The 72,089-nt window shown below is 43.2% G+C and overlaps 1 protein-coding gene across 1 annotated transcript; it reads left to right on the plus strand.

The window, feature by feature from the left end:
* Positions 1 to 31,039: 31,039 nt before the first annotated feature.
* ankrd50 (ankyrin repeat domain 50) lies at positions 31,040 to 59,567 on the plus strand. The gene is made up of 5 exons (XM_084455990.1): positions 31,040 to 31,227; positions 32,152 to 33,227; positions 39,582 to 39,814; positions 53,930 to 57,474; positions 57,892 to 59,567. Exons 2-4 carry the CDS (start codon positions 32,728 to 32,730, stop codon positions 57,469 to 57,471), a joined length of 4,275 nt encoding a protein of 1,424 aa, XP_084312116.1. The 5' UTR covers positions 31,040 to 31,227; positions 32,152 to 32,727; the 3' UTR covers positions 57,472 to 57,474; positions 57,892 to 59,567.
* Positions 59,568 to 72,089: the final 12,522 nt, after the last annotated feature.

Consider the following 72,089-nt stretch of genomic DNA (forward strand, 5'->3'; position numbering starts at 1 on the left):
AACACACAATATAGATAAAACAAAAAGATTGGTTGGTTCTTTGGCCGATAGTCGAACCTCAGATCGAAGAGGAACAATGCGGATTTCGTCCTGGTCGTGGAACTACCGACCAGCTCTTCACTCTCGCAAGGATCTTGGAGGGGGCTTGGGAGTTTGCCCAACCTGTCTACATGTGTTTTGTGGACTTGGAGAAGGCTTACGACCGGGTCCCTCGAGAGGTCTTGTGGAGGGTTATGCGGGAGTATGGGGTAAGGGCGTCCCTACTTAGGGCCATCCAATCCCTGTACACCCAGAGCGAGAGCTGTGTCCGGGTCCTCGGCAGTAAGTCGTCTTCCTTTCTGGTGGGGGTTGGCCTCCGCCAGGGCTGTGCTTTGTCACCAATCCTGTTTGTGATTTTCATGGACAGGATATCGAGGCGTAGCCGTGGGGAGGTGGGTTTGCAGTTCGGTGAGCTGGGGATCACGTCGCTGCTTTTTGCAGATGATGTGGTCCTGATGGCATCATCTGCCTGCGACCTCCAGCACTCTCTGGATAGGTTCGCAACTGAGTGGGAAGCGGCTGGGATGAGAGTAAGCACTTCTAAATCTAAGGCCATGGTTCTCAGCAGGAAACCGGTGGCCTGTCCGCTCCGAGTAGGAAATGAGTCCTTACCCCAAGTGAAGGAGTTCAAGTATCTGGGGGTCTTGTTCACGAGTGAGGGAACCATGGAGAGGGAGTTTGGCCGGAGAATCGGAGCAGCTTGTGCGGTTCTGCAGTCGCTTTACCGCACTGTTGTGACGAAAAGAGAGCTGAGCCAAAAGGCAAAGCTCTCGATCTACCGGTCTATCTTCGTCCCCACCCTCACCTATGGTCATGAAGGATGGGTCATGACCGAAAGAACGAGATCACGGATACAAGCAGCCGAAATGAGTTTTCTCCGGAGGGTGGCTGGGGTCTCCCTGAGAGATCGGGTGAGAAGTTCAGTCATCCGGGAGAGACTCGGAGTAGAGCCGCTGCTCCTTTGCGTCGAAAGGAGCCAGTTGAGGTGGTTCGGGCATCTAGTGAGGATGCCTCCTGGGCGCCTCCCTAGGGAGGTGTTCCAGGCGTGTCCGGCTGGGAGGAGGCCGCGGGGTAGACCCAGGACTAGGTGGCGGGACTACATCTCCGCACTGGCCTGTGAGCGGCTATAGATTCCCCAGGCAGAGCTGGTTGATGCTGCTAGGGAAAGGGATGTCTGGGGCCCCCTGCTGGAGCTGCTGCCTCCGCGACCCGACCCCAGATAAGCGGATGAAGATGGATGGATGGATGGTTCTTTGGGTATTGATATGAAGTGGGTGGGTCGCTTTGATCTAGATCGGGTGGGAGGGGGGGGCAGAGGGGCTGGGAAAGGTTGCCAGACACAATAAAATTTGTGGATGGAGCCACGCAAAGTATGCCTCATTTTCTCTAATTTCATGAATTTAAGGACGTCTGCTAGCCAACTCGTATGTGTAGGGGGGGGAGGCATTCTTCCAGTTAAATAGAATAAGTCTCCTGGCAAGTAGTGTAAGAAAAGCAAAAAAAATCACGTTGGTGGACCGATATTGCTGTGTTTTTGACCTCCAGCACCTTAGCCAAACCCTACATGAATGTACAACAGATACCTCTACTGAATGACTTGTGTTGACAATCAAGTAATCCAGAGGTTTCATTCACTCAGCACCCTGTGTTATTCAGAAGAACAGACGTAGTATTCAGTAATTTCTCCATTAGAGCACTCAGTTCATAATTGTGTATAGTGGTTAGTGGGCATATTCGGGCCAAGAGCCAACATATTCATTTTGGCTCTACAAAATGAGTCACAATTAGGTCTATGAAGCCAACTGTCAGCAAAGCAAATCAGGCTTCCTTACTTATTAAAAGAGAGGCTTTCTCAGTGTTTACACACAACATGATCAAGCGTTACGGAATAGAGACCTCTTTATAGTGGGAAAGCGTTATCCCAGCCCCCCTGAGGGTACTATGGGGGTCCTCAGACTGGAGAATGTGTCAGAGCTTTGATGGATGACTTACGGAGACAAGTCACCTGCATGGGTTGTGTTGATGAGGGGGTTGTGTTGAGAGATGGGATTTAAGTCGAGTTGCGCTGACTCAATGTTCCTGACCTGCAGTCAGTCTAGCGCATGTGTGTCACAGAGTATGCATGACTGCATGGCATATGCATTAACACACATCAGTATATGCATGCCAGTGTACTGCATACTGTATGTCAGTGTGCATATGCAAGGTAGTATACATGATGACTCACACTGAGTGAGTGAGTGAGTGAGTGAGTGAGTGAGTGAGTGAGTGAGTGAGTGAGTGAGTGAGTGAGTGAGCGAGCGTGTGTGTGTGTGTGTGTGTGTGTGTGTGTGTGTGTGCATGTGTGCATTCCCCCTCTATGACCAAGGGAGCCCCCAGGTCAGCAGACTGGCCAGGTGAGCAGTCTGTGGAGAGAGCAGAGGGGGAGGGGGGGGGACAGCTGCCTGGGTAGATAGATAGCTGTGGGCTTACCTTACTGCTCTCTGAGGCTGTCTTTGTGCGGACGACTGACTGAGACCTGGTGTACCTGTGAGTCACAGGCCACACCTGTCAATCAAACCCTGTCTGGTTGAGAGAGGAATGCAGTAAACAAGACTGTGTGGTCTGAGGGAGCCGGAGAGAAGAGCATATCTGTGGTCAATCAAACAATGTGACACTTCTGTATTTGTGCCCGGGCAGCTACCCTGGGGCAGGGAGGGGTAAAGCTCTCCCATTCCTTTTAAGTAAAGCGATCGTATGCCAGGTTATTACGGTGTATGGCCTGTGGCTGTGTGAAGAGAGGTTCCTCTTCAGATATCGAACATGGCACTTATTATCCGTCTCGTGTTCTAGCGCTTCGTTTCGTCTCCGGGCACTTTCAAATCATTTCAGGGAGAAGGCGTTGCGTGAGGAATATCATGAGCAAATGGTTCATTTCAATGCTTGCAAGTCTTCTTAAAATGCTGTCTCCAGTATGAGTAACTTCCATCCAAATATATCCCATATATGTTTTGTGTGAGTGATGCCGTTTTCAATAACAGAGCAAATGCGAGACTCTAATATGTCTGTCTCTTGATGTCAACAGTCTAAATGTAGGCCTAAGCCTAATGCTTTGCAAGGTCAGAATGCATTAAGAGAGTGTGTATGTGTGTGTGTTTGTGTGTGTGTGTGTGTGTGTCTGTCTGCTCTTTCTCTCTTTTACTCTGTTCTCAACGCAACACTTTTTTGTCAGTTTATACATGCATACATGCCTCTTAATGGCTGTCTATATAGAAAGATGCACAATTTTTTTATTGACGACAGGATAGAGGATAGCTCCTCCTGTTCACTGCAGGTACCTTAGGCAATACATTTGCTCAATAGTTTCCCTTCTTACTTCAGACATTAATGGCGTCCCATTCTTCATTCTCTGTCCTCTCACAAGACTGGTGTTTCACGCCTGTTAGTCCAGACATGTAAACAGCTTGGAGCTTCTTCTTTTTTTTATCAGGACACTTGTATGCTTCAAACCTGACAAATGTTGTGAAGCTATCGTTTACATATGGTAATTCACAATGGCTGTGAATGCTCTGGTTTGAGCCTTTCTCAGTTCAGATTGTAGATCTATCAGTTTCAAGAGGTTAGTCATCAAACTTACTTGATTTGTAAATAAAAGTAAATCTGCAGTTCCATTCATGCTATTTATATTAAGCCTCTCTCTACAATAAAATTGTGAATATACTCATGCTGTATTTCAAAACATCTACCATAACAAAATTGCCTACCATAAAAGCATTTTTCCCATATTTGAATTAAATCTGAACTCATGGACTACCTACAAAGAGAGAGCAGAGAACAGAGAACATTTCAATGGTGACAGCCTACTGCATGTGTGTGTGTGTGTGTGTGTGTGTGTGTTCATGTGTTGGAGTGTCAAGTCGTACGATGTTTAAAGCCTTCTTCTTCAGAGCTTTCTTAGTTCTCTCATAAAGGACGGATCTGCTGAAGCAGCTGCTGAGAGTGCCATTACATTTCATGTACTGGATTAGCACCATCTTGGAAATGTTGACAAATGCTGCTTTGTGTTCATTTCTCCCATCAAGCACCAAGTCTCATACTTGTGCATTACCTGTATGTGAAAACTATTAACTAATTGAAACTGATATGGACATTTGTTACACATACTGTATGCTGCTGATACATTTTTCAAAGCAACAGCTGTCTCAAGTTCTTTTCCGTGATATTTGAACTCATGTTTTGGCAGTTCAGTTGATATTATTGACACCGCAAATAAACACTGCACAAATCATTGCAAAAAGGATATGAATTACTTTTACAGACAGTGTTCCATAATTGATGTGTATCAAATATGGAAAAACCTGATAATATCCTTTACTGTATGATGCTTTAGAAATACATGTATAAATACATGTATTCATAAATGCACTAACTATAAACAACAGGTTCCTTATCAGTTACAAATAATTCATACATATACAACCAGGGGCGGACTGGCCATCGGGAGCACCGGGAGTCTACCCGGTGGCCTGGCGCACCAACTGGCCTGGCCCATGGTGAATGGCCTGCCTCCCCGTGCATGAAATATTCACCCAGTCCGGCCCTGTATACAACCCCTGTATTAGTGATGTTAGAGCAATGGCGCCGGGCTGAGCAGTCTCTTCAGCAGGTGCTGCCTGTTACCGTCAGACCAGCTGACCCCAATCAGCACCTGGGCAACACTGATCTACTTAAGGCCGCTGAAGACAGACGCTCGGGGCTTAAATGTTGACTACTGTCGGTCAGTCTATAGTCGGCTGAAAGTCCTAAATTACTATTGATCTACCAACTTGTAATTCAGCGTGCCTGTTGTCTAATTGTGTCGGCCCAACGTCCATCTCCTCTGCTGACCCTAGGCTACTGACTCCAGTATCTCTCCGCTCCTACTAGTAGGGGGGATTATCCCCGAAAAAATGACCTAATCATTACACGGCGGATAGAAGCACTACATTTGGTATACACCCTCTTTAACATGTATCTAACAATTCCAGATGGGGTGCCCACACATTTGATCCACTAAAGGCTGTTTTTAGTGGAAAATCCCAAATGGCCACCAGAAAAGACATAGGATTGCTAAAAGGTTATATAATCCTGACAGTTTGAATGATTGTGCTGATTATAACTTCCACGTATAGTAAATAGACTAATATTAACATATTCACCCAAAGTAACCCATGAAACATACCCATTAAATACATTTCTAACTGTGATATCTGGAGCCTATTCAGTCTATACAGTACCATCTCCTGAAAAATAGGGATGGACCAAAGAAGGTGATTCCTGGACACCTTTATGGACACTCTTTCCAGACGCTGCTCAAGTTTTTAGGGAACTCTTGAAATGTGGCTCCAAAGCTGAGTTCCTTCTATTCTTGAAAGTGCAAATGTCGCGATGCTGGGTTACCATGCACAGCATTATGCCAATGTGGTGGGACATGTGAATAAGCACAAGGAAGTCACCACTAAACAGTAAGAAAACAAGACTCTAAATGTAAATAGGATGCAGTGCAACATAAACAGATACAGAGCACAAAATAAACACAAGAGTGCAAAACAAACCAGGTTAAGAGTAAATAACATAAGCAAGAAGCAGAAAAATAGGAAGATACAGAGTACACGTATAAACAAGAATACAATGTGAAAATGGAAAGTGCAAAATGAACAAGACAGTGTACAACATGAATATATTGATGCAGAGTAGCCTACAAGTGTAAACAAGACGACAGTGTAGATGTAAAGACACAGTGCAAAATAAAAAAGATAGGCGCCAAGTGTGCAAAATAAACCAAGCACAATATAGACCTACATGTGATTATGTAGCAACATAAAAAGATACATAGTGCAAGCATTAACAAGACAGTGTAAATATAAAGAAAAAAGAGTGCAATATTAAAAGATGACATAAATAAGTTGATGCAGACAGCAATATGAAGGCACAGGCAGGCTATAAAAAAAGAAAACGGTGTAGATGTAAAGAAGACAAAGCACATGAAATAAACAAGACGAGTAGCCTACAATATAAATGAGCTGATGCAGACAGGAACAGAGTAGCCTATACAAGTGTAAACAAGAAGAAAAAGTGCAGATGTAAAGAACACAGTGCAATGAACAAGACAGAGCACAACATAAATAAGATGAGACAAGACAGCAATATAAAGGTACAGAGTACAGTATAAAAAAAAGAAAACTGTAAATGTAAAGAAGACTCAGATAGAGTCTTAGAGAAGACAAAATAGAGTGCAAAATAAACAAGATAAATTACAATATAGCCTAAATAAGAGGATGCAGACATCACCCAAGTGTACATGAAAAGACAAAGAGTTCAAAATAAGTAAGATCATGTGTGGAAAAAAAACAAAAACAAAAAAACAACAACAAAAACAGAAGATGCAGAGTGAAAAATAAGTAGGTTTGCAAACGTAACCTTTTTAAAGACAAACCATAGACCTACTTCAATAAACTGGATGATTAAAAAGGGGGGGGGGGGCAGGCTCAAAAAGCATAGTAGGCCACAATTGGCATCTATTTAGACAGTCATTTGGGATTCCCTCAACAGACCACTTCTTTCTTTACGTTTCTTTCAACAGTTAAATCATGGTGAAAATGTTTAAAATGACACCAACAAATAATATGATGAGTGAAAAATAGATGCGTGCAAAGTTAAACAAGAAGACAGAAACCACTTGCCTACTCAAATTCAGATTTGATGGTTTAAAAATAAAGTTGTCCTCCGCAGAGGGGGGGGGGGGCGGGTCCCAAAAAGCATATTAGGCTACAATTGGCAACTGTTTCGACAGTCATTTGGGATTTCTTCAACAGCCCACAGGCGTATTTTAGGTCAAATACAAACAGTTCGGCGGCCATTTGGAATATTGTCAATAACTCTTTCCTGTTTAAGATTTGTTTCTGCAACCCTTTTAGAGCGTCTTAGCATCACCTAAAGGACATGCATGTCAAATTCTATGCTTTTATTTGATTCTTTAGGTGTGTTTTGGTTGCCTGTCAACAGTTAAGGCATCCATTTTGAATATTGTCAATAACTCACTTCCTGTTTGAGATTTGTTTGGGCACCCCATCTAGGATGTTTAAGGATAACCTAAGGGACACGTGTCCAATTTTATGCTTTTATGAGATTCATTAGGTGAAGGTGTCTATTGCCAACAGTTTAGGTTGCCATTTTGAATACTTCAATAACTCACTTCCTGTTAAAGGTATCTTTGGTAACCCCTTCTAGGATGTCTTAGGTTCAGCCAAGGGACATGTGTATCAAATTGTATACGTATATGAGATTATTTAGGCGTCTTTTGAGTAAACTGACAACAGTTTGGGCGGCCATTTTGAATTTTGTTAATAATTCACTTCCCATTTGAGATTCTTTTGGGCACCCCATCTAGGATGTCTTAGGGACATCTGTACCAAATTTCCTGCTTTTATCCGTCACGTAACGATTTTTCACATAATCCCCGTTGTACCGAGCACAATAAAATATCACAGTGGAGCAGCAGCTGTGTGCGGACATTCCTTCCTTTTTTCGAGGTTGGCTTACTCGATTTTTTTGGTCCGGCACCAGCGCCTTTGGATGTGCATAACTTTACCTCCTGAACTACTATACACCCAGACACGCCACTTAGAATAGGATCAGTTGGGTCCCTTTTATTTAATAAACCTTTTAAACCTTGTCTTGGTTGTCTGTGCTTTCGGGTCTCCAGAACATTTGGCTGCCTAGGTTTGGTCGGCATCACACAGACACTGAATAGAGAACTGTGAAAAAGACAGCTGTCGTGGGGTTTATTCCAATCAACTAATCCACTGCCTGAATAAACAAGGAACATAATCTGTTATCGCAAGATGGATTCCTTTTTCTTTTTCTGGAAATTATGCAGAATTGTCAGTAGGCCCTAAATAACTGAAATATTAACTCATGTTTTATGTTAACAGGGAGATTCCAATTCAACCCATCTTCAGATTATCTAAATTAAAGCATACACAGACACATGCAAATGACTGACGTATGCTACTCTGGTGAATGGGAAAAGCAACCATGAATTGGAGGGAGTGTGGCTGGTTATGGGTGTGGTGTCACGCTATTCCTGACAGGGCATCCCATCTGTTAAAGGGACTAGGCCTTCTCATTCCCTCAGAGAAGAGTACCCACAAGGCTGTGCGATAGTCAGACGGGACATCCCCAGAACACACAGTGAGATTATGCGTGGAGCCAACTGGTGCTAAAATAAGATCAAGGGGCCTGTTTCAATTGGCATTCCCATAGCAGAAACTGAGGCCCGCAGAAAAAAATCATGGACTTCAGTTGAACTTTGAAAGTGTTTGAACATGGTGAACAGCTACTTTAGTGCTTAGTATGGCCAAGGCATAGGATGATCTGGAAGGTCAGATAAGAGGAGGCGGATATTTCGGATGTATCCTCATGCTGCCATTTGGGACATTTGTGACAGTTTCCGTCCGGCACTAATATGGGTGGGGAGGGGGGGTCATGAATGAGAGGGGTGATGCTGCCAGGAGTGAGTGATGAAGAAACGAGGAAATGACACCATCCCTCAACCTGTCACAGCACACTGACTAATTAGCTCCTAGAACTCAAGAGCTGGTCTTACATGTTGATAGTGGATCTCATCCACTAGTGGCCATCAAGCGAACTCCCTCCAAAAACACAAAAGCGCCCCTCCACCCCCGGTATTCACTTCCCCTCTACATGTGTATGTGATGAAAGGGAACTACAGTATGAGAGGTTCATACAGAACATTTCCAGGCCAAACAGTGTTCCCCTTCCAAATGACCAACATGGAGACTAACAGATGAATAAATTGATGGAAGCAGTGCCCTGTTCTCTCGTGCCTCCATCTGTGCTGTCAGCAACAGCCTTGAGCCGAGAACTAATGGGCCCCTAGAGGAGGGGTGGTTATCACTGTTGGCAGCCCTCCCTGTTAAACCCCAGGGTCGTCCTCCATAGTCATCAAGGTGATGATGTGCTGACCCCTGCCTGCCATCCATTCTCAGATGATGTGTCGTAAGCAGGCCCATGGTGGTGGTGTGTGTTTAAGCAAACCGGAGACCCTGCCAATGCAGGCTCTGAGGTGAGAGAGAGGGTGGCAATGCGCTGGGATCACAGCCAGATCAACCCTTGCTTGTTTGGACAGCCTACTACATTAAGACACCCGGCACAGGAACAATAAACAACTGGACGATTCGGTCAGGGAGAGCCAGACTGCTGTGGAAAGATTACTCTGCGTCAAATTAACCATCCAATATTTTATTCAGTCATTAAGCGAGTCTACTTTAGATAACAAAGATCTATTTTGTTTTTAGAAGAACTCTCTGTTTGTTTAAAACCTGCATATTTCAATTACTTCTTCAAATGAAAATGCTAATTCCACCGGCCGCCCGATCTATGAGGAGATCAGCCTATCTAATTAATCCATAGCTGAGATACTCTGATCTCTATGTCTGGGTTAAAGTCAATCTCCCCCATTTACAGCCTTTGACACAAAGTGCCAGGATTAAATTGCCATTTTGTGGATACTAAACAACTCAATTAAAACTGCCGGAGCCTATCAGGGAGGGGTAAGTAGAATTCAATCGACTGAGGCACAGCGGCGGCTCTTAGTGTGATAACGCTGTGAGTAAGATGTGCGTTCGACACTGTGTGCCCTGTGCCAAAGCATCTAGTTCAATCAGCATCAGTGGACTCGATTACAGCTCAGCAGAGAGCAACACAAGTCTACCCTCTAGACCAAAAAGCTGTTACCTCAGTATTTTGAAGATGGTAGATGTGGTAGACTTGCGGGCTAATTTAAAAGGAGAATATGCGATTCGTTCATACAGTAGCTGGAGAGACTGTATTTGCATAATCTGGATGTTTGCGTGTGAATAAGAATGTTAGATTGTTGATGGGAACAATGGAATTCTCCTTTAACAAAATGTCGTAGGGGTTCTAAGGAGGAATGTGTCTTTTGAAGGTAGGAGACGAGCTACTTTATGCACAAGGTACTGAGCTACTATAACAGTATAGGAATGGAGAAAGTTTAGTGAAGAATTTGAGCAAGATGTCTTTCCTTCCCAAGTAACGTATTTTATATGTCTAGACATTTTCTAGACAACCTTTTGATTTTAGTACTGTATTTTGTTTACCCAAGCTGAAGTAATGATTATATGGAGAACCTTGCTTCCTGCTTTGGAAGTCAGCTATTGCAGTTGGAATTGCTCCTCAAAGATAAGACAAATCCAGGCTAGTAATACTATGAATCTGAGAAAAACATTAACAAAAAACACCCCATTACACATATAATTGCACAATGTTTTCAACATGGATAGAATCAATATTCCCTATGAGACATGACTGAGACCGGACCAAGAGTGGCGTTTACAAATCTCCAATATTGGCACACTTGGAACAATAGAAATGCTACAGGAGCAAGGTACTGGAACAGAGCACTGCTGGTTTCACCATCTGGAAAACATTAAGACACAGTTGCTGCTCTTGTAGTGAGTAATTTGGGGGAAAGGGGGAATCTTATTGATTTGTAATTCTGTGAAGAATAGTCCTGATAAAAGAATGGGTTGAACAATAGATGCCTCTACCTCCAGCCAATCAAATGTAGTTTTCAGGTTTTTGAGTTGAGACTTGGGAATTGGGTTATAAATTATAATTTCAAGAGCAAAATGATTATAATTGAAGTATACTCATGAGTATGGTTGGGGAGGTTCAGGAGCTTTAGCGCAGGAGTAAGTGGCACCAGACTTTCTCTTGAGGTTGCAGATGCGGAAAGAGTTGTGTCTCCCTGCAGAGACTATCTGATCCTCCCTAGTCCAAACAAACCAAAACACAAACTCCAAGGTTGAATGGCAAAACTGTTCTTACAGAGGCCAAAGAACTGTGCAGCAGTCTCCTCTGAGATTGAATCATAACAAAACAATAATCCAGTGTTGTAATGCTTGATAATAGAAAACCCCATATGAACATACGTCATGATCATGACTTTCTCTTTCTTTCATGGCCCTTTGTAATCAACATTTTGTGTTTCCTAATGTTATATCATGTGCTTAATCATAAAGTCACGGCAAAAATGCCATAAATACATTTAGTTTGTCTGCTATACTGTTAGCAAGCAGTGCCACACGGTTAGGGTGGGTGGTAAGCAGGGTGAACCAGGGGTCTGGGGCAGGGGCGAGGGTCCAGGGGTCTAGGGCAGGGGCGAGGGTCCAGGGGTCTGGGGCAGGGGCGAGGGTCCAGGGGTCTGGGGCAGGGGCGAGGGTCCAGGGGTCTGGGGCAGGGGCGAGGGTCCAGGGGTCTGGGGCAGGGTGAACCAGGGGTCTGGGGCAGGGGCGAGGGTCCAGGGGTCTGGGGCAGGGGCGAGGGTCCAGGGGTCTGGGGCAGGGACGAGGGTCCAGGGGTCTGGGGCAGGGGCGAGGGTCCAGGGGTCTGGGGCAGGGGCGAGGGTCCAGACTGGGAGCAGGGTGAACCAGGGGTCTGGGGCAGGGGCGAGGGTCCAGGGGTCTGGGGCAGGGGTCCAGGGGTCTGGGGCAGGGTGAACCAGGGGTCTGGGGCAGGGGCGAGGGTCCAGGGGTCTGGGGCAGGGGCGAGGGTCCAGACTGGGAGCAGGGTGAACCAGGGGTCTGGGGCAGGGGCGAGGGTCCAGGGGTCTAGGGCAGGGGTCCAGACTGGGGGCAGGGTGAACCAGGGGTCTGGGGCAGGGGCAGGGGTCCAGACTGGGGGCAGGGTGAACCAGGGGTCTGGGGCAGGGGCGAGGGTCCAGACTGGGGGCAGGGTGAACCAGGGGTCTGGGGCAGGGGCGAGAGTCCATACTGTAATTAATGGTGCTTAATAACAGAGTCCCATCAAAGCCATCAGAATTGTTTTTTTTGTGTTTTTTTTTAAATATAAAGACAACTTTATCCTATTCGCCATGTAGGTGTCCTGCAACATGACCTCGCAACACAGAAAACAAAACTGTATTATGTGTTTATTGAATAGAAATGCTGTTCCATGGGCATACTGTCTATTGGTTAGACAGTCTGATTTAGGTCCAAGCCAAGTTACACTGGTTCATTTCTGTTTCTATTGGAGGAGACCTGTGTTTTGTATTGCAGACACAACACTATTATTTGTTGAACGTAAGCTGTGTGTCAGGATGTTCTCCATTCAGTTAGGAGGTCCAAATAGCCTCTTCTTGTCCTGGGGCCATGGGAGGCCTCTCTAATAGAAACAGCAGCCGGCAATTATACAGTCTTTAGGCACGGGGATCACACGGTTAAACAGAGACCAGCCTGAAAGCATTGGCAGTGTTGACTCACACAATACAGTACTGTAGTGTATTGTATGTAATTGTTTGTTTCCATCTTCATGTAAAGTAACATATATGAGCAGACTATACGGGTAACATGTACATCATGCTATCTATGGTGCTTCTTTAACATCTGCTTGTGGTTAATGACTTCTGCGGAGTATCTGCAGTAACTGCAGCAGTAATGTAGCGTATATAGTTCTGTGTGATACAGTAGCTTTACTCACTCTTACAGTACATAATATGCACAGTCTATGTGGAAATCAGTCCAGTATATGACAGTATATTAGCTTTGTGCTGAGCATTGTTTTCTACTCCTTTCAAGCCAGCACAAACACAGCAGATCCAAGTAATCAAGCGGCCGATAATGAAGCCCAGATCTGGGGTACGGAGCAGGAGCCTGGAGGGCCTACTGGAGCTGTTTGGGCCAGGGTCCCCAGGACTGGGAATGAGTACAACCTCTCTGACCTAGCTCTGAATGAGAAGGCAGCTGTTGGTATTTCTCATGTGCTTATCAGTCTATCTGCATTAGTTAACCCCCCCCCCCCCCTCATTTGCCGCCAAGTCCTTTTCACAGAGAATGTGGACTAGCAGACCGTTCTCACTCTCCGATTCACAGCACCAGTCTTATCAGACTCAGCAAGTTCCAGCTCATACCGCCCAAACCAGTCGCCAGCCCTTGAGTAATGTGTGCTGAAAGTCTTCCACTTCACAGTTGTTCTTTTGGACACACAGATCCATCCCTTGTGGTCATATGAGAGGAACATTCATTCAGAAGACAGCTGAGATTTTAACATGCACGCTAATTTACTTTTAAGCAGTAGAAAAAAAAAACAGCAGAATGATCCCAAGGCCCCAAAACAAAATAATTATTGAGTGAAATATGCACAGGAAGCAGTTGCCACGTCATTGAATAACATAGCCCAGCAGATGTGATTATGAACTTTTCAACTTTTCGAATTGAGTAGGGTTGCTTGTATCCGGTAGGAGGAAAGCAGATCCAGGGAGACTTTGTATGGGTGTTGGAGGAAGATAAGTGCCTAGATGACTTTCCTCTCACTTCTTGGTAGAAAAATACCATGACTCTGGCTTACATCCATGGCCTAGAAAATGCTCTACAAGATGCATCATTTCACATTTTTTGGACCGAGCCACAAACATTAATTTTCCTTGGCAAGCGTGTGTATTCCAGATTGTCCTTTGAAAAATGTTTTGCTTCCTGTTGCCCTACTTCTGTGGACAGTCCTAGAAAGCGAAAGGGTGAAACACACATTCAGTACCTTAGCTATTGCACCGTCCTCAATGACTGTGAATTTAAGATCTCCTAACAATGTTGTAGGTTTCCTCTTTAACCCTCATTTGACTCATATAAAGGTTGGTTGCGTCCTTATGATTAAGACTGTACCTTCTGTAATCGTTTTAGAGGCATGGGTTGTGTGTGCACAAACAAATGTATGTAGGCTACGTTATGCAAACACAGGTGCATTTCTCACACATGTGCATGCGCACACACACGCACGTACACACACAGGCGCACACACACACACACACACACACACACACACACACAGGTGCATACTGTCCTCCTTCCATCCCAGTATAGTGGAGGGGGGTGGAATTAGGGCTGGAGACTGGAGCATGCCATGACCAGCTTGAGTGGAAACCTAATTACTACAGTCGGTGGGAGATGGAGGCATGTGGCTGATTCTCCGAGCCTCGGCTGAAACAAAGACGCGCTGGGTGGCACTGCTGCAAGGCACGCTGGGAAGGCTACACCTGTCAGAGAGGCGAACACTGACAGTCTGCCATGCTCTTGTTGTACACTCCAGTGTGATGATCCCTTCTGTTAGTTGGCCAATCACACGCTTCCCTGCTGCCTGGAGGGGAAAGGATACGCTTCTCTCCCTGTCACCTGACAGCTGAAGAAACCTAGGGAAGACACATTGAACTACTGTAACGTTACATCCATTTGAATGTGCTATTAAACACTTTAATTTACAGCATTTCAAGTTTTGCACCCCCTCCCCGCCCCAAGCCTAACTGAAAATATCAGTGGCTTCCAGTAGCTGTTGTGCTATCATACAGTATCTGGCTTTTGGGCAATGTTACGGTTCTGCCTCCTCCTGTCCACATGTCGAAGTGTCCTTGGGCAAGACACTGAACCCCAAATTGCTTCCAATGAGCAGGTTAGCACCTTGCATGGCAGCTGCTGCCATTGGTGTGTGAATGTGTGTGTGAATGGGTGAATGAGAGGCCATTGTAAAGCGTTTTGGATAAAAGCGCTATATAAGTGCAGTCCATTTACCATTTACCATTTACTTTAACCTTGGAGAATCCCTTCTCCACAGGGATGGCAATGTTTCACAGTGAATGGGTGCTCTGGACAAGCTTTGCAGCACAGGCGACTCGGGTGCAGCTCTGACCCTGTGGTACGACCAGCAGGTGACTGTGTTTACACAAAGACAGCTGACTTCAGTAACGCCTCCGAGACCCCACGGGTCACTAGCTCTGCTCAGGGTCATTTGCTCTGTTTGTTGTGACACCAGCAGCCTTGTGCGTGCGTGTGAGCGTGTCCTGCATTAACCTACAGTATGTGTGAGCGTGTCTACTGATGTTCAGCTGGGTGTGGATGTTTGTGCGTGTGTGTGTGTGTACTGTATGCACAGTTTGTGAATGCATCTGTATTTTGTTTAATCCTGGGTGGGTTGTCTGAGTTGTCAAGCACTTTTTCCCTTAAACCCGATGTGGAGACCGGCCTCTCACTGGTCAATGTAACATTTCTCAGTTTCCTACCTGTCAATCACTCTACCGTCCCACCGAAATGCCTCACATTCTCAGACAAACACACCCCTACTAGTGAGCAAATGGCCTCGTACCACATCATGGATAGACTGATTAATGGCGACTCATGGCAAATATACATCAATATGTCATTGTCAACGTTGAAAATGAGACATTTTTTCCAACACATGGTCTGGAACAGAGAAAGTTCCAGAGTGATGGTGGTCTTTATAGATTCTTGGACTTTCACATGGGGGACATCCTAGATTCTTGGACACTTATCACGGAAAAAGATTCATCTATTGCCTTTATCATTGTTCATATGAAAATGGAGTGAAGCGACAAAAGAACAGAACACAGCTTGCCGGTACAGTAACCCTATCAGACCACTACATAAATAAATCAGAGACGAGACACACTCAACATTAGAAAACAACTGTCTTTTTTGAGTCTACAAGAGCCTACCCCACAAAAAATGCACAGAGCCATGATGTCCACGTGTCACATGGACTGTAGTTAAACAATACACACTTGTGAGCTCGACGTCCACTCACAGAGGCTTACTTCGTCATGCATACTTCACATGCCTCCAAGATGTGACGCATAGCTGGCAAAAACCTGGCTCCATTTGTGTTGTCAGTATTCAGGACTGTGGCACTCCTGCAGTGGAGAATGCTCTGCATTCACAATTGATTGATTGATTGATTGATTGATTGATTGACTGATTGATTGGTTGATTCACAACACAATGTTGCTAACGAGTAAGGACACGTGGACAGCAGAAACTCAAGCAGAGATCGTCCAAGATCTCCAGTCATTTGTGTAAATACTGGAAACAGTATCAACTTTGTAAATGAAATCTTGATTTTAAGTCAATTTCCACTTGTCCATTTCACAAGATTATTATTCTCCATGCTCCTTTGGGCAAGCTGTATTAGATGCTGTGCAATGGAAAGTAAAAAAAAAAGAAAAAAAAGTGTGTGGTTATAAGCTACATAATTACAAAGAATCCTTCATCAACCTCTTTTCTCCTTCTTCTCCTCTTTTATCTTGTTGCCGTTGTGTTGAATAGTAAATCACAGCACTCGGTCACCCACATGTTCCGTTGATTAGTGAGGTTCACAGACCATATGTTTGCACTTCTCCACCGATGCACACACACACACACACACACACACACGCTTGCACACACACCCACACACGCAGTGTTCCGTGTAGTATGACGCCAGATGGTCTTAAACACAAGATGGATCTCACTTCCTCTACTGATACCAGGACCGCCTTCCATTTAATCAAACCCTGGAGGGCTGCACACCTTCATGCCTCTTCCTGCTCAAATCATTGCAAAGCCTTCGGAGTATAATAACATAACTAGAATTGCTTATAAATCAAAGTAGACATTATAATAGGAAGTGAAAGTGAGAGGGCAATGCTGTGCAAGCAATCACTGAAAATACTGTTGATTTGATACATTGCATGGCTTTAAATAAAAGCTTTGTCATGTTTTGACTCTCTTACCCTGGAAACCCTTGCGCCCAGTTTGACTGAATAGCGCCTTCGAATAGCGCTTTGTCCACCCTTCTGTTCTCCCTCACCAATGATGAACATTCACTTGCACAATACTAGTCCTCCGGCTCCCCCTTCCCTGAGGTAATCTCTGATCTGGCTGCGTCAGTGTAGAGAGGAACAGGCTTTCACTCATCCAGTCCTGTGAGACCACATGACTTCAGGAAATGAAGAAAACAGGAGATGTATTTTTCAGTGGTCAAACAGACACATTATCCACCCAACACATGAAGTGAACCTTGCTCCAGCCAGCAGGCCTTCGCTGGTGACTGCTCGCCCAGGGGAGCGATGGAGGAACTCCAGTGGAACTCAACAGACCATTGTTGACTCTACTGTACAGAGAAAAGGGGTATTGTACCACGGCCAGATGGGTAGTATGTAAATGAGCTTACAACTGCTGCAGCAATAGCAAATAGATTTATGGTGATGTGTGGATTGAATGGCCTATTCTGGCCTGTGCCACAGTTAAAGCTAGTGGGATTTTCCTAAACATGTGTCCTCAACTCGGAAAACTTGGACCTGTCACACTTTAGAACTTGGCTCTGGAATTGTTCTTGGCTGGGTCGTGGACAGAAAAAAACCGCACCAGCCCTGACTACAGTATACCAATGTGATCTCCACAGGGAATGTGCAATAATGGTCCTTTTTTCCAAATCACTACAGTCCATTCCAAAGCTGACAGTGACCATAAAATGCTCCAGAACACAAGAGAGACAGGTTAATGTGGGGTATTCTCAAATTATTCCTTTTCCTTGTGAAAGAGCGATGGTATGGCTGCAGAGCTGTGTTGGGGTAAATTGCATAATGAGAAAGAAAAAGGAAGTGCCACCTTGTGAGAGACTCTGAGAGTGTAATCTTCTCTGAAATAAAAGGTGCGCCGAAACATTTGTGTTTTCCTGGGTGAATCTTTTCTGATTTCCTTTTCGGTAGCCTTACTATTTTAATGTTACTAGTAGTTTCGTCATTTTAGGTGTTGATGCCCACGTGTCCCATTTAATTTATTATGATTGACAGAAGCATGTATGACATCATCAATATGAGACTCTTGTTTAGGGTGGGGATACAGGTTATAATAGGGTTCTCAAATACAGTCCAACATTGAATTAGGTGTGTTAGTGCAGAGATGAAGCAAAATCTATCACAACCTAAAGCTGTACATGATTTCATAGGAGGACCCTGGTCACTCGTCATCTCTGGAAATGAGGGAAACCTAATTTTTCGAGTCTTAATAAAGGTTTAAATAAAAATAAATAAATACAATATTAGATTGTGCAGTTTTATTGTCAAAATGTTGAGATTGAATCTGACTAATTTCCATTACAGTGTCCATAGAATGTGTTTTATTGCACATACACTAATGACTACATTTGGTGTGCTGAAGTGACCTAGCAGAGTACAAGGCAATGGTTGTTAAACCATCAAATTAGTAGAAGGTTCTGGAAAACATATTAAGATCCTATTCTAGAGGTGTGGTGACCTTTGAACCCTTGGCCTGTCCACGCCTGAGTGAGTGTTTGGGTGAATCTGTTTGACAGCACGGGGTCAATCGGAGAATGCATGACGTCCGGTTCTGGCTTGGTCTCAAGTAATTGGCCCATTTGTGGAGACGGACCCTGAGATACATATAACTCTATTAGCCTGTCCTCACTGGGTTTGGACTGAAGACTGAGTCTAACTCAACTCAGAGAAGTGGGACATCAACACATGCAAGAGGCATTAAAACTAATGTTGCCTATCGTCCGACCTGACTTACCTTTATCCATTTTCTCCCATTAAAATCAAGGCCCTGTTTGAGGTCTTTTTAAAAGCCACCAAATTAATTCTGTCCCAGTAAAACTATTAAAGGGGCAGGCATTGACTTTATGGCCTGTGCAAATTTAACGTTTCTCAAAATGTAATCACATTATTGCTTGTCAATAAGTATGTCTATCCTGTATGAAGTTGCATCATACATTTAAATGCACCATAGTAATTGTGGTTTGGTTTATGGGCTAAAAATACTGTAGTTGTACCAGATTTGGATCAGTGGCATGACCCTCCAACAAGCAGTCTTTTGGCCTACATTCATATTCGGCTGCACTGCATGTTCTCCCCATCTCCACCAAAGAACCCCAATATAAAAACATGCAGAAACAGACCAGACGACTGACCGGTCCTGTCCATGACCAGCACACTGCTCCTGGCTGCCCTGGGAGGACAGCTTGGATGGGACAAAATGCGGAGGACAAATTTCATCGGCAACCGCTGCCGCATGCGAGTGTGTGTATATATATGTGTGTGTCCTGTGTGGTGCCGCCCATTGCATGCGTGTTGTGTCAATTGCTGTGTGAAGATAAACGACTTTTAGCTTTCGTATTCTCACTAGTAGCCTAGTTCAACGACTTTCGTTACTTTGTACAGTGGGGCAGAGTAGACAGGTGTGGCTCACCATGCAAACAGTAGTATCATGGTGTGGTTGAACACATCATTCGCAGCTGGCGGGGGGCGGTTCGGGGCACTCCGGGCTCTCCCCCCACACACCCCAGTCCAAAGCCCATGTCTCTAGCGCCCCCACACAGGGAGCAGGCTTTGCTCAAAGTTTTGTTTTAATTTGTAGATCCGCCCCATCATTTGGATCTGCTCCATAATTGAATGGGTTCTAATCGGCCCTTGCTACTCCCCTCCACCGAATTTCATGAAAATTGGTCAGGTAGTTTTTATGTAATCCTACTAACAAAACAACCTTCGGTCAGGGAAAAGTTACTGCACACACATGGCGAACACGGAGAGACTCCGGCACCTGGATGACCTACCATAGCTAGTGTGTACAGTATCACCATATCTAGTGCACACATTTACCACACATGTAAATGCGAATGTAGACGACAACATATCTCACACCCCCCCCGATTTTCACATCTTAACTATAGTGTGTACAAAATACATCCATGCCCCTCCCACCACACCCACACACACCAGCACCTTATATTTAGCTTCACTTGAGACCTGGCAACAAACACCTCACAGAGACCTGGCAACAAAGCTAGGACTACGCCTTTGAATGAACTTTGCCCACTGGACTGCTCCTACTCCTGTGCCCCCAGGAGCAGGGGTCAGGGAGGAGGTCTAGCTGTGGTGCACAGAAACTGTTTCACAATTCGGACAGTGAGCCCTGGTACTTTCTCCACGTTTGAACTCTTAATGACTAAAGTTGGGCCCTCACACCCATTTATTTGTATTTTAATGTATCGCCCGCCTGGTGTAAACGGCTCCTTTCTGTCTGAATTCAGTGAGTTCCTAGCCTCCATTAATCATTGAGAGAAGTCTAGTGCTTGAGGATTTTAAGGTGCATGTAAATGACACTGACAGTTTTGCTGTTAACTTCCTAATTGTCACTGAATCTTTAAATTTTCCCCAGCATGTCAAAGGCCCTACGCACATTAAGGGTAACACTCTGGACCTTGTTTTTACACTTGGTTTAGACATAGACAGTGTTGTCTTTGAGGACTTGTTCATGACAGACCATAGCTGTATACAGTACTTTTTAATTTGTATTTTAACACTGATTGTTTAATGAGTAAGTGGGTGAAGAACTTGTTGAACAGTCTTTCTTTAGAGGAAGTCTCCTCTGCTTTTGACAGCAGTGTGGTGCAGCCTCCTCAGAACGTTGTTGATGTTCATTGTTTAGTCCACTCTTTCAACTCACACTGCTCTAGCATGTTAGATAAAGTTGTTCCTCTAAAATTCTGTACTGTCACCACTGCAAATTCATCACCTTGGCTAAATTACATGTGTTGCTTTAGACACAACTGTTGGAGAGTGGAGCGCTGTGGAAGTCCGCAAATCTCCAGGTTCATCAAATTGACTTTAAGGAGCTTATAACCGAATTCAACACTACTGTATGGTCAAGGTGGCGAGGGTTTCCTATTTCGCAAATCTTATCTCCTTGAGTAGGCGAAATCCCAAAGTCAATTTTGACACCATAATGAATATTGGACCTCATTCCTGAACATTTTCTTAAGTGTCTTCCTAAATGTCGTCTTACGAAGTTCGTAAGACCAACCCTAAGAAAGATCCCCGCCGGATTCATGAACGTGTGGAAATGTGTTCTTAAACTGCCAAAGTGTTCTCAGCTGTGCTCCCCCAAATGAGGAATGCCACTGCTTCTTAAGTTGAATGTGCATTCTCGTACACCTGAGTTTGCACACATAAACGCCCCAGGTGTGAGGTTCCCAATTGACTTTATTGATGTTCAAGTTAACGTGCAAATTCAACGTTTTATTTGTCACATGCAACATACCAGTAAAATGAGCAGTGAGATGTTTCTCTGAATGTGCACACTAAGCACACTAAGCAAGGTGGAAAAAAAAACAATACAAAATAACGATAGTAAACAAGAAGGTATATGGACTTTTAATACAAAATGCAAAATATATATCCTACATGAACGGGATGGGATGTGCTGAGAGCAGATTAAATTGTACAGTTTAGTTAAATACATGAGTAGGCTACTTGTGGATCTTGATAGACCCTATATCTATATTATGTAGGACCATATGATATATTTTATGTTATGGATATTCACGTTTATTATTATTTACAGAATGCATATGTGTCCATTCTGACGACTATGGAATATAAAGTGATGTTGTGTTGAGTATAGTGACTGAGTTTAGTGCTTATTTATTTATTCACTGCCATTTGCAGTGTTTGTGTAGCCTAGTGCTTTTATTTATTTTAGGACACCACGATGCCTCGTAGAATCATGACTATAAATGTGAAACGTAATTGTAAATGATACAAATATTCAACAAATCCCAGATAAAAAAACATTCAGGAATGCCAGAATTGTCCCGGGAACTTCGTAAGTGGAGTTAAGAAGAAATTTCTTAACTTTTTCTTAACTGCGTTCAGGAATGAGGACCATTGTCAGTCCCCTACCGCCTGCTGTACCTGTGTTCTCTGATAATGACTGCAATAATTCCCTCTTGTCTTTTGTGGACAAGGTGGCCAGTGTTAGATTTGGCCTAATCCCTTCCACCTCCCCCCTTCCGGTCTGCCCTAACCAGCAGCCAATTCTGGGATGTTTCTTGTCCATCTCCCTGCAAGATTTAACTGAGTTAGTGAGCAGTATGAAAATATCCTCCAGCCTCAAGTCTACTGAAAGATGTAATCAGCTCCATTGGCCCCTTTGAGTCAATTGAGTCTTTATCAATTATTACAATCTGCCCTTTGAGTCAATTGAGTCTTTATCAATTATTACAATCTGCCCTTTGAGTCAATTGAGTCTTTATCAATTATTACAATCTGCCCTTTGAGTCAATTGAGTCTTTATCAATTATTACAATCTGCTCTGTTACAATGCTCAAGATTCAATTTCCATGTTCAAGATTTTGAAAGATGACATGTTATTGTAAGATACTTTTTCTGTTGTTTTGGAATGAATAATTCAGTAGGCTACTTGTGAGGTTATGAATATATGATGAGAATTTAGATACTATGAAATAATGCTACACTACATGTTTTCCTGAATATTGTGTCGGTTTTCCATTGACAGTTTTGACACTAACACACACACACACACACACACACACACACACACACACACACACACACTTCAGGGATATTAATATTTCAGAGATTTGTTCCTGTCTGCTGGACAGGACAACCACTGTGCAGGGAGTGAATCTAAAGCAGTGAAACATAGCCTACAGCTCCAGTATGACATTCCCTGTCAAAAGTTAAGTTAGGTGGGGTGGAGTTGGGTGGAGATTATCATGAGCTGCAGTAGTCCATGTGTGATTATATATTCACATCATACTCTTTATCTTTTAGTATTCTTAACATGGACACACTCATAACATATGAAAATTAACATCATAGATTTTTAGCCTTTAATATGACAGTATATGAGAATTTGACTTGTGTTATTAATTGTCAATGATGTTGGACACTGAGGGGCGAATTCACTAAAGGATTGCGCAGCTTTTCCTGACGCAAAACCTGTGCAAATAATTCAAAAATAACCTTTGCTATTCACAAAGCCCTCGCAAAGGGTGAAATACGGTGGTAACTGCGTTGCCTTCATCATGGCGTTTCTCCGGTGTTATTAGCTGATATTTAAATTAGGCAATGTGGGCGGAGAATGTTCCCCTTTCTATGCAAATGTATGTATGCCAGATCATCGTAGCATGCTGCATCTTGCATAACATAAAATTACAATTTTTCAAATCATTCCACCACCGTTTGCAGTCTTCCGTGTGTACACACACCAATGGCACTGACTGATTGGGAAATTAAACCCCAAATATGATTGTTTGCTGCAGCCGTGATATTTTTTGCAGAAAGCTGTGAGACATGTTTTTGAACCTCGTCCGTGAGGCCTTCAAGTTCGCTGTCTGAAAATCGTATCTTTCTTTTTCTGTCTGCCATCGTCCAATGATATGCATACGAGTTGTAGGCCTAATGCGCTGTATGCGCAGTATTTATAGTCATTTCCTATATCAGCAGCAAATTGCACTCAGCCGCAAACACCGAATGGGCGTGTTTGCGCTGGGATATTATTAGCGCAATGTCTTAAGTGAATAGGTTTTTAAAACGGAGCACATAGCTGGAGCAACTGACGCGCAATGTAATGGTGCAATTAACGGCCGCAATTCCGCTTTAGTGAATTCGCCCCTAAGTAACCACTGCTGTGAAAAACAATCATGTTCCTAAATTATTTCAGTTACTGAGACACACACGCACGCCGCACACACGCACACACACACCTCCAAATCAGCATGTATTCATGGAGCATCATTGATGCTCAAATCAAAGAGCTGTGATTGCAAATTATTATTCAAAGGCTTGTCAGATAATTGCCAATTACATTTTACTCAAGACACTACTGGCTGCCACCTACAGGTGCTGCACCCGGGGGCCCAAGACCATATCAAAATATCATGCACACCCAATTGATAATGTTAGAGTGATATAGAATTGTAATTCTACCGTAAATTAGCTGTCTGTCGTCTGTATGCCCATTTTTTCATCAGGGCCCCCACAAATCTATCTTAGGGCAACACATAACCTAGAGCCAGCTCTGGCGAAGCAGCATTTGAGAAAGCAGATTTCAATGTAGTATTTTGGTATTATTGTTTGCGTTGAAAGATTTGACTATTTTCGTTTCGGTTCCTTTTACCTCGGTGCCATGATCAGCAAGCTGTGGTCTATAAGCTACAAAGTCAGATCAGTCAGCCAGACATTGACGCTTGCTGAGGAACATTAGTGACACATGCACAACGCTTCACAAATTTGCAGGTCACTACCAGCTGGACCGAAAAGTAGACGGCGAATAGATTTCACTACCATCCTAGATTGAATATCTTACTGTAGCTGTTAACCTATATTGAGAAAGGCACCAGACCAATCAGACTTATGAGGAGTTTTGGCAGATTGTCAAGCTACAGACAAGTCCATCAGGCAGACTATGGATTTTAAGGCAAATCTGTTCCCCATGAGGAAAGACATAAGTATTACCCAGTTTCGTACATTTTCGACAAATGGGGTGGAAATGCCAGCATTTCGGAATTTGCGTTTTGAATTGGTTACTATAGTGCCTTGGTTGTTTGGTTACTATAGATGAATCATGGTAATTCTTTCTGGCATAGTTACAGGCCTCTAGTTTCAACATTTTGAATTTTGAGCATTTTTGGTCCATGGCTTTTTGAGTTATTTGACCATTTCCAGGAAAATAATAATAGTGGAAGAAGAAGAAGAAGAAATACAAACTAATAAAGTGCGCTCAACTGGGTAGTGGCCCTTCAGAACAGAGCCACAAGGGATAGGGGTGGAAATCTTTACCTAAGAAATGGGACACCACTCGCTACGTCTTCAATCGGAATTTTATTAGTTGCCTGATTTTCTGTGGAGTCCCTGGGATGTTACAGTATGATTACTATTATTATAGTGACAAATCTGACCAAATTTCAGGACAGAACACGACAGATTAATCAATTGTACAGCCAGGAAGCATGTTTACACATCGGCTGTTAACGTTAGTCCTGCCCAAAGAAATGCAGTGATATCAGATGAGTAGAGAAGTGCAGAAAAAATGCTACTGGATTGTTTTTCGGACTTCATGAATGGGACATGGAATCAACTGTCACTCAAAAATAATTGTTTACACAAATTTCTATTGATTAGATTAGATTCAACATTGCACCGTAGCCTCCTGGAACATCAATGCTGTTAAGATGGACTAACAATGAAATGCAGTTAACATCATGAATGGCAATTTTTTTCTGAAATGCGTGTCATAACAATCCAATGACATGTTCCTTTGCATTTATATTAAACTAAACTATTCCACGGATTTTTTAAAATTGTTCTGTTTATTTGCGAAGATATTGGGCTTCTTTCCCATGTTTTTTCACGACACCGGCAGCTATGTTTCATATAACTGCCTCTGTTCGCTAAGCATTGTGGGAGTCCATCTACCCCTCGGTTTCAAGTCAGCATCTGAAAACCCTCGTTTTGGAGGGCTGTTTGAATGTCCACTAGCCCTCGATATGCCCCCTAGCCCTAGAAGCTAAAAGGAATGGGACACACTACCCTACGCGTGAACACGCAAAATGTAGGGCCAAGGGCTAGGGCTAAGGGGGGTATTGGGATTGGTCCTTATTCTGGACTTTCAGACCCTCAATGACACAACGTGGGTGTTTACATACTTCACCTACAGTATACATATGCAACCTCCTTGTACAGATGCATTCTTTAGTGAAAAAATACTAAGTGGAAAAACATGGGTTTATGATTTCCTCAAACAAATACGGTGCCTTCAGCCACAGTTAGACAGTTGATGCAAATTTAAACTTCATGCATCTTTGTTATTTCCTAAGTAGAATAATCATCACTGCATGCAGTGACCCCCTGAACAGCGTCTTAAACTGAAATCAACCAGATGGTATTCAGTTGACACAAAGAGAGAAAATTGCTGCAATTATGAAAATTCCAGTTTGGCTCAACTGGCTGAGACCATGTACTGTAGCTTACAGTTTGCAACATGGAATAAACAGCAGCATGCTGCTTTACCATCACCTCCATTTTATCAACTCCAGCTGACTTGAATGGTGCACAGAATTTAGTACAGTAGGACTTCCTTTTCAAACAATACTCCCACATAAATTTGTTTTTTGCTGCATTTAATTGTGTTTGTCATGTGTAACGAGCAGGCTATAGTAGAGTAGTCGTCAAGTAGTGAAACACACATAGTATAAAGGATGTACTAATGACGGGATATCTCTCTTGGCATTGTTGTTAGCACATCCGACTTGCAAGCACAACATTGCAGGTTCGCATCCCGCCATGGACAATCCCTTAACATGGGTCAAAGGAACGAGTGACACAGAAAACACAACACAGAGCGAAATTAAGTTCGTCACAATGATGCTGTGAACCGAATGTCCAGTGGTGTGGAGTGAGTTTAGGGGGGTGAGTGTAACGAGGAGGCTAGAGTAGAGTAGCCGTCGAGTAGTGAACCTCATTCCCCTAGTATAAAGGATGTGCTAACGGACCCTCGAGCGGTATCTCTCTTGGCATACTGTAGTTAGCATATCCAACTTGCGAACGCAACGTTGCAGGTTCATATCCCGCCGTGGACAATCCCTTAACATGGGTCCAAGGAACGAGTGACACAGACAACAACACAGACGTGGTATAGGCCTAAGTTTTTGATTGGTTCTTCTCAGAGTTTTGTGGTTGGATGTTCACATTGGAACACATGATGGAAGAGGGGTATAAATTTGCAAGCGCTTATGAGGGTGGGTTGAGTGGGTCAAACAACTTTGGTGAGACAACACCGAGTGCAAAACTAGCTGGCAAAACTAGCAAACAACAACGTTCTACAATCACCTAGCAAACAACACTACTAGCTAGCCAACTAGCTCACATTCTTACTGTCATTATTATTAGCTAGCATTAGCTACTGTTCTTATAGCTCGTGTTCTAACGTGGACACAGGGATCGGGCAAATTTACGAAACTGGACCCAGGACTGGAGATACTTGGACGGGCATGCATGGGAATTGCTCAATGCTCGCTGCCCGAGCGCCTCCACGCATAAACGTTATTTGCATCATTTGTATGATGCCGTCTAGAAATGACGTTTGGAGGCGATGGACAAACGTCGAATTCTGAAGTCTGCCGGGTGAGACCAGGTTGAGCATTCCCAGCTGAATGATGGTCACTCTCTCAAATGACTGATGGATTACAAATATTTAATTTTTTACTTACATTCATAAACACCATAAACACACTGTAAGATCCTCCTCTCCATCCGCAAGAGAAAGGCATCACTGGCTCTGCACGTTCCATTTTGATCCTACCTGACGGGCCGCTCCAAACAGGTGACATGGAGAGGGTCGATGCAGGAGCCACGTAGTCTGACTACGGGGGTTCCACAAGGGTCTGTCCTGGGTCCTCTCCTACTTTTCCTCTACACTACATCTCTCCTATCACTGCTATTCCGATGACACCCAACTGGTCATGTAATTTCCCCCTTCTGACACACAATGGAGGCACACAGAGGGTACACACTGGGTGCTTGGCTTCACTTACCCATCATTGCTCACTATACGAATTGATGGGCTGGTCCTCTCTCTACACACGTAGACAGCTCCATTTTCTTTTATTTGTTTACAAAGCACTCATTGGTAAACTTCAATTGGTGAAGCTTCAAAGCACTGCCACCACCAAAGAAGAAAAAATTATTTCACTCGGACAGAACGCGTCTAAATAAGTTATTTAATGGTAGCGCCGAGGCTTCAAAACCCAGCATTTGTTTAAATAGACCCTTTTGCTTAGGTAAGTGAAGTTTCATGTTTATCTGACACTTGTAAATATGAGCGCCTCTCCTAAATAGGCCAACACTGATTTATTTTGACGGCAAAGTGAATGGACCAGCAAAGGACTGTTGTCTGGCATGAGCGAGCGACAACAGGACTGAGAAGGGCTAGGTCTGGCTATGCAGATTCCAAGAAAGATAACGATAGCTAGTTAGCTAGCTTACGGGTCTAGTAGAAAAGTAGCCATGTCACCATGCGACTTTATTCCATGAAACTCCATAAACTCCGTCCAGCAAGCAAAGGCTGGCCCGATATCTATCCGACTTTTGCTCCTTCTTCGGTCACTGAGCTTTTGAGATTTGTATCGCACGGTTCGCCGGGGCTCAGGCGGAGAAGTAGGACGACAAAACTCGACCATTTTACCAAACGTTTAGCTGAAAAGAGTGAGTGGAAGTGGACGGAAAAGCTGTCGTTTTATAGTCACACACACACTTGATGCTAACCAACATCTATAATGCTGCTAATTCATGGAAGTATAACGTTTGCTGGCTACTGCTAATCTCACAGTGGAGAAGCTAGATTAGTATCTGGCAACCCAGCACGTAGTACCAATGCTGTAATACTATTGGCTGGTATGATATCAACAGAGTGTCATTGTCGGGCCGTCAAAATGTCATAATGTAATAATTTCAGATTTCAAAGCTCCTGCTGGCGAGGAGTGAAGCTTTTCAACTCGCCTGTCACTGGCTCCCTGGAGGAATTTAGCCTGGCTGCAATAACGTTATCGCGAATGGAATGAATACCATCTACTAGCAAACAAAAGATGTTCAGCTATAATTAACCTGTTAAAACTAAGATGCCTGAAAAAAAAAATGTCTCCAATGGATATATTTGACAAAAACAGGTTAATATGCAAGCCGGTTTACGCGCGTAGGACAGAAAAGCACAACTGCGCAAGTACAAAAGTCACCGGAAATAGCCAAATGACTACAAATTTAGCCAAGATGGCGCGATTCATAGGGCTTCACTTTAGATTTTGAATCCTGGGGGCTTGCTGTGTAGGCTACAGTAGGACCCCACTTATCCGAACCCAACGGGACCGAAGGTCGTTCGTATCTCTGAAATGTCCGGATGACTGAAATTTATGTTAAAATGCACCAAATTCAATAAGTGGTATACTTGTTTCATATAGACTCATAATAGACCAATAAATACCCTTAATTACTTGTGAAAATGCATCAAATTGCAATCAAATAGCCAACTAAACTCATATAGCCTAGCCTATAATAGACCTACAGTAGCCTATAATAAAATAACCAAATTTCCACTTGAGTGCGTGCTTTGATCAAATACAGTACTTTATTCTCAAATGAGGCGCTGCATCGATAGATTCGCAGAACAAAATGGTATAGCCTAAAAACAACCCAACATTAGAACAATTAGTGCAAATGATAATCAAGAAATAAATAAATAAATGAAATGACAGACAAGTTGTCGTGTCTTAGGCTATTGTAGCCTAAAAGAAAGTCTCTAAAACAACCGATGTAGGCTAACGTGGCCTAGGCTGTAGGATATTATTTAACAAATACAGTAGGCCTAGTAGGCTAATCTACATGCCCACAACACGTCTGTGTTCCTGAAGTCCATTAACTGGGTATGAAAAATGACTCGATGCTCCTCTGCTTCAGGTTGCTGACGCGCTTTCTGGCTACCAAGGAATGCAGCTCTCGCGCAGCAGACTCGTTTGCGTTTTGCGCTCGATATTAGAGTAACAAATAAATGAAACGTGACAGTAGACTACAGCCTACAGGCAACATGTAGGTCTACATACAGTTCTGTTTTTTTTCACAGTAGGATACAGTACTGTAATGAAAATCCCACCAGTAACCAGATATAGCAGGCAAAAAAAAAAAAGTTTTTTAAGCCTGTCCGGTAGACCGGGAGGTTCGGATCTCTGAAGTTCGGATGAGTGGGGTTCTACTGTACGGTGGCCGACAAGGGCAAACGCGCTACAAATACCGAAAACATTTCCATTAGGAGAAACGCGCTGCAAACACAGAAACGACACAAACTCAAAACACATACAAAATCCAAAACAAATACATTAACAGCAAACGCGCTGCAAATACAGAAACGATACAAAGTCAAAAACACATACAACAACAACAACACATGCAACAAATAAAACGCTGCAAATTCAGTTCCCAACACTACGGAAGAATAAAATATAAACTTACATGTTTATGAACGAAAGAACCAAAGAAGAATGGCACAATATTAAAGCCTTAATGTAAAAAAAGAACATAATCACTATAATCTTACCTTTTTTATGCCGCCTTTTCGTCTAGCCTTGTTTGAACCATGAGGTTTGAACGTCTAGCCCGTCTCCGGTCCGTTCCACTTACTGCCCAGAACACTTCCGTTGTGTTGAGGACTGAATTTGCAGCGTTTTTTTGTTGCGTGTGTTGTCGGGGGCTGTATGTGTTTTTGACTTTGTATCGTTTCTGTATTTGCAGCGCGTTTGCTGTTAATGTATTTGTTTTGACTTTCTGCAGCACGTTTCCGTTGTTGTATTTGTTTCGTTTTTTGTATGTGTTTTTGACGTTGAGTCATTTCTGTATTTGGAGCGCGTTTCTCCCTAATGGAAATGTTTTCTGTATTTGCAGCGCGTTTCTCCCTAATGGAAATGTTTTCTGTCTTTGCAGTGCGTTTCTCCCTAATGGAAATGTTATCGGTCTTTGCAGCGCGTTGGCCCTTGTCGGCCACCGTACTACTGTACTTACCGATGGGTGAATCAGTTAGCAATGGCAAAACTCTAAGTTCACTTCTTTTTTCTTTTGTGGGCGTGGATGGGGGAGTGCTCCTAGAGACACGTCATGTGTTGGGACGTCACAAACAAAACAAGCTGAAAATGTGACTAACAAAATTAATCGTCTAGCTCTCCAAAACTAAAGAAAACACTCACTTGATAGTTAGATCGTGTTCACACAGTGCCCCCATGTACCAATATCATACAAAACACCAGAAAGTAAGGTTTTGGACTATACCTTTAAAATCACTGGGGTCCTCAGGTAAAAATTATATTACTATCCCCAGGTAAAACTTTAGGGCTTTATTTTCTTTTCATGATAAACTGGCAGTGGCAGCACTGGAGCTCAGTGAAGGTTGAAGGGTGATAAGTGTAGTGATTACCAGGAAGGACTTCAATATAGTAATATCTCCCCTGTGTCCACTGGGCACTTTCAATGCCCTTTCAGAAGTCAAGACAGGACAGGTTCATAGGATAGAGTTTGGGAGAAATTATAGAGCCTATTCTATTTAAGTAATCAGATTCAGTAACTTGTGGGATCCTCACGTAGACATAACGGAAATAGTGATGTTTTTCTATCAGATGTGATGGCGACTGGGTATTGTAAAACACCAAGTCCCAGCAGACCTTTCGCCGATCCTGCGTGTGTGCTCTGAATGCGAGGGGTGGAATTGGAGAGTGTTTGGAGGCGGAGAGACTGGTTCAGTATTGAGCTGTGTTGGTAGCAGGAGGAGCTGCTGGAAGAAAGAAATGCAAAGACGAGGATGAACGAAGTGGAGATGGCAATAGATTAGCTGTGAAATAAGATTAAACAATTCACTCAATGCTTTCTATAAAGTATTGTATCTCATCTGGATATAGGATCGAAGGGGTACGGATATTGCAACTAAAAAAGAAGGGAATTCGTGGAGAGAGGTGAGAGAAGCCTTGGGCTATTCGAGACATTTGAAACCAGCGTGAAAAATACATTCTACATTCAATTCAACTTTTAGAGATAGTTGCATGGAATGCACCACATATTCCGGATTCAGCGTTTGATTGTTTTCCCATCGCTGTCGTAGTGTTTTGATTGAAAGGTGTAAATTGGAGGCTATCCCATATGGAATGGGTGGTTTTTTTGCTCACAGGCTACAATAGACCGTTCTGTAACCTCGGAAGATCTTTGAACCTTTCTGTCCCAACACATCCCAGTTTATAGCCTGTAGGTCTTGTTTATCGTTTATTATTTAATTTGCTGACCATCAAAGCCGTTTCATTCTGGCAATTTAGAAACTGAACGTTTGTCGGATCTTCTCTGCTGAGTGTGTCGTGGTTGAGCGTGTTTAGGTGCTCAGAAAAGCAGATAGAGGTGAATAAAGGCTGGTCTCGTCGGTGGATTATTAGGCCAAATGATAGTCCGGCTCACACTATTAAGGAATGCATTTGCCTATCTTTGAAAAACTCACTTTATCGACATTGTAGGCTATTGTGTACATTATCGTGGGTAACATCACTGTTGTAGTAGGCGGTGTGCACTCGTTTTGAGTCTTCTCCCCCCCACCCCCCATTCGGGACGGGTGTGAATTGTTTGCGATTTAAAGCCACATTAGAGGGAAGCGGGATCAGGATAGCCTGGAGAATCTGGCCTAATGGTCAAGGGACATTTTATTATATTATCATTATTTATTTTAGTTATGTATGTATTTATTGATTGATTGGTTGATTGATTGATTGTAGATGTAATACAGTAGTATGTTGCCTGCCTGCAAGATGTGCTGCTAAAGATAAGTGAATGTGCAATTATGCAGAAGTTGAAATGTCAAATGTCCTAAATGGTTAAACCAAGCATTTCTGTTTCAGGGAACTGACCAGGCGCTCAGTGTTATTGGAGGAATTGACGCTCTACTGGCAGAGTCTCCCATGCTAATGTAATGGAAACGATATCTCTACTCCAGTCTGTCTCTGAAATATATCAGCGGAAACATATCACCGACGTCCAGGGCTAAATGTGTCAACCAGTGGTTGAGTTTGTCAGTGGATGCACTCAAAAACCCTGTGCCCTGTCATGCACAACGCCATGTTAAAGCAACACACTTGGAATAACACGGAGTATTCTGTCCAGCCAATGAGAAAACCATGGAAAAAGTTGGTGGAAAATGTATGCTATAAGCCTCAAAGTTGACTCAATTTACCCCAGCTATTCAAAAGCGTCCCATAACTGCTTGTCTTGCCTTGAGCCTCTCTCTGTTTACCTTGAACGAAGCCTCAGTTGCACTCTGCCTTCACAACAACACTAAAGTAAAGCAATCTGCTTGGAAAGTCACATGCAGAGCCAACAAAATGGATACTCAAATTTGCAGCTGGCCTTCGTTGGGTTGAGAATGTGCGGGCGAAGGCGAGCCCTATGAGGAATAGCTGGAACAGCAGTCTATCAAAATGTCCCAAACCAGTTTGCTGCAGGGGAAGCGCTTTTACTGCAGAGAGTGGGTCTTCCACAAGATCCAGCACTGCCTCCAGGAGAAAACCAATGGCCTCAGCGGGGTGACCAGTACTCCCAGCAAGCAGACCACAGGCACCGGCACATCCAACCCCAGCGGTGGTAGCTCCGCAGCAGGCTCTGGGAAGGGGACAGCTTGGGGGGTGCTTCTGGTGGGGGGGCCTGGCAGCGGGAAAACCGCGCTGTGTACGGAGCTCCTGTGGCCCACGTCGGCCCAGGGCTCCCACCGGGGGCTGCACCAGCAGAGTCTGGCCTTCCACTTTTGCCGGGCCGATGACTCGGACACGCTGTGCGTGGGGGGCTTCATCCGTGGCCTGGTGGCCCAGATCTGCCGCGGGGGGCTGGTGCCCGGATACGAAGAGAAGGTTAGCGAGCCCGCTGTCCAGAGCGTCCTGCAGCCCGGGGAGTGTGAAAGAAACCCCACAGAGGCTTTCAAGAGGTAGGTGCAAAGTCCATCCACCTAACACTGCTCTGTTTTACTACTCACTCACACAGTTCTCTTAACCCCTCAACCAGCAGTCCCTCTGTCCTCTTTCATTGATGTGGTGTTGTTGTTATTGTTTCACCCCTGTGTGGCATGCTGTGTGGGAGTGTCCCCCGCCAGGTCCAGCTTGACGGAAGGTCAGCTATTTTAAGTGTCAGCGGAGCTCAGGTGGCTGAGGGCAGAGGAAGGAGCAGCTTTTTTTAAGGATGTCGATGACTGACTGACTTGACTGGCTGATATGATGAACTGCACATGTGCAATAAACACTGGCTGTACAGTCGGACATACAGGGCCATGCCCGGGCATGTAACACTATCATGACCAACTGTTTTTGTAGACTGGGGCTTTAAAAGGGGGGAGCTTTAACTGCCATGTCTGTTAGTTACTTACATGGCTTGTCTACACAGTGTGGGTCAGGCAGTCCACGCTACACGAGCTGGAATGCAGCATTGAACACACATGCCTCTTGTCTGGCCATCTGGTGACGCTTATTGCACCATCTCAACATCACACAGGGAGAAAGTAGGTCAAACGTTCAGCAAGGTAAATCATTTTTAAATGGTCAGCAGAATCATTGATTCGGCCTGGGCTTTTTACGCTCTTTCCCTCCCAAAGGAAGTCAAGGTAGTTCCCTTAATGTCAGTTGCTCTTAGCAGTGCACCCGCTATTGATGAGTAAGACCTGTCTGTGAACTCTCAGATAAAAGGCAGAATACCATTTGCACATAAACAAAGATTTCATCCAGAGGAAATGCCTGGGGTCCAGCTCTGGTCAGTGTCAAGAGAATGTAAAAGGCCTCTTTGCAGTCAAACAGTCACCATCCTTGTCATGGGGTTCAAACTGCCTCAACCACTTGAGGCTTGAGCCCAGACTGGGTAGACAACAGGCACAATGCTAACCGATGAAGATCAGAGCCATTTGTTTGTGGGGTAAATATGCGCTTTGTAGAATGTACCTTATCGCCATCTCAGATGTAAGCGACATGGGCACCATAGTACGCAAGGAATCTGATGGCCCCACAACAAAGCAGATGCTATCAGGCTCTAGGATCCTGGAATGTGGAAATTTTTTTCCAGCCAAGATTTTTTGCTATATCTCTTTGGACTGGCGTTTGCGAAATGCATAACAATGAATGGCATCATGGTATAAAAGTTTGTTCTTCTTCCAAAAGTTATGGACGGTCAAATTTATTTCAGTGATAAAATTTCACAGAGAGTAAAAAACTAATTTCACGGCATCACATTCTGATAGGCAGACTACATCTTCGCTCAATAAATGAAGAACAGCGGTAAGGCTGTTGTTTAACAGGACGTGGAGAAACCTTCAGCCCCCAACTCTGTTTTAAACCCTACCTGGCATGTGAATGCTAGAGGGGCTGGACAAATTCTTTAGCCTCGTCAAAGACAAACAAGCACGTTTGTTGATCGTAATCATCAGTTGTGTGTTAATACATTAAACCTGCTTCAGCTGTCTGTGGACGTCCCTTCTGTGCAGTGCCATCATTACTATCCTTTCACCTTTGTATGCTGTTTTAGACAATACTCTATAAATATCTATATTAATTACCTACAACATTTCATGAAAATGCATTTAAACCGCCTTCCTCGTTCTGTAATCATTGATTCTCTTCTATCAAAGACCTTCACCAATGTTTTGACTACAGTGAAATTCATTCAGCTGGGATGTTTGAAACTATCAAATATTCTCTGCCCTCAACCTGTTTCGCTTTTTTCCCCAGGACAAAAGGGCATACATAAATAGATGGAATTGACTCAGTCATGTGGGCACCCTGAAAGCTGAAGGCACTAGGACATTTTTGCTGAGGGGATCCTTTTTTTTCTAGGTGTGAGCCTTGGGTTTTTTGTAGGGGTCATTTTTAAATAAGCATGCATTAGTCAAAGTAGCGGCCAGATTAATCTTAGTAAGGTAGCAAAGGTAAGAACACCAAGAAATGGCCACATATTACATTTGAGAACCAGATTTGAGTTTCTTGGCAATGTTTTGTTCTCCACTATTGTTATTGCCTTCGTGGCCCTTTCCTAAGAATATGTTGCTGCTATAATTCATGGATTTTCTACTAGGCAGAAAAAAAGATTTAGCTTGGAACTCTCAAATATTACCCTCTAAAATTGTCCCCCTGTTTTGTTCGAAAACAATGTTAGCAATTTAGCTTGCTTGAATCATTAATCTAAAACATTATTATGTATATTTGCCGCAAGCAAGCAGAACGACAAAGTAGTTTTATTTTCAAATGCTTTTATTTTGGGTTTATCAAGGGTTTTAGGCAATTAATAGTTTGTTCCCAACCTTTTTGAACTAGACAGCATTATGCCAAATTGTCCATATTAAGGTAAATTTCCTTACATATTTGACATAACCATAAGTTCAACCATTGTCAGCTATTGTATTGCTGTACCCTAGATATCAAGACAACTCAACTAGTTTGTTATTCTCTGATGGCAAAAAACACATCCATAGTTTGTTATTCTCTGATGGTTGTTAAAAAAAAAAAAAAAAAAAGTTTGAGTTCATTTTTGACTTGGACTGTTGCTAGTGGTGGGGGAGGATCCAGCAGAGCGACAGCCAGGAAGGAGAAGGATGCTAATGGAGGATGAAAGCACCGTGGCCCCTTCATGCAGCGCACGGCTGTGGAAGACTCGCTGCAGATTAGGGCCATTTTTTCCAAGGATGCGGCTGTGACGCGCCAGTCCTGGTTTGGGGAGGCGGACAGGCAGCGCCACGGTGGCTACAGCCATGACTCAGCAATCTGGAGCCAGACATCTCTGTTTCTCTCTTTCTATTTCTCTCTCTGTCTCTCTGTCTCTCTCCCTCTCTCAACACATCGGTTGGTGTCGACTGACGTGTGTTAGTGACTTTTGTGATGCACCCTCAATCGCATAAAAAGCTCAACTGTATCTCATCCCTCTGTTGTGTGTTTACGTTATGAATATGTTAAGTGTTAACAGAGCTGTAAACCGTCTGTGGTGTGAACTGAAAAGGCGTGCCTGACTGCTTCTCTGTCTCAGTATATTGGAATGAAGGGAGTATGCATCTAGCCATCAGGCTGTGGCTGGCATATGACATCTCTATCAGTGTACAATGCAGCAGGCAGGCTTCACATTGTCCTGACAATGTGGGTGTCACAGAGCTATCATGGTGTGTGTGTGGGGGTGACTTTGTCCCCGAGCCAAAATGTAACGGGGGGTAAGGAGGAGGTGGAAGGTTTGGAGGGATGAAATTTCAGATTCCACTGACAGTGTTGAATAGCGGTCCAGAAATGCACACCTCATCTGGGTAGGAAGGACTTGGAGAGTTCAATCATCTGGGTCATTCGGGTTATGAAGGAGTATTTTTTTTGAATTCACTGATTACTCTGAAGCTTTGATGATATTCAATCCACCGTCTGTTGGGTAGAGTCAGACTTTATTCATTTAAAAGCTGTTAAGTCAACTACAAAACAAGTGTTTTGTGCAGATTATTCTGTGGTGATGGATTGTAGAGAATCTCCACCTCTCCCATCATCCTGTATTGAATTGATAGACCACGGCTTAATAGACAGCTCAAAGCATTTAGGCTACCTGTTCAAAGATACCTCCATAGAAATGACTTTTGCCATCCATTAGCTCATCAACACATGGGCTTTTTCTCTGGTAGCTTCGGAGCAACAAAGCATATAGAAATACATTAACACTTTTTATGGGTAGTTAATTTAATTCAGTCAATCAAGTAAACGCACCCAGTACTCATTGCAACTGCAGCGATTCAGACAAAAACCTCACAGTGATATAAAATGAGGGCCAAATAGCTTATCCTAAGAGATATCTTAATAAAACAGAGATCTTAATAAACTGCAGTCTATCAGAAACATGAATTGTTATCTGCTTGGAGGGACTTGTGGGTAGTGGAGATTATTGTTTAAGTGTCAGAAGTGCATCTGCTTTGTTCCTTAGCAACAGTTGACATAGGGTTTCATTGCAAGCCCGTCAGCCTTGAGTCTTTGATGTTCCCCCCTTACACCTCTTTGACAAAATGTTCGTATTGTTCATGCAAGCGTCCTCGGCATGTACTCATTTCACCTCTGCAAACGGTTATCCCCAAAGACTCGAGTCTTTTTAATTAACTTTTGATTTGAGTTCTGGTGAATAGCACTGTCAGAATGACTAATGCTCTGCCCTAACTTGTGTCCTTCAGTCAGAGTTTCTTTATGTTCTTATTTTGTGGTTTCGTTATGCCCTTTGATCTGAAGCAAGCGAAAGAGGTTTGCAACAAGTGAGTTATAATTTAGTGTCTTGTAAGACTAAAAGAAGAAGGCCAGATACTTCACTTACTCAATGATGGAAAAAAAAATAGTTTATTACTGAATGTGGAGGAAATGAGAGCAGGGCTGGTGTTGGAGCAGCTGAAGTTCTTGCGTGGCAGCCATTAAAGCACTTATTTCTCATATTGCCTTCATCAGCTTGATTTCTTTGAAGAAGATGACTTATGTCTTGCATAATGAAAAAAAATGATTAGGCAATAGCCAGAAAGAACAGAGTGAAATGCTGTTTTTCTCTCATTCCTGATGGGCCATGACTCAGCTGTTCCCCCCACGGCTAAGCCCGTTTGACTACTGACTATGCAAAGAAGCTGACCTAGCTTCTCCTCCAAATTGAGTTTCTAAATGAAGAGACGGAGGTGCTCTATTTAAATTGATTCTTCTAATGAAGAGCTTCCCTCAGTTTCCTGTCGTTCATGTGGAATATTTTGACAGTATTGCTTTATGTCGGGCTTCGATTCACCTGCTGCTCCATTGGTAGAATGGTGTCAGGGCCGCACATGTATTTTGGACTTAAGCCACAGTCTGCTTGTGCTATTGTATGATGGTGGGGTAAAGTGTCCGGCCTAGCGCCCACCCTATAAAATGAGCTCTGTAACTTCATTAAGAATTGGGCAGCGTTCCCAGCGCTGCCCGTTGGCCTAGACATCTTCACTAAACATCACAGCAAAGGGCCACTGTGCACAGTGTGGCCAGACCGTGAGAGATCGCCACTGCAGCATAGCACAACAGATGGCTGGTGCATTAGACACGTTTCAAATTCTCTTTTCTGTTCTTAAATGGTAACTGGCCTGAAGTATGGCATATGTCAAGGAAGTAAGGGAGAACCAAAATAGTTGGTCTCAGTATCCAAGCCCACAGTATGTTGCTAATTTACACTTGAAATATCAGTTAGGTATGTTGAAAGCTAATCTGGCCACCAGACCATAGCTGTTGCGTTCATTTCAACCCCCCTCTTTCCTGCAGGATGGTCTTTTGTCAATAGTCTTTGGCTTTTGATGAGAACGCGTTCCGAAAGCAACTGATTTGTATGGGAAGAATGGCTCTTTGTTTTGTCCACTTGCTGTCACTGTGGATTTGATTGTCTCTGCAGTCGACATGGCTGTAGTTTGCAGCGCAGAGCTCCACAGATGGACATTCCTCTTGGCTAGCCTCCCGGCCTGAGCAGCAGCAGCCAGACTCGGTGTGGGCTGTAGTCACCAGAAAGAGTGATTGGCCATGTTTCTCAGAGATGGAGCGATGTAATGACGGAGCAGGTTGATGACTCTGCGTGTTACCGTCCTTCCCCTTTCACTTGACAAATGAAAACTGCTGGAACTGGCGGAGGAGCAGGAGGCAGGCTTGGCTTGAGACTGCTTGCTGAGCACTGATTTCCAATTGTAGTCTGACTGCAAGTGGCATTTTAAATAGGTCTAATTTGGGATCAGCGGGTGCATACATAACTAAGGGCTGTTGTCGTGGTTATGGGAATTTACAACAGCAAAATGGTGGTCTAGAGACTGGCATCTAACTGGTCGTGGCAGCCATGTAGATAAGTACTGAAGTCTTGCCAGCAAAAACATGAGGGTGGGAGAAAAAAAAAGAAAAGTGAACAAATGCAGTACTCCTTCAATGGCATTAACGCAGCAACACCACACATTAACATTCAAGCAAATGGCTTGCTTTTCCCTTTGGCTTGCTTGTGCTATTTAAAGGTTAACGCGGGTGTTCCAACCCCTCAGTTTTGTGAGTTGAGCCCATTATTGTCAATGGTGCGTAATGATTATATTCAGACATATTCTAATGTGATGGTTTGCTTATTTGATGTTTAATCATACACGTTATGTCTAAATCTTGTTTGAGGAAGGAATGTCATATTATGCAACTTAATAGACTTACTTGCTTACTCGTTGGACTGAGTAGTGGGAAGCAGATGATGTCTTGCCTTAAAATAGTCTATCTATCTCTCTCATGCTATTTTACTCTTTCTCTCTCTTTCTCTCTCAACCTTACAGGTGTGTCCTGCTGCCCCTCCTGAGTGCTAAACCACCACAGCAGGCCCTCTTCCTCCTGGTGGACTCCATTGATGAGGGCTGTCAGCTGGGCGAGGGGGAGCAGCGGTCCTCCCCGGGAACACCCAGGACCATCGCAGAGCTCCTGGCTAGCCACCATGAGTTCCTCCCTCCCTGGCTCCTCCTCATCTGCTCAGCTCGGCGCCAGAACAAGGCCATCACCAAACTCTTCACAGGTAAATATCTGCCCTTTGTGCGAAAAGACCTGGGCATCGTTTGTTTTGGTGTTTATACTCTACATCCAGTGTCACATTTTGTATCATGGTTGTCCACGTGACATCTCATGTCATGTCATGTCTCAATACAGAGTATTTTTAATTGTATGGAAACTGAGATATGCACTCTTGGAATGTCTGTTTAGTAACAAGTGGAAATGAGCTCTTTCTTTGATAGAGAGCTAATGGGCACAAACAAACCTATATTGAGGATTTGGCATCATATTGACTCCAGCTTGCCACTAGTTATGTGCTTGAGGAAAAGCCAGACGTTTTACTGTTCAGATTTACAGTACATAATATGTAAATAGATATGTATATTGTTATCCTGAGTGGTTCTAAGATGTACACCATATGGGTTTTATGAAAAGGAAATGACTCTATTTTAGTATATAGCTATATTTTTACTTTTTGAGGTAATTGACCATTTCCTTTCTATGTCTTTCCTTTCATGATAAATGAGACATTGAAACCTTTTCTGGGGCTCTTAAACAAAGAACCTGTCATGCTGCATTATGAGTTACGTCAGCGAAAATACATGCTAATTCAAGAGACATTTTATCTTGAAAATATTATTTCCTGCCACAGAAAGCCTAGGTTAAATATCATGACACCTGGTGCAAAAAGACCGTTTTTAGTAGTACCCTTCCTCCAAGCTTGTGCTTTTTTGCCATAACCTTCACTTCTCCAAACGCAACACGTGTGGGTTTCACACACACTCCAAAACCTGCTTGAAATATTATGTAACACCCTGCAATTTGGGCAGCCCTGTTTATTCTTTGCTTGATGCAGGAAGTAGTTGACCAAAATGCTGGTTTTCTGCTGAATGGACCTCCAGTCTGTGTAGATTATCATAATTGAACGTCGCCACAGACAGAACTTTCACACGGAAGTTTAAGCAAATACATTTGCTTGATGATTCATATTTAACTACCAAATACTAACCTAGTTGACCCATACATATATTTTAATTCACCTTAAGTTACTCCAAATGTCTCAGTTTAAAAATTCCAATGAATATGAATCCCAAGTAATACCTCAAATTAATCCAAGTAATCCCTCAGGCAGTCAATTTTCATCTGATTTTTGCCCTAAAATACAGGTATCTGCTTGAGGCTTATGATAAGGATATTTCATAAATCTTGACTCCTGAACTATTTTGACTAGAATATACATCTCATTGATATGGTTTAATGTAGCACTTACTGGAATCTCTGAAGATACATTAATGCTCCAGTGTACCTCAAAGTATTGACCTAGCATAAAATGGTAGAAATACCATACCTCAGTCCTCAGTGATATTTAATTCATGTTCCATATCCGATCTGCAGAACTCACTGATGCATTGTTTGTAATAATGAGATGCATATATTTAACTTTTAATTCAGTTGTTCTATTGAACATGGCAGGAACGTATCAGTGTTGTGATTGGCATGGACCACGGATCAGCATGGTTAGATACACAACCCTGGTGATGATATAACTAGTGGTGCGTGCCCCAAATGTTAATCCCAAATCCTAATCAGAAGGTTGCTTCTCGGTGTGATGGTGATTTGATGACTGCAGGTATTCTTTCCTAGTCTTTGTCATAGCCCTGTGGTTTTGCTTGTTTAGATACATTTTTGCTGGAGGCACTGCGGAGCAATCTGATAAACTGCAGGGTATCTCCAGGCTTTTTTGATTGACTCCCCTTGTCTCTCTTCCTTTTAGTTCTCTTTGTGATAAGAGCCAAGCCCATGCTAGAACTGTCACTGGAAATGCCAGAAAAACTGCAAATTGTTTTAACATCAACAGCTGACAGGAAGGACTTTTAATTATTATGCTGAAAAACTTAGCCTAACCCATCATTAGAGCAGAGAGTTATTATTTTCTTAAAACTGTTTGCTTTTCTATAGTGTGCACACCTTTTTTTGTTTACTTTTTTAAATTTTTAAATCCAGCATAACACTGGATGTCCTTCTAAATTTAGTTTTCTCCCCACACACTCCTTGCTCCCTCAAATCCTCCAGTTGTTTATGGCTTGGATCCCTCGGCGTTGCTGCTATCTTAGTTCTTGTTTGGTCTAGTCTCGTGGCTTTTGCAGAACACTAGCAGTCATTCAGTACTGCCCCCTACACATACTCACCATATCCACCTTTAGATACACTAACATAGCATATGGTAACTGCTGGGAATACTCACATTCCTTTAAGGCTTGACCAAAATAGACAAAAAGACTCAAGTATCAAATTGAGGTCAACAGTCCACTAAAAATACCCTCCATATTGTTTACAAGCCCAGTTTGACTTGGCAATGAACTGCCAGAGTTTAGCGTCATGCTCTGTGCAGAAGCAGAAACCACTCCGTTTGGAAAAAACGTCTTTTGTCTTGGCCATAGAAAGTGTGTATATTCCAGCAGTCCTGGCTGTGGGAGGCTTGTGGGTACGTGAATATAGTGTAGAACAAGTTCAGTTTTTCTACCAAGAGGACCAACATGAAGTGGAGATCATTTGTGTAGGCCACTGCCCATCTCAAATGATCCTAGAGACGATCCTTATTGTTTCTCAAACATGTAGAATTTCATGAGTGTTCACATTGGAATGGATGGAACTCAGAGGGCACCGCACCGTTGCCTTGCTTGGAACAATCTCTGCCAAGTTCCAGTGTTGAGGATGAATATGCTTTTACCCGAAGAGCAAACTTGAATTCCTGAGTCCTTGCTCAACTGTTTTTCCTCATGTCTGTCTCCGTGAGAGGAATGTGTGGTGGGAAGTCCGAACACCTCTGAGACCATACAGGAAGAGTGAGCCACTCTGACTATCCAGCAGCCTCACATCCGCTCTGCAAATGCCTCACAAACAAAGAATGTACAGTTTGTGCGGAGGCCTGGAAGAAGAAAAAGTAGAATGGTACTGTATAAAGTGTCCTGAAGGCTGTCCGGTTGAGTTCATTTTCATTTCCCTTCTATTACTGTTCTGTGTAACACTCCAACAAAACTCATTAATGAGATGTACTGCCTCTGTGAAGTCATTCTGCCTTGTAAGTTATTGGAAGAGGCATAAGGTAGAAAATGTGCTGGAAGTCGTTTTATGTCCAGATTGTCTCAGGGCCTATGGTGGATATGTTGCCTCTCCTCCCCCTGGGTTTCCAGTGCTACTGTAGGCCTGTCGCAGGGGAAACCAAGTGGAAACACTTAGGCAGCGATTTTGGTTGTGGGCCGGTTGGAATCTATGCCAAGTTTGCTAGTCCTCTGGCAAAAAGATGGCAGAGAGGCCTGGAAAGACCTTTTAAACAGAGACAGACTCTCGCCCTGACTCTCAGACATTTTAATATCTTAATCTCTCTTAAATTCCTATCACTAATGGAATACCTCACGCACTTCTATACTCTGCATTCGATCATTTAGTGAATGTAGATCCTACTGATGTTCAGACCACGGATTGGTGAACATTGATGATCCTGTCCCACATGGGCATGCTGGCTTTGCTACTGCCTTTATAGGCAGCTGGCTGAAGCACAGATTTTGTGGCTTTTATTCATACACTAATCAAATGAGAACTCCTTAAGAATGTATGATGCACCTCTAGCCCATTTTACATAGCCTTTTTAAGCCAGGAATGTTTTGCCTTTATTGACGTTCTGTATAAAACGTACTGACACGGAATTGGGGGTTGTTACCTCTGCCCCAGCGACAGCGCAGGGCGAGAAGCAATGTTTTCGGTGGCGTCTGTTTTTTTGTTTTTTTTTCCCATAGAACTCGGTGGAGGGGTGTAGCATGGGCCAATTTAGAGCCCATTCAATTTTGGTGTGCGCAGAGCCACGGAAAACCTTCAGGGGCAGAGGTCTGTGCTCTCGAAGCACCATTTCTAGTTTTGTTCTGCCTTCATGCCGGCAAAGGAGGTAGTCACAGAGCCAAATGGACAGCTGGCATGGTATTTTGGTGATTTGCCAAAGAAAAGAGAATTGGGAGAAACAAGTTCAACAACATGCTCTTTTCAACTCTATCAACTAAGGGGAGACCGTTTGACAACTGTAACTTCAAAACGTAGGCAGCACAATGCTAAACATGCATTGTCCAGCCCACACTGTCCTACTTCGTATGCCCCCTTGTTTTTATTGGAGTGTTTCTGCTAGGCCTACAGGCATATGCATTATGACATCATATTATAACTTTAAACCTTATGTAGGCTATCTGGCCAAGTTGCTCTGCATCCCATCAAGCAGCTACAGCAACGAGAGGGTAGGAAATAGACCTTTCCTATTCAGGCAGTAAGTCCCCCCCCCTCCAAGTTACTGTTGCTATGCCCCACAAGTTTTGGAGAAAGTTAATAAAATGTCCACTGAACAGCACATACCTGATGATTCTCCCAAGGATTCCTGACAATATTGCTGTATGTTATTTGCCAAATGCCACTACTTTGTCTTAGAGAGTTCTACTGAAAGGCCTGAACTATTTTACACAAGGATAGATCCATGAGATTTGGATTTCGGACGGAGCAGGTGACACAATACGAGTTGATGCTAGGTGTTGGCGTTCTATGCAGAAGGCACAGACGTCTCCCAAACTCCAGATTGAAATTCCTCAGGACAAAATCGTGGAGCCTACTGTATATGTAAAGCATGGTGGGTAAGTTAGTGGCATCCATTCTTAGAAAATACACTTGTGAGAATGATCTGTTAACTAGTCAATACAGGCTTATTAGCTACTGTACATCAAGCACCTAACGTTACTAAGCACCTAACGTTACTAGCTTCATAGCTTTTTGTGTTCCCGCTGCTGTAAACTAATGTTGAATCTATGAACACAATGTGGGACAAGCTTTGTTTATGGGACATCAGAGGCGTGGTCTTAAGAAATCAGGCAACCTTATTGGTTATTATTCTCTGCGTGATTGACAGGTCGGAAAGGTCTATTCAGTGCAGATGCCAAAAAATAGAGCAGAGGAGGACTGCTCTGAAACCAACAACCATGGATTGTATTCTTGCTATTATTCTATAATTTTTGTTATAAATTAGATCATTGTTTTATTTATTTATTTTTCTGAACAGATTTTTTGAATTACTAGGAATTACTATAATAAGCCAACTTACTATGAACATTTTGGGTTTAAACCAGGCTCGGGCTCATAAATGCAGCCAAGCCTCAAGCCTGTCTACTACAGCTTGTCTTATTTGACAGCTAGCAAACGTTTAAAGTATGTAGTAGTGTAAAAAGTGTGCATACGCACACTCACACGCGCGCACACATGCCAGTGGGCTATATACTGTAGTGTGCCGTTTTGGGCTATGAATAGAAACTGTAATTAACACTTGCATATTTCAGTTTTACTCCCAGGAACGGTGGTTAAAATGCTAAGCAATTTTAGAAGACATTCAGCCAGTACTGATTCTATAGGTGTTTGCTTTTTCCCTTTTTATCTTATATTTATCCACTATCGTATTGGTATTTACTCATTTTTTCAGCTCGGTCTCTCGCAGCACTTAATAAGTGACTACCTTGTCAGAACTTCCCTCTTGGCTGAGCGATGTCGATTATTTACGTCACATTCATGCTTTAAAATCACCTACCAAGTGAAAATACCAACATGCACACTCTCACAATATTGTGGTGCTGGGAGTAAATCCCCTTAAAAGTTTTAAATGAAAAATGACATACTCCCACACACACTTCTTCTCTGCTTTTAATCTGCAGGCAGATTAAAAGCAAAGAAAAAGTGTGTGCGGGAGTATGTCATTTTTCATTTAAAACCACCTACCAACCAGGAAGATGTTGATGGAGAAAGGGTTGTGTGTGTGTTGTTTCCTCCGACCATTACTCTTTGGAGAATCGTTAGCCCACCCCAGCGAGGAGCTGTGCCCTTTCCTCCTTCTCCTCCTCCTCCTCTGTCTTAACTCAAGCTATGAATGGAGCGTTCTCTGCCCAAGGCCAGGTGACAGGTCTGATTTACCACTGCTGATCAGAAATGAAAATAGCTGGCCTGTTTGAAGTGGGCCCTCCCCACTTTCCAGCCCCCTCACCACAGCACTCAGACCGACCCTTGTCCACAGACCAACGGCTTCCAGGGCCCACATAGTGCAGGCCTCCCCCACAAAAGGTCACAGAAACTCTTAAGAGTCTCCAACCTTGGGGTATTTTTCTCTCTTCTTTTTGGGCAAAGGGAGAGACCTGACTTGAGGGATGGGGAGAGATTCTGGCCGGCTGACAACACAAACACAGTCGTAAAGCAGGATGGACTGTTTATTTCTCCAAGGCCAGCAGTGGAATGCTCCCTTAGGAGAGACTAAGATGGTGTTTGGAGCCATAGACATCACTGTCATCACATAGTGTCATTGACAGAAGAGGCTTGAATGTACAAGAGGCAGGAATGACGTAAAAGCATAAATAATGATGACCTCTCACATAATTTAGTACTAGTCATACATGCTCCTCTTAGACTTGTGTTCTTCGGCCCTTGAGATACATGTCAATTCTTGACACCATTCACAGATGCATCCCTATTGGTCACCTAAATGGCACCTGGAGTTTAGTTTGCCTGAAGTCAGCAAGTGGCTCAGTTGAAGTTAAGCTGCTGCAAACCACTCTGTTGTTGTTTACACATGCATACAGTATGTAAAGGTTTGTATGCATGTACACCCGTTTGTCTGTGAGGCTGCGTGTTGAGCTTCTTTGGCGGAGCTGAGGGCAGCTATAATCCCCATGAATACTGTAATTTACCACAGAGTAGTCTGACAGCCAGGGAAATTACAGGCCTACCGTGTCTGTATCTGTAACACCTTAGGTGCCACACCACAGAAATAGCACAGTAGACATGGTGGAAGAAACCCTGGGTCTCTCTTTCTTTCAGGTGATGCCCTTTGGTATGCAACATGCCCCTGCCAATGATCCTAGTTTTATAGAGTGAGACTGGTATTATGTTTGAGTTATGGTATTGAGATGCGTGTCGGTTCTTGTTTTAATTGAAAGATCTTAAATTAAGTCTTAATTTGATTTGATTTGAGGAAAAGAAATGCTCTTGTAATTCATGGCCGTCGTTGGTTTGCCTTGCTGTAAGGTTAAAGTGCTGTAAAGACAGGGTTGTGCTCCACACTGCCTCTTGACTCACATGCCAAAGATAACTTTGCAAGTACCTGATTTTAAAGCGAGCTCTGTGAACATTCCTCGGGCTCAACTTTTAAATCTGTTGTGTGGACAAGCTAACCAAAACGCTTCCAGACTTTCCTGACGCAGCACGCCAGTAGCAGATACTGGTGTGTTTAAAGTGTCTTGATGGCTAATAAAACATGATTGACACCTGGAGACTAGTATATTTGTGTGCACAAGGAAATTATTGTGCAAAATTGGGTCAAATGGAAGTCAACAAAAAGCCCAAAAGAGGCCTAACAAAAACGAAGTGGTATAAATTGGGGAAATGTGAGCATTTTCCTGTAGTCCTTTCCATTAGAGCAGACGAGCTAAATTGATGCCAATGGAAAGGATTAACTGAACAGTGTTGTATGCATGCTGACCTGAGATGGCAGACCACTCATGAATGAATTATTCTGTAAGTAAGTAGCTTAAGTAGCTGTGAGAACCAATGGTTCTCACACTAGTGGCCCATAGGGCAGGAGCCCATCTCCTGATTCCTTAGCATGAGACAGCTGGATGTACAAGTACAACCCCTGGACATGACGCTAGTATGTCGCAGGGACTTATGGTGTGTTCGTTTGTGGTCGGAGGTGGCAAGTCGCAAGTGGCAAAATACCTACCTCCGACCTGTGTGCATTCGAGCTATATACCATTATATCACAGTTACCTAGTTATATCTATATACCATTATATCACAGTTACCTAGTTATATCTATATACCATTATATCACAGTTACCTAGTTATATCTAGTGCATTCGAGCAACTGGGGGCTGAGAAACATATCCGAATTTTCGACGAGGAAGTGCGAGTTCATGCGGTGTTTTATTTAATCATTCCTAGTAGCAAGTCGCAATTTGCCACCTCCCAGTTATAAACGAACGCACCATTAACCCCAATCCAACCCTTGATGCTGAGTGCCAGGCAGGGAGGATTTTTAAAAAATAATCTTTGGTATGACTCAGCCAGAGATCAAACCCCCGACCTCCCAATCTCAGATTGGACACACCACAAAGCCACTGAGCTGGTGAATTATTCTGTAGAGATCCTTTTATTTAATTGGACTGTTTTCACGGTCCCCTTGATGTGTACACTTGATAGTGAACGTATACATTTCAGACACTGGGTTGTTGCTGTTTGTTTTGAAATGTAGTTCTTTGTTATATTCCAGTACCGTAGGTGTAGTATTGAGCTGAACACCCTTGCTGAGTATACTGATCTAACTGAGATACCTTACCTCTACCCTCTGGACTTCCCTTCATTCAAAATAGATCTCAAATACAATGCCTCCTTTCATTCAAAATAGATCTCAAATACAACGCTGTTTCATTGGCTCACCTGGGTCTTGGCTCTGCAGTGTTTCACATAAATCATCTTTGATGGATGTACTGTATTTCTGCCGCCCCTGATGCATTTTTATGCAGGTGGTTTGATGGGATTATTAGATGGTAGACTCCAGCACAAGCCTGCACATTGCTTTGACTTTATCCCTCTGTGTCATTGTTCTGTTTGCTTGCAGTTCATTCAGTTACGACAACAGATCTCCTTTTTGAAATTCACAGGACATGTTTGGGCAAGGCCATTTTATGTTTTTACCGCCAGGATAGCACCCTGCCAATTAATTGTTCAAATGTTTATGTAATCGTTTTCCAGGAAAGTCTGATGCCTCTTCTTCTAGGCAAGAAACGGTGAAGCTCAAGAACAACCTATAATATGGTGGTTAGTTTATTTAAGTCTGTGTACAGTTAGAATAACGTTAATGATAATGGTGAAATACCGACGTACAGTGTTACCCTTATGGCATGTTTCATTGCTTTTACTTGCCACAAATTGAACACGTCAGTTTTCCCCTCTGAATACAAATTCAATGTGCTATGCTCTCTGCATTATATAGTATAATGCAATCATATTGGGAGTATGCAGCAGTATACTCCAAATGAAATGGGAGTCCTGTTAAAAAGAACTATTTATCTACGGGTGGTTAGAGCCAACGCTCATGCACATACTTGTGTTCAAGAGGTTGCCTCTTCATGTTTGGGAGCCCGGACCTCTGCAGCTGTTGGGCAGACGTTTGTCGAGTGGAGGTTTACTGGAGGGCTAAAGAAGAGGATCTTGGGTTTCTGTTTTCTTTATGGATCTTATGACTTAGCATGGTTTCTCGCGAAGAAACGTGATGAATTTGAGACACTGCTGGTCAAGAACCTGTTCAATGGGCCAAGACTGAGGCTGCCACCATCTTTCATTCTAAAAGATGACAGACACGCGCGCGTGCGCACACACACATACACACACACACACACACACACATACACTCTTACTCATTTGTCATCTGAAAGATTAATCTAGAAGGCAAACAGTTCCTCTTTGTGAGTAAGGCTGTCTGTCATGGCTGGTATCCAGTTCTGTAATGAGCAGCAGCTGTACTTGGATCTGCATCCCCTGCCCTGATGAATGTGTCAGTTGTTGGTTGTTTAGCAGTCGTTCTCTGTTCAGACTCCTGCCATCGAACCCTCACAATCCCTCAGCTTCCAGATAGAATTGATTGTGGTCATTTTAGAACAGTCACTATGGCCTGGCCTGCTGCTGACAATACGCAGTGTAAGTGGACACTTCACAAATTGCAGAATGTCAACAAAACTGGAGACACGTCATTTTTGGACACACCTTGAGAGTTCTGTTGTTTGAAAATAAGTGTCAGAGTTATGGCTAACTGACGGTAAGTAAATGTGGAGCAGTTGACAGTCTCCCAGCCAATTTAGATTGTGTTAGCTAATTTCTATCAATACCGATACCGTTAAGTTACAGTATGAACTATTTTTGCTAGTTGTAGAACATCTCCAATTTTGTAGATATTTTGCCATTTGAAACACATCCACTTTCATTGTGTTGTGAGTAAAAAACACTTTTTTCCTCCTCCCCAGCGACTGCGCAGGGCAAGAGGTAATGTTTTCGGTGGTGTGTGTCCGTCGGTATGTCTGTCAGCAGGATTATGCAAAAACTACAGCACCAATTTTCATGAAACTCGTTGGAAGGGTGTAGCATGGGCCACACTAGAACCTATTACATTTTGGAGCGAATCCGAATTAACACGGCCGCCCATTCATCGCCATTCACTTTTTGGACCAGGATTACGCCAAAACTGCCGGACTGCTTTACATGAAACTCAGTGGAGGGGTGTAGCTTGGGCCATTTTCGAACCTATTCAATTTTGGTGTGCACAAAGCCACGGAATGCATTCAGGGCCAGAGGTCTGTGCTCTCTGAGCACCATTTCTAGTTTTGTTTTTCTTTAAGGTTTTACAGTAACAACGGGATTCATGATGGTTTCTGTGATAGTACTTTATTGTGTCACCAGTCATGTGACTGCTTGTTTCATGGGGCACTGCAGAGCTGATGAGAACAATGAGAATGCCATGACTACACAGCTGAGATCCTGACCTTGTGAAGTGGTGTTTGGTGATGACTCAAGTGGAAATTGTAGGTCAGCGTCATCCATTTTCAGTAATTGAATGAAAAGGCCTTTCTGGCATGTTCATACAAGAAGCTCGTATGTGTTCATTTCTTTCTTTTTCTTTCCCTGGGTTCTGGAAATGGTTTTAAAAAGCTTTTTCAGGATTGTGCTCTTTCGAGATGTCTGCAGTCAAATTTGTCTCCCTATTTCTTCCTTTCATTATTGACATTAAATACTTCTACTTATCAAAGATTCACAATTTGTAATTTTTCTCATCTAGTAATGAACAATGTCAAGAGAAGAGACCCTGCTCCATTTTACTGTTCCCTACCATCCGATTTCCTTGATACTCCCTGGCTGGAAACACAGCTGAATCAAACATTAGAGCTGCTTTTCCACTGCACCGGTACCGGGTCAACTTGACTCTCGCTTTTGGTTTTTGTGCGTGGCTGTAAGCCAGCGCACCTAGTATAGCGTTTGTCCGGTTATCACTCCCTCACTTCCTCACTCCCTCCATTACTCCAGACAATGTTGGCCTGCATTTCTATGTTGGCACCACAAGAGGCAGTAGTACCAAAATCAAGAAGGACACCAAAATCAACCCGCCGATCTCCACTGCACAAGTAGAGTAGTGATGAGAGCATTGGACTCCCACCCGGGAGACCGGGGTTCAAGACCCGGTGGGGATGACTTTATATTATCATAAGTGTAACGGCTTTAGCCACTGCCCGCTTCCATTAATGTTATGGAAGTTGCTGCTAGTTGTTGTGAGCTCATGAGCTAACTGGCTAGCCCGCTCTTATTGTACTGGATTAGCATTGGAAGCATTGGAACTGATGTGTCCATCTTAATATATCAGATATTATTTAATGTCATTTCAATTCACAGCTATTTCAGTGGCATGACAAGCTTCTGTTCTACCAGTCCTGAACAGAAACAAGCCAGCCACGCACATAAGCCAGGCTGGACCTGGCCTGGTTTCACTTTGTTTCCCACTGCAGATAGTGGGGGAGTTCAGGTGCCACGCCCCCACGTCAACTTCAATGGGAGCTCCAAAATAAATCGATAGGAAAATTTACATTTTTGCTCATTTGAACATAATACTTAACTAGTTCTGAGCACTATGGACACCAACTAAATATCTGCTATCACTCCAGTTTAGCCCATCCCGGCAACTTATCTGCTAGTCTTGATACCGTTCCTAAGTTCCGTCTGAATTATATCTTGAATGGTTTAGCTATTGTTTGCAAGCTAGTTGTGTGGACAACAGAACACACTTATGTTGGGCAAAGCTGAGCAAAGGCAAAATGATTCGAGAGTGCTGGAGTGGGGCGAGGTTATACTTCAATGTTTGTATCAGGTTAGCTGCACTAATTGTGGGCAATGCTGCAGCTCGTTGCAACTGATGAGTAGGCAAGATAATCCCTGGTGTGTTTTTCAAGTTGAAAGACAAACTATATCTCAAATAAGAGCTAAGACCTGAATTTAATCCCATATGTGGGTTTTTTTAGTTCCTGTGTACAGTCGTCTACAAGTGGCCCAATGGAAAACCCAAAAAGTCAAGTCGAGTTAAGCAGGTACCATGCGGTGGAAAAGCACCATAAGACACCCATTAAAAGACAACATGCTGGACCACAAGCACCGGCACAATTGGTTTAAAATAGATTTGTAGGTCATCTGTCCTGGAGTTTTCCAGTCCACCCTCTCTCTTAATGGCCTCTTCCTCTTCTCAGTCGGAGGGTTTCCTGTCCCAGCTGGAGCTTTCCCAAAATGCCTAGTGGAGAATCACGGCAGGGAGACAGGGGGTCACAGGCCCTGGGAGAGACGGTAGAAATCCTCTCAGTTGGTAAAAACACTCACCACCTCTGCGATGTTGGGGTCATCGGGTTCTCAGTATGTTGTTGTATCTGACGGTACTCATTGGCAGCTGTGATTTTGAAAGTAATGCCCCAGCATTAGGGCACATGGTCTGTTGTTTGTGTGGACTGCAATGATCAGCTTATTTACTGTTTACTACCCCTAAGGGTAGGTTTCTGACAGCCAAAGTTTGCCATTAATTCACTATTTCTCTGAAGCATAACATTGTCTGTGAGTCTAGGGTGTTCCTTGCTACTCTACAGGCGTGGCTTTGTTGTTCTTGTGTGGGATAAGATTTCAGAGTCCTCTTTCTACACAAAACCACTAATAAAGGGAAAGATGCCCCAGGCATTGAGACACAGATTGCGATACATGGTGTGCTCTGAGAAACCATGCCATTGCATAATGTAAGCAACGAAGATTCTTAACATTACCATTACAGGATTTAGTGATGTAGTGCTGGTATTGATTCAAGTAAATTTGTTGTCCATCTCCATCATGATATCAGAGATATCCACCTGGGATGTGTTTGAGATCACTTTTTAATTTCTAAGATGCAAATGTTAAACCCAAAACTGTCAGGAAATGAACCCATTTCAGCAGGAAGCTAAGTTAGCAGCCTGTTTTTAAGCAACCAGGAAATGAGATAAAACAAAGGAATGTAAGAACCTCTTCACAACAGGAGGCTAGTTAGACATTAAGAAATATGTCAATAGCATAGAGGGAGTCTCTTGTCAAGAGATCATGGGAACTCTAAATAAATGTATTAATGTTCTCCCTGTCTTTGGGTTTGTAGCAAGAATAGACCCAAAACAGACTGCTGCAGACAAGCTCCCCAGCCGACCCCACACAAGCACCCCAAATCCAATTAGTACGGGCAATTATTATAGTGCTATTTTCCACCATCTTGGAAAGACATGCCCTTAGAACTTGCTTCACATTAATTAAGATATTTTTTTCTAAATGCCTGTGCTAGGAGCATTTAGTCTGTTAATGAGTTACTGTAAGCACTGAAGTTGTTGTACAGCCCACTGATGGCTATAGGCATGATCATCAGTCTTATTTTAATGTTGTTTCTGTACAGGAACTGCGCCCTACAGTACTGTATCTTGATTCCTCTCTTCTTTGGCTTGTCCTCTGGATAATTAATTCAAAAGCTGATCATTAATATGGATACAACTGTAACAGTGTTACAATCAGTAGGACAATGAAAGGTGTTTTCTTTAACAGTCATGCAAATACTGAACTCTTACTGATGCAGTGCACTGCCAGAGACCAGAGAGGTTATGCGCTCAATTCCTTTGAAAGGTTTTACTTTAACATCATGACTTTACCACTAATTAGTCTGTGCCTTAGTAAATTAAAGGTTGACGTAATATAATTCACCAAAGGTAAAAGATCAATGTTAAAATGGAGTGCCTATATGTCTTCATGTTGAAGGTCAGTGTTTTAGAGTAGCTTTAAACATAGCTACTCCAATTCATTAGGGAGAGTGAAATGCTACCGTTTTGGTTTTACCCTGATATACAGATACATGAGCTTAAAAAATATGGTGAAAAATCAAGGAAATGTGTGGAAATTATTTGGGCCAGGAAATGTAATGATTGTCTTTGATGTTGTATACATTAGACATTCATCTGATCAATAATGCTTTTCTCTCTTGCAGGATTCCGTAAGATCAGCCTAGATGACCTCCGCAAGGCCTACATCGTCAAGGATGTGCAGCAGTACATCCTCCACAGGCTGGACCAAGAAGAGGCCCTGAGGCAGCACCTTACCAAGGAGACCGCAGAGATGCTCAACCAGCTGCACATTAAAAGCAGTGGCTGCTTCCTGTACCTGGAGCGTGTGCTCGACGGTGTGGTGGAGAACTTCATCATGCTACGGGAGATCCGTGACATCCCGGGCACTCTCAACGGCCTCTACCTGTGGCTCTGTCAAAGGCTGTTTGTCAGAAAGCAGTTTGCCAAAGTCCAGCCCATCCTCAATGTGATCCTTACGACCTGCAGGCCTCTCACCGTCAAGGAGCTTTACCACGCTGTCTGGACCAAAAACATGACTCTCACTATGGAGGAGTTTCAGAAGAAGATGGACATCCTCTCTAAGTTGTTGGTGGACGGCCTTGGGAGCACAAAGATCCTCTTTCACTACAGTTTTGCTGAGTGGCTCCTGGATGTTAAGCACTGTACACAGAAGTATTTGTGCAATGCAGCAGAGGGACACAGGATGATGGCGATGAGCTACACTTGCCGGGCGAAGCAGCTCAAACCGGTCGAGGTGCAGGAGTTCGCCCTGCATCTCATCAATTCCAACCTGCAGATTGAGCCTTTCAACCTTGCTCTTTGGATGGTGTGGAATGGTACACCTGCTAAAGACTCGCTGACCACCTCCATCCCAAAAGAGCAAGAGGTGCTTCAGCTCCTGGTCAAAGCTGGAGCTCACGTGAACAATGAGGACGACCACGCATCCTGCATCGTACAGCAGGCCCTTGAGAGAGAGGACTCGATTCGGACTTTGCTTGACAATGGAGCCTCGGTCAACCAGTGTGACTCTAGTGGGAGAACTTTGCTGGCCAATGCTGCATACAGTGGAAATCTGGATGTAGTGACTCTGCTGATTTCTAGAAGGGCAAACATGGAACTAGAAGACAACCACGGACAAACGGCACTTACTCTTGCCGCGAGGCAAGGTCACACCAAGGTGGTGAACTGTCTCATTGGCTGCGAGGCAAACATTAACCACACAGATCACGATGGGTGGACAGCGCTCAGATCAGCAGCCTGGGGTGGTCATTCGGAGGTTGTGTCTGCTCTCCTTTATGCCGGTGCCAAAGTGGATTGTGCCGACGCCGACAGCAGAACTGCCTTGAGGGCTGCAGCCTGGGGAGGTCATGAAGACATCGTCCTGAACCTTCTACAGCATGGGGCAGAGGTTAACAAAGCAGACAACGAAGGACGGACAGCTCTCATTGCAGCAGCATACATGGGGCACCGGGAGATTGTTGAGCACCTCTTAGACCACGGGGCAGAAATCAATCATGAAGACGTGGATGGAAGGACTGCTCTCTCAGTCGCTGCTCTCTGTGTACCAGCCAGTAAAGGCCATGCCTCTGTCGTCAGCCTCCTCATTGACAGAAGTGCAGAGGTTGACCACTGCGACAAAGACTGTATGACTCCTTTACTTGTAGCTGCCTATGAAGGACATGTTGATGTAGTTGATCTGCTACTTGAAGGTGGGGCTGACGTGGATCACACAGACAATAATGGCCGAACGCCACTCCTTGCCGCGGCGTCAATGGGCCATGCATCTGTTGTCAACACTCTGCTTTTCTGGGGTGCGGCAGTGGATAGCATTGACAGTGAAGGAAGGACGGTTCTGAGTATTGCGTCCGCTCAAGGGAATGTAGAGGTGGTCCGTACTCTGCTGGACAGAGGGCTGGATGAAAACCACAGGGATGACTCTGGCTGGACCCCGCTACACATGGCTGCATTCGAGGGCCACCGCCAAGTATGTGATGCCCTTATTGAGCAAGGTGCTCGGTGCATAGAGGTGGACAACGATGGTCGAATACCCCTTATATTGTCAGCACAGGAGGGCCATTACGATTGTGTTCACATTCTTCTGGAAAACAAATCCTGCATCGACCAGAGAGGTTACGATGGGAGGAACTCTCTCAGAGTGGCTGCACTAGAAGGTCATCGGGATATTGTTGAACTGTTGCTGAGTCATGGAGCTGATATTGACCACAAAGATGCAGATGGACGTCCAACGTTATACATATTAGCTCTTGAGAACCAACTAGCCATGGCAGAGTACTTCCTTGAAAATGGAGCCAACGTGGAAGTTAGTGACACAGAGGGAAGGACAGCCCTCCATGTGTCCTGCTGGCAGGGGCATGTAGAAATGGTCAGGATGCTGATTAACTATCATGCTGATGTAAACTCTTGTGACAATGAAAAGAGATCCGCCCTACAGTCAGCAGCTTGGCAAGGCCACACAAAAGTTGTGCAGTTTTTGATCGACAATGGCACTCATGTGGATCATACATGTAATCAAGGGGCAACTGCTCTTGGCATCGCTGCCCAAGAGGGTCACATTGATGTTGTGCAGATGCTTCTAGAGCATGGTGCCGACCCCAATCATGCTGACCAGTTTGGGCGCACAGCCATGCGAGTTGCTGCGAAAGGGGGACATTCAATGATCATCAAACTTCTTGAGAAGTATGGAGCCACAAGTCTCAATGGCTGTAGTCCCTCTCCAGTGCACACCATGGAACAGAAAACTCCTCTGTCTGTAACCGGCAAAATGCAATCCCTCACAATCAAGTCCAACAGCTCTGGTAGTACCGGGGCTGGGGATATGCAGTCATCAGGACGTGGTCTACCGAATGGTCCTGTTCATGCTTTCAGCTCCCCATCGGAATCGCCCGACTCTACCGTGGACAGGCAGAAGTCCTCTCTCTCAAACAATTCCCTCAAGAGTTCCAAGAACTCCTCCTTGAGGACCACCTCATCCACAGCCACTGCACAGACCGTGCCAATAGATAGCTTCCATGGTCTGACCTTCACGGAGCAAATCCAACAACACTCGCTTCCTCGTAGCCGGAGTAGACAGTCCATTGTCTCACCTTCCTCCACCACAAAGTCCATGAGTCACCAACCAGGTTCTCCATCAAACGAATTTGACTGGGCTCAGATTAAACCCGGCCTCAAGTCGACCAAAGGTAGTAAAGCAGGAAATGGCACCTCCAATAGCAAAGGGGGATCTGGAGACAAGAAAAAGCTGAAGAACAGTGGATCGACCCAGGGTCAGGTTTTGGAGTATGAAATGACCCAGTTTGATAAGAGGATTGCACTCAACAAGTCTGTGGCAAACATTTCAGTGAAGGATCCTCATTGTACAATCTTGGTTGGTGGCTCCACACAGCAGGATGGGGGGCAGACCCAAGATCAGTTCTTCATCCAACAGCAGAGCTGTGCAGAGAAGAAGAGGAATGGTATTTTGACCAACCCCAACTACCACCTGCAGGGCAATCAAGTTTTCCTGGGAAGGGTTTCCGTCCCCCGGACTGTGCAAAATAGAGGACACCAGGATGTTCTGGAGAGCTACCCCATAGGGGAGACTGAACTAAGCCTTAAACAAGCCCTGAAACTGCAGATTGAAGGATCAGATCCTGGGTTTAACTACAAAAAGGAGACACCGTTATAGCTGGTAAGAGGTATTTTTCATACTAATCAGATGTGCTTATGCAGATGTTAATATTAATCTAAAGCATGCATAATGTAAACGGGCGTTATTATACTTTTGGCAAATAATTGAAATTACAAGATCTGACAAGCTTCACATATTTTAATTGGGTCACCTGCAGAGGATCAAAGTAGATCATACTTCAATGTGGTAGGGTGGGTTAGGGTTACATGTAAATGTACATACAGTTACATGTTCCCTGCTTTACCTTTTTTTTGTGCTGAGTCCAATAATTGATTCCAGTCAATTGAGTTATCATTAGTAGAACTGCAACCGTCTTTTACATGACGGATGTATTTGAAAGTATGCCTTCATCTGGCCAAGACACGACTACTGTTTTCCAACCAAGCCCTAACCTAAATCATCCTCATCCTGTTTCAGATGTCTTGAATGCCATTCGTCATGCAGACATTGGAGGGAATGTGCCAAAGCAACCATTTTCATCTGCATAAGAAATTTCATTTTTCCACTCTGGAGTGGAACACCTCAGACAACCTAGGGAAGAATGTTGATCGCTGCACAAGGCTTACATGAACTGATACTTCAACGTGCCTACATCTGTTACAGCCTTCTCAGCGTAAACATGCACACTATCATTTTAATTTAATGTATTGATATTTAATATGCAGTGTATGCACTTTTTAAAAAGAAAATGACAGACATGCATTTGTTCAGTCTCCCCCTGCGCTCCTGTGTTTCTTATCAAACTAATAGCTCAAAGGAAATAAACATTGTTTCACATTTTTACATGTTTTTACTTTTCTTTTTTTTCTGTCTGCAATCATACACACCGACAGCAATGTACCACTGGGTACATTGTTACTTTTTATCAGAGGACATCCAGATAACTGGATGGGATAATGTTACTCTAATTGACACTCTGCCTTTCTAGAGACCCAAAATAATCTGTGTTAACCTTGGTCTATGTGCTTTACATATGTTGTGTGTAACATGTTACAAGCTATGGCAATTTACTCAACAAGTATAATCAAGCATATTTATTTTGGAGAAAAGCCACTTTCATTTGTATGCTCTACCATGGTGCTGTGTTCAAAAGTTGCCTGCAGTTATGTTGATGATCCCAATACTATTTGTTTGCTATGTGCTTTGTAGTACTAGATATCCGAGGGAGGAGAAAGAGTTCATTGGAAATGTTAAACCTATGTGATTTAATTTTGTCCCTGTGGGACTTCATTTGTTTTGTTTAACTGTTTTGTATGTGCATTTAAAGTGATATTTAAGTAACTGAGTGTGTACTGTCAATAGAGTTTGGTGCTCAATGCAAAAGTCTCAAGCGAAAGCTATGATTAAAGGCATTTGTTAGCGTTAGAGTTCAATATACTGTAGAACCTGCAATGCAAGAAACAAAATTCAAGCGTTGTTTCCCTTGTTATTGATGTTTGGCTATGTTTTCATATCTGCAGCAAATTTTGGGGCTGAACAAAGAAGGCTTTTCAGTAAACCCACCCTTCAGAACTTAACAGACTAGACATCAATAAAAGTTTGGTTTTAAAGCATTGTTTGAAATGTATACTTGTCAAGCCAAAGTTAAAGCGGAGCAGTTTGCTCTCGGAGTGACTGCGTATCAGTTCATCAAGATCAAACTGTACAATGTAGAGGAAGGGGGAGTGTCTTTGAGATGGTGCTGAGGGATTGGGAACATCTGTTTCTCATGGACTGTGTGGGGCTGTGTTAGCATTTATCTGTCATAATTTTGCTGGCTTTTCATAATGTTAACAGTGAGCAAGGAGGGAAAAACAGCTATTGCATGCAGAAACACAACATGCATTAACCCAAGTCAAAGCTCTCAGATCGTCAGTTTAGCTGAGGTATGCCATGAAGGTTTTATGGAAGGACTTCTTGACACAGTATTCCAAATTATTTTGCAGCCTTGTCAAGCAGTCATCTTTTTGTGTCTTGCCTGTGTTTGTCAGTCATATTATTTTGGAATTGACCTTCATCTAAATTGATTGTAAATAGCTTACCATGTACATTGACCGTTTCATTTAAGAATATTTCCTGTACTATACTAAGCTGAAATTTCTGATGTATATTGAAGTGCTTAATAAACATATTTGCTTTACTGCTGGGAACTGATGCTCTCTGTTCTAAACTCAATACTCACTTTTACAATCTCTTTAGAATGTTACGAGGATGCAAAGTAGCAGTAACTGATCAGCATTTAGTTGTAAACTTGGAAGATAAGCAAATGTCTCCAGCATCAAACCATTTATGGTTCCATTTATAAGTGATATTAATTATTTATTTTTTTAACTGCAACACAAGTGTGCATGAATTAAGGGATAGAGACAGTAATTGTTCATAGCGTACTTAGTTGATAACCCCAGCAGATATCAGGCCTAATAAAGATCTGATTCAGTAGCCTCTAGTGACAGCAAATTAGTTTTGAATCCAGAGGTAGATGTCGGAAAGTGGTCTGATTTTCCCATTATAGGAATAGCATAACCACAGGCAGCAATGTCAGTCTTTCCCCACTGTGCATTTAATGGTCGAGGCCCAAACCAGGACACTGCATGCATCAGAGCACTTGGATCAAACTGGAGTGGAACAGGGGACTGTGCCAAGCTCCATCACAGCTCTGGTTCAGTCAGTTCAGCCCTTCACAAGAGGAAAACAGCTACATTAGCTCCACATACAGGGATGTTGGTCCCCAGAGTTACACATAAGCTTAACTGTTACATTTTCTCTTTCACTTTTTTAAATAAGATTATTATTGAATATGCCAATATAAGCATGCTATTCTGCATGCTATATAAACAGGATCTAAAGCATAGTTCATGTTCCAGGTGGTCAGTTTTTTCAATGTTCAGTGATTTCTGAAGGGTTGTTAACGATCAAACCAGCTGGTGCTGATGTCATCATGTAAAAAAGAGTGTCCATACTTGGAGTGTCTGTCTCTTGGATGCCGCTGCTGCGGCTGCTAGTGACCACATCTGTTTGTCCTCCTCCACCCTTGTTGTGGATACTAACAATCTCCCACACAATACAACCAGAGCAAAATGTTTCCCCCATAGAGCAATGCTATGTACTTTAATACGCCTTTCAATTTAGTTAGCTAGATGGACACATCTGGTATGTTTTGGTCCACATCTGTTCTCATGAGTAACCGTAGTGCTAGAGGAATCGTCCAACAGTGGAATAAACCAAGCTGTGCTGTTCTTTTGTGAAACTAACCCTTTTTGCTCATGAGCTGCATTTGACCGCAAAAGTATGCATTCTGTCAAATCTAGAAAGTTCTTTTTAGAAGTGGTAATTCCTGTTTCAAGGGAATTTCGCTTCCGTATAAGCACAACTGAACAGTCAAGGCTAAACGTATCAACATTGGTGGCAGTTAGTGAAGTAGCAGCCATGCAGGAATCTCACAAAGGGAAACGTGTCCACTCATCCATTTTTAATGACAAAAGTGTTGTGAAGCGTAAAACTTTATCACTCAAATTACATTGTCAGTGGATGAGCCTTTGCTGAGGCTTTTTTTTCATAATAATTAATTGTTGACAAAAATATCTTCCTGCAGTCATGATTATTCACTGTAGGAAAAGGTTATGATTGTTCATGTTGGATGGAGATTTATAGTGTTGCAGATGGAGAGGGGCAAATGGGCTTCAGAGGAGCATTAAATATGCCCTACTGCATATCTCATTACGTTGGTGAGAGGATGTTTCTCTTTATGTGCTCCACCATTTTAAGGTGTGACAGTAATGTTGCCCCTTGTGCCTGGGTTAGGATGTGGGGGCATAAACTGATGCATTTCTGAGGACATGACTGAACAGAGACGAAGCATAAATGTGGTCATCATTATTAATCAAGACACTTCTTTCATGACCTGATGACAAAATAAATTTGTCGTCTTTAAGTTTATCAAAGGAAGGAATGAATAGGCCCTCGTAAACAGAAAGGTATACACAATTTTCAAAGAGTTGCTTGTCAAAGACTTGAAGATTTGCTCCTTGCCCAAACCCCCCAACCCACCACGACCACCTGATTGGTCAAAGGTTGTGTTGGTGTTAGTGTAACAGTGTCATCCCAAACAACTAAACATTCCCTAAAATTCCCCTTCCATTAAGATAGATTATCTTATCCTTTAAGGAAGACTGGTGCTTTAAAATAATGCAGAATATTTTGCTTGGACACACAAAGGATGAGAATCAAACATTACACATGCCTCTGTAGGCTATGTCTTTGTTGCTGAAGTTTGTATAATCCCCATAGACATCCATCAAGGGAGGTGGATGAAAAGCTTTAGAAGACTCTCTTAAGAAATCCTGTTCCCTTTGAAGCTCAACACAGTTCCCTCAATATGCACACAGCTGTTCTACTTTTTCTGTATTCAGACCTGCATCACTCGCCCGATATTCATTCATCATTCATACCTGCCTTTCTCCATAATAGAGAATATGCACTGATGTCACTTTCCCACCAGAAAACGCCCCCTCAGTTTGACTGAGGTTGTGTTCCGTTCCACAGTGAACGTAAACAGTAGTCCCTACTCCCTGTTCAGGGAATGTCGGCTAAGGGAGCTTCCCTCGACAAAATTCCTCCGTTCGGTACACCCGGCAACAGTGCCAACGCAGACATCATTTTTATAACAACACTGGGACTTTTAACTGGATGTATCACTCCGGACCTAAATATCTAGCTAGTTCTCTATCCATGTGTAGCTAAAAACCTGGCTGCATTTTCTAGAGAACCGCAGCATTCCCACAAACACATCGATACATTGCAAATGTTTTATGTTGGCATTCTAGGATGCCCCAATTGCTACAATGTTTCCAAAAGCTTTTTGAACATCACACTTGGCTTGGTTCATTTATCATAAATGAAACAAGATGTAAAATTATTTGCAGGCAAATATCTCTGCAATGGAATTTTATTAATCAACTCATTGAGTGTCACACTGTCTGATCAGTATTTAGAACATACCAGATTTATGTTCAAACCTTGTCTAACCTTTGTACTTAGAGTGGCAGTTGGTTGACTGTTAGTTGACTTGTACCTTGTCTCGGGGCCATTCCAATCTGATACAGATTGAAAGGGACCCTTCTTGAGAAGGTTTGGTATCGATCTTTTGCTTTAATAAACTTTCTTATTTCTTTGAGAACGTTAGCATTCAATAGAGTTTTGAGCCTGCAGCGAAAGATGGGCAGCGACTCTGCTGTCCTAACGTCAATGGGCAGTTCATTCCACCACTGCGGGGCCAGGACAGAGAAGAGCCATGACTGTGTTGATCGACCACAGGGGCCTAGAAGTGACAGGGCAACCAGTTGCCTCAAGGTAGCAGAGGTCCAGAGGGGGTGTAGGGCTTGACCATGGCCTGGAGGTAGGAGGGAGCTGTTCCTTTCATTGCCCTGTAAGCTAGTACCAGAATTTAAACTGGATGCAGTTTGCTACTGGGAGCCAGTGTAGAGAGCAGAGAAGGGAAGTTGAGTGGGAGAACTTGGGGTGTTTGAACACCAGGTAAGCAGCAGCTTTCCGGACAAGTTCAAGGGGTTTGATGGCTGATGCCGGGGCCCCCAGGAAGGAGGGAGTTGTAATAGTCCATGCTGGAGATGACAAGGGCCTGGATGAGCACCTGTGCTATTTTGTCAATGAGGAAAGGGTGAATCCTCCTAATGTTGTAGAACAGGTATCTGCAAGAGTGTGTAACGGATGTGATATGTGCGGAGAACGACAGTTGGTCATCCAGGGTCACACCCAGATTCCTTGTAGTCCAAGTTGGCATTACCACGTGTTGTCAATGGTGATGGCCAGGTCCCGGTGCGGGCAGTCCTTCCCCGGAAGAAACAGCAGCTCAGTCTCATCCAGGTTGAGCTTGAGGTGATGTGTCACCATCCACTCCAAGATGTCAGCCAAGCACGCAGTTATGCATGCCTCCACTTGTGTGTGAAGGGGGAAATGACAGGACCAGTTTGGTAACTTATAAGAGAAGGAAGGTCAGCACACTGTTTCAATAGCTCCCAAAGAGATTTAATAAAGTACAACATTTCGGCCCGCGTGGCCTTCTTCAGGTGCAACACCTGTTAAAGTATTTTTATACTTGGTTTAAAAATAAGAGCACGCGAGTGGTCGGTCAAGCTGGTTTTAAACAAAGGCAATAGTTTTATTCTGTTACGATTCTGCAGAGTCGGACTCTAGCACAGGAAGTGAATCCAGGCAGAGTGAGTCCGATGTGGACGAGGTCGATAGGTTATATAGTGAAAAAGGAAGTGACATAGTTTCAGGATGAAGAGGACAGGGAAGTGATGTCAAACAGGAAGAATTTGTAGTTTTAACAGACTGATCTATGAGAACGAACTACAAAGTTAGAACAACAGTCAAGTAGGAAAACCGAACACTTTGTTGAGACTTGAAATTCATTCACACACCAAACATGTGAAAGGGGTGGGGTATATATACAGGGGGGAAAGGTTTTACCCAAGTGGGGTCAAAATGTAAAGTTCACAACAGGTAAGGTTTCAAACAACTTGTCGTACTCTGCCAAATATAAAGATAGTGATCACAATATACAGCAGCCTATGCTGATTATACATAAAATCAGCATTGGCTACTGTATATTGTATCCGAAATGTTGTGCTTTATTAAATCCCTTTGGGAGTAAAACAGTATGCAGACCTTCCTTTTTGGAAACAGTATGCGGACCTTCCTTCTCTTATTAGTTATACATTTTTTGGTCGAGCACCTGTTACTTTAGCACTCTTGTGCGTACATTTCTCCGTTGTGAGAAATGCATGTCATCGGCCTAGCAGTGATAGGAGAGGCCATGCGAGCGAATGACAGAACCCAGAGATGTAGTGTAGAGGGAAAAAATGAGAGGACCAAAGACAGACCCTTGTGCAGACTACATGGTTCTGACATTGACCATGTCACCATGTCCATGTCACCTGGTAGGAGCGGCCCGTCAGGTAGGATGCAAACAAGGAGTGTGCAGAGCCAGTGACGCCTTTCTACCCGAGGGTGGAGAGGAGGATCTGGTGGTCTACATTATAAATGCTGCTGACAGGTTTAGGAGTATCACGATGGAAGAGAGAGAGTTTGCTCTCACAGCATGGAATGACTCTATCACTGCAAGGAATGAGGCTACCTGAGAGCAATGTCTTCCATAATGCCACATTAATGTACCAGGTTGTACATAAAGTCAATCATCAACTATGTGAGCTCATTCCTGTCTTCAGTCCCCTGCACACACGACACAAGAAAGAAACATCTTATAACAGGGGAGAAATGCACGCTTAAATGCACCAGCATGAGTGTTCTGTGCAGGGGACCGCAGATATGGAATGAACTAGAGGGATTTATAAAACTATCACAGTCTATTTTTTTATTCAAGAAAAATCTATGAAAAAAACTCTCTTCACTTCACTTACATTCTGCGTTAAAATAACCGCTACAGAGACTTACATGACTAAGTTTCAACTAGTCATAACACTGTACTACTGTTTGATAATGTTTTGAATCTGCTTGTGTATGTCCGCTGCGTGTATTTGTGTGTGTATTTGTGTGTGTGTGTGTGCATGATTTGTGAATGGTGAGAGTTGAGAGCGCACATCGTGTGCGCCTGAGTGTGTGTGTGTGCGTGTGTGTGTGTGTGTGTGTATGATTTGTGAATGGTGAGAGTCAAGAGCGTTCTTCGTGCGCACCCTAATATTTCTATGTATGTCTTGTGACAAATTGTCATACTTGATTGGGTTCCCTTCTTATGTGATGTACTGTTTCTCTATAGCATGAATAAAAATGAATTGATTGATTGATAAAAAGGAAGGCAGTCTCTGTCAAATCAAATCAAATCAAACTTTATTTACATTTCATACACAGAGGCAACACAGTGCACTTTACAGAGAGCAATGGGAGGGTGGGCATAGGTCCCACCCCTACATATTCCAGAGGGAAGCAAAAAAACAGTTTCACCCGGGGGCCAGATAAGTGAGCTGTAAAAAGTCTTCCCTGACCTCTCTCAATGAGACAATCAAGCAAGCTCCTGGACAATGTTTGTCCAGGAGCTTGCTCGATTGTCTCATTGTGTCGAGTGGCCTTGAACCAAGACTGGTGGGGGTCCAGGAAGTTGTTCTGGTGAAGATATGAAGACAGTTGTTTAAAGATAGCGCATTTGAGTGTTTTTGATAGAAAGGATGGAAGGGAAACTGGTCTGTATTTTTTGACATCAGAGGGTTGAAGAGATGGTTTCTTCAGGACGGGGGTGTCTCTCAGTCTTGAAAGCGGAGGGAAAGCATCCTGATACAAGAGATGCGTTGATGAGGTGGGTAAGGAAGGGAACATACTACCCATCTAATGCTAGCTAACATTAGCTATGCTAGGAATGTCATTTCTGGATGGCTGATGGCGAGGTGCAATGATTGATGGGAAATTGTGCTTGTCAACCGGCGAAGTGACGCTGTTCATTTCACATCAGCTCAACATTTTTGCTCCCTATGGTTTGGAATCTTACTTAACAGGGCTGAACACCACTTCGCAGTGAACTTCTAAGATCGGAACATACTCTGAGTGACAAAACATCCTGCAACATGGCTGCCTTTAGTAGGGGAAACTGCGAAACTGGGAGTAAAACCAATGATTATCTCCTTACTTCCTCCTACTGTGACATCACGTGCATAGCCTTTAGTTTTCAAGTGTCGTCCAGTACAGTTCAGTACAGTACAAAAAGTACTCTGAAGGCTGGCCTGTTAATATTGTTTGAATAGGCCATAGTGTATCATTGTGGCACTCATCATTAATCATTATACAGTAGTCTAAGCCAAGGACAATAAACAACACTGCAAAAAGCTAGAACTGGCATGGACCAAGACATACAGTACAATAGGACTAACCGGTGTCTGCAGCATTCAATTTATTCATGATAGATTCTCTGTTTCTCCACATATGGGACACAAGGGAGCTGGAATCTTGTAGCAACAGCTGGGAATGATTTGCATCAGTTCTCCTCCTCCCTTAGCTAGCATTATGGGTAGTTAGTAAGTTTTATTTCAGTAATTTTCAACTTACTGTAAACAACTTAAATACACATGTACTGTAAATATTCTAATAAACAGTGACAAATCAAATCAAAGCAAGTTAATACTGACCAAAAAGAAACCTGAAACCTTGACTTATTAGACCTACCCTTTTTCATGAATGATTTAGTACAGATACTTTCAGAGTTATATAATGAGAAAATATATATCACCGAAAGTCTCAAACAGAATCATACACACACTGGTGTTCATATATTTATATAATATTTAGTGTATACATTTTAATTTCCTTTTCCAACATATTCCACAAATTAACTCCTTTAAAGGAGTAGTAAAGGGAAAATGCATGTTTAGCCCTGTTTTAAGGTTACTTACGATCATATACAATGGTTCAGATCAAACCGTTGACAAAACTAGCACTTTTGAGAAAGTCTGATAATTGCTCTACCACAGTTTTGGTCATACAATGGATGTGGGTGGGCACCGTGAAAAATCTTTCAAAAACATGTTCAACTCTCGATTTCAAAGACAAGAAGCTCACCGAGGGGGTAATTCGTGTCCGTTGGTGTTCTGACAACAAATTTGTCGCAAAGTATGAATCCTGTAGGGTTTTATTGATCATTTTATGAATTCCACTGACTTGTATTAACACGACCGTTGTAGATATGTAGATCAATCCATAGAGGGGATTCAGGAAGCGGAACTACTTACGGTAGCTATTGTTTATGTTAGCTAGGCTAGCTAGTTTGCTCACTGCTCATGCTACTCTTTAGCTCACAGACAAGGAAGACCTAGGCTACAGTTCAGAAAACGCTTATCAAAACGGTTGATCTAGAAGAGTATGAATTTGATCGCGAGGAATTAGACTTTGACGGCAGCGCTTATAGTTTTGAGCCTGAATATAGTGAGGAGGAACTACAGCAAATGGAAGAGATGGAGGCTCGCCGAACCGCAGAGCCAGAGATGGTCGATGAAGCTGTCGCTATACCACGAACCACGGGTGTTTGGTGGTGTGCTTGCAAACATTGCCGACAGATGCCCACCGAAGAGGAAAGTTTGTGCTGTACTGAGTGGGACCTGTTGCTAACAGCTGACATGGCAAACCTTTCGGTCCATGAGTCTGACTCCTTGCCTGTTGAAAGTGAGTCCTGCTTTTACCACTAGTATTTATGTCTGAGCGAATAAATCTACAGTTTTGATAATTTCATGCTATAATACCAATTCTTACAATTCTATTTTTCTAAAGTAAGTCTTAGCAAAGGGATTATTATTATTATGCTTCAACACACACGGGCGCACACACACACACAGCTGGCAATAAGAACTTACCTCAAGTTCTTCCACTCGATCGTCTTCTGTCGTTCCTCTATGTAAAGTCGGAACAGCATCACGTTTGAGGAAGACCCTTTTGGGAGATTTCTTCGAGAATAGCCTAGGCTTATAACATTTGTCCTCAAAATGCAAACCGCACACACGGTGATCTAAGACCCGAAGAATATCCACGGGTGTGTTTACGTCCAAGTAAAGAGATTCTAGCCACAACTTCAATCTTGCGGGACCGTTGTAGGGAAGTCTTTGACAAGTTACAGATGAACGGATTTTGCCACAATTGGCAACGGCACAATAGCGCGTCATTGTAGCGATCCCAAACAAATGCTTCGCGCGAGCCTGTCTTGTTGTTGCGGCTAGCTTTTCAAATAAGGAAGCTGAGCGGAATCCACGGACGTCGCCTACCGCGAGATCAAGGCATTGCGCAATATCGGAATCAGTTAAAGCGGAAGTTTACATACGTATGTGCTGCGACTAAATAGTTTGATGCTAAATATAAAAAAAAGCCTTTCCAGATGAACTAGAATCTTACTTTATGGCGAATTATATGCCAGAACGCCAACTTACACCTAGGTGAGTTTCTTGTCTTTGAAATCGAGAGTTTAACATCTTATTGAATGATTTTTCAAGATGCCCATCCACATCCATTGTATGACCAAAACGGAGGTAGAGCAATTATCAACTTTCTCGAAAATGCTAGTTTTGTCAACGTTTTGATCTGAATCATTGTATATGATCACAAGAAACCCTAAAACAGGGCTAAACATGCATTTTCCCTTTACTACTCCTTTAAGGGCTATACTACAGTATCATAGAAGGCCTGTGCGAGGAAGACACATCTACTTGAGGTGACGGTGCTAGGACATTGGAGGGTTGTTGGATTATACTGTACCTGGAGATGTATTGTATGATGCAGTTCTCCAGGACTGACGTTCAAGGGATGGACACTAGCTTCCTGTGCTACTTCCTGGTTGTAAGCCTCCAACCTAGCCCGAGCTGCCCTTACATCTCTCTTTGCCTGTAGTCGTTCTAACTCACATTTCTGAGCTACAAGATCCTTCTTTTGCTGTTCTTCTAAATGTTGTATCCTTTCCTTTTGTTTCTCGTCCTCTAGCAACACTTCATATTCAGCTTCCTTAGCTGCCAGCTCTGCTGCTGGGTTTGTGGCTCACTCTTCAGACAGTAGATCCATGAATAGAGCGAGCGTAGCTGTGATCAAATAGCTCTCGGAGACGACGTTTGACCTGTTCTGCATCAAATTCTACATCAATGCCTGACAACCTTTCATAGGCAATTTTCCTATGAAAGGTTGAAAAAAGGCCTAAGTAACTGCCTCACATGCATCAACACAACGCCTTAACCCAGTAGATGGTATGATATGATCTGGGAATGTCATTTTTAAATATGATTTACCATAACATTGGAGGAGAAACACATTAGCACGTAGGAAAACTGAATAGCAAAATTACAAGATAATGGTGCATCAACAGTCAGTATAAGACAGTCAATAGTCAATAGTTCCTAATACCCTTGAAATGCACAAAAAAATAATGGAAAAATACTGTTAGTTATTTCCATTGTTGATGTGGATAGCCTTTTCTTAAACCGTTAACGTAGGAAGGAGCATTAATGTTCAGTTCACAGATGAAAGGGAATCCTTTCTTACAGTCTTAATCGATCAGTTCCAAATTTTTGAAGAATATTCACTGTTCTACAGCATGCAATTGACCATATCTGACCATCGCATCAAATCCCTTAGCCTGCGGCCCATGGAGGTTCTAGATGACCGGTGAAGTCTTTGTCCCGAAGAGCCAAGGGCAACACTGCTCAATAAAGGGTCCAACAACAGCAACATCAGACGTAGTAGCAATGCGGCACCCTGATCCGTCGATGGGGACACCATTCATTGATGCAGCAGGGTGGCAGGATTGATAGGCCAAGCTCTGACTGTACATTTCCAGCCACTCTCTGAAACGACTAAGATGAAGAATAAACACTGTAAACACACTGTAAGGGCTTGTGAGCCATTCAGCCAGGTGATAGGTTACAAATTACAATAAACTTTGGAACAGAACCTTCTCTCTAAATCTGTCATTTTTCCATTTTCCCCTCGGTTCTCTCTATACGTTTTGGCGCAGGTTGTCCTGTGTGCCTTGCGTCAACATACAGTACAGCAGGTCATGTTCAAAATAAAGGTCATGGAAGCAGTAGATTGAAAACCAAATGCAAAACCTACATATTACAAATATACATTCAAGATACCTTTTGAAGAGATCATTTACAGGGTGATTTACATGCACAGCTAGCTACAGTATATAGGTATGTACAGTACCTATACAGGTACAGCCTTTCATTCACATTCTATCTTACAGTAGAAATAAAGAAAGGTCAAAGTCACAGTTGTCGAATGAAATTGGTCATCTTCTGGTTGATCTAGCGGTCAGTAAAATCAACCAAATTTCAAGAGGTGGACATCATTGGATTCCTCTCAGCCTACAGAATCTACTTATCTGGTTTTGCAGTTTGGAGTCGATTAGTGTCATTATAAGCATGGAGAATAACCACCCATTGACTGCCATTCAGTTGGGACTTCAATAGTTCAGCACGGGTGCATTAGTTTTGGTTTGTGGTGTAGGCCGTAGGTGATGATTGGAATGGTGAATTTTAACTAATTCAGTTGATTTATCTGCCCCTGATGTTGTGAGTAACACTTTCTATACATGTGCAGCCTCGCAAAGTTTGCTATATGACTCATGGATTTCATCATTGATATTCATACTGTATATGGATGGATGGATGGATGGATGGATGGATGGATGGATGGATGGATGGATGGATGGATGGAAATTGTCTCATACTGTACATCGTGTCCATATAATCTGTCTACATTCAAATTCCCGCATAAAAAGACCAGGTTTTTGTCATTCATATTGTATAGTACATGATCTTAACGATCTTATCATTTAATGTGTCAAGAGAGGATCCTGTCCACAGCTTATTATTATTATATTCTTAGCTTTCTTCATGTATTTCTACAGTAATAGATTCTGGAATATTGTTTATTGTTGTTTGCATTTTTTCTACTACAGTATTTTGAAGTTGAAGTCATTATTCACAAACAGGACAACTCCTCCTCCTTTATTTGTTCTATTGACAGTAAATAGCTCAAGTTCTACAGTACATCGGCTCCCTTCTTTAACTGAGCCAAATCTCTGATACAGCAATTAGCCTACATTAAACATGGTGAATTAACTCAAATAGTCCTTCATTTTTGTAAAATTGCTATAAAGACTTCTACTGTTAAAGTGTATTATTGACAATGCACCATCCATTATTACATTGCTTTTGAATTGTTCATCTGTATAATACTCACAGTTGCAGTAGAACACAATGAGAAATAAATCACTCAGATGTATTGTTTGCCTCACAAGTGACGAATGAAGAAACACCTGTGTGTTTATAGGTAGGCTTATTGGAAAGCTGCATGGCTTATTATGTTGAGCTATTATCATTGAGAGTTGGGTAATTTTGCAGCGTTGGCAAACCCGACTCTTTCTCTCTGTATACATTGCTCTCTCTTTTGCTCTCTCTCTGTCTCTCTCTCTCCCTCTCCCTCTCTCTCTCTCCCTGGCGTTCGGTCGGCAAGCAGCCCTTACTGCTGTCAGAGTTCAGCTCAGGACACTGCAACTCTCCACCGCGTGCATGACGACCAAATCTAAATATTGGGTGTAACGGACCACGGGGACAGATGGAGAATACTGGAGAGGAAACAACACACTGTATTATGAGAGACTAGCATGGAAGGAGCATGAAATCCAAATAATAGGACGACAAACTAGACCAGATGACAGAGAGTGCCACAACAATGCAGTGATAATGTTTGAATGATCTTCTATAGTAAATTGATCTGCAGTACAGTAGGTAAGGCCTGTGCGCATTGGACTGACCAGACAAAAATAATGAGATCCTGACCTAGTCACTCTTCACAATCCGTGTTAAAAGGTTTTTGATTCTACATGATTCCCAGACATGTGGGACTGGTGATTAGATTAGACATTAAACCTCTTGTCCAGAAAGCTACAGCTTGCCTGGCGTTCAACCACCCCAAGTTCTCCCACACAACTCCCCTTCTCTGTTCCCTACACTGGCTCCCTGTAGCAGCTCGCATTCAGTTGAAAACTGTGGTACTAGCCTACAGGGTAATGAAAGGAACCGCTCACTCCTATGTCATGGTCAGGGACGAGCACTGGATGTTAGAGGGGCAGG

Source organism: Borostomias antarcticus (assembly GCF_949987555.1).
Source record: "Borostomias antarcticus genome assembly, chromosome: 22".
NCBI lineage: Eukaryota > Metazoa > Chordata > Actinopteri > Stomiiformes > Stomiidae > Borostomias > Borostomias antarcticus.

Excerpts from the sequence above, each read along its gene's own strand:
- ankrd50 (XM_084455990.1), top strand. The coding sequence starts at position 32,728 with ATGTCCCAAACCAGTTTGCTGCAGGGGAAGCGCTTTTACTGCAGAGAG. Across the intron at positions 33,228-39,581 it reads CCCACAGAGGCTTTCAAGAG|GTGTGTCCTGCTGCCCCTCC; the intron begins GTAGGTGCAAAG and ends TCAACCTTACAG. Across the intron at positions 39,815-53,929 it reads CATCACCAAACTCTTCACAG|GATTCCGTAAGATCAGCCTA; the intron begins GTAAATATCTGC and ends TCTCTCTTGCAG.